Source organism: Arachis ipaensis, chromosome B04, assembly GCF_000816755.2.
Source record: "Arachis ipaensis cultivar K30076 chromosome B04, Araip1.1, whole genome shotgun sequence".
Lineage (NCBI taxonomy): Eukaryota > Viridiplantae > Streptophyta > Magnoliopsida > Fabales > Fabaceae > Arachis > Arachis ipaensis.
Window position 1 is genome coordinate 108936149 of NC_029788.2, and position 57645 is coordinate 108993793.

Genomic DNA, 57645 nt, shown 5'->3' on the forward strand with positions numbered 1-57645 from the left:
AACCTAAGTTTAGGCTGTTTTTGACTTTTTTTTTTAACCAAACATTTTAGTGAATAAAAATTGGATTTATACTTATTTCGTCCCTATTAATATATGTATGTCATTTTAGTTTGTCTTAAGTTAAACGAGTACAGTGAAGACACGCCTAATACACCAGAATCAAATTAATTTTTTTATTTGACAATTTTTATTTAGGGATAACACTACAAAAAATTCACTTATTATTGTCGGATATAGGATAAAAAAATATTATTGGATTTTGTCGATTTGATATAATTCTTTGTCACCCTAAAAATATATTATCAGATTTCTTAATCCATTAGTAATTTTAACAATAAATTTGAACACGAATCTGATTAAGTTTAGCGCTAATATTACCGTAAGATTTATCACGAATAAATATGACATTAACACACAAAATAAAATGCATCATTTTGGTAACTGTATAATTTTTACCGTTTAAATTTGGAATAAAATTCAAATACTAAATTTTTCTCACTTCTACAGATGCTCTTTCTCTTCTCTTCTTCTCTCTCATCTCTCTCCCTCTTCTTCGTAAAAAAAGGTTGCTATATATTATTACCCAAAGTTGCTTTCACTGTCGCTTAGCCACGTCGTCGTCATAGATCAGCACATCGTCATTATTATTGTTGGAGCCTCCGCAAAAAATCTCTGCTATTATTGTTGGTGTCCAATCCCTTGCCATTGGAGGGCGTCACTGCGTCGTTGTCACTGTCACTGAGGTCCACTACGCCAAAGATAAGGTTGTTGTCTATTTTTTTTGTTGTTATTAGTTATATTACATCTAGGATTTATTAAATTCTAACTCTACCACCGTAAATTTTAATAATGTCTCCTGTCCCCACTATGCTTTTACCATCCTGCAGTCCTAACCAAAGATTATTTTTCTATAATTTTTTTTTTAGAATTTTTTATTTGTTTAGGATTTTATTAAGTATTTTATCAAATTCTTAATTAAATTTTGTTAATGAAATGTGTAATTAGGATTTGTTACATTAATATAATTAGTGTAATTAGAAATTAAATTAGGTTAGGTTAAGTAGAGTGTAATTTATGGTAATTAGTTTAAGATTTATTCTAGAGTTGAAGTTAGAGTACTTTAGAGTTGATTTTTTTTATTTGTTTAGAATTAAATTCTTGATTATATTTTTTAATGAAATGTGTGATTACGGTTTGTTACAATAATTTAATGTAGTTAGAAATTAAATAATGTTAGGTTAGGTAGGATATAATTTAGGATAATTAGTTAGATAAATTAATTTAGGATTTAGTTTAGAGTTGAAGTTAGAGTAATCTAGAGTTGAATTTAGGTAAATTAAGTAAAATTTAGAATTAATTAGGGTTAGACTAATTAGTTAATTTTTATAAGATTTTAGAAATACGTGGGTTGTTCGTGCTGAGATATATACGTGGGTTGTTCGTGTAGTACACGTTGGTTTCTAATTTCTAACTTTAAATTTTATGTTGGACTTACTTTTTTTAAGATAGAGTTTTAGGATGGAAGTAGGAGAAGGTTACATAGTGGCTCCTTCTCGAAATTCTTATTTGCTAAAAGATTGATAATTTTTTTTGTGAAGGTCCCTGAATTAAGAGAAAATTCTGCCAAATTTTTGTTAAAATTTTTTAAAGACATGTTTGGTTTGTGAAAAAAAAAATCAAAATTACATTTGGTAGAGGTTTCTAATTAGATAAAACTCTACTAAAATTTCTAAAAAATTTAATAAGTTATATTGTTGGTTGAATTCTAGGTATTTACACTAATAAAATACTCTAACGGCTAAAACACTTCTTCTTTTTCAATTAAGTGATGGTGCAACACCCTAAAAATCAAATATATCCTTGAAAAGCCTTTGAATAGGATGTCACTCATTGGAAAGAAATCTGCTTCAAACGTTAAGCAAAAGAAAGAGGTGGGTATGTATGATAACTAATAACAATAATTCAAATTAAAAAACTAAATCTTATATTATTTGTAAGGAGAATAAGATAACTAATAACAATAATTCAAATTTTCATAAAAACTAAAACCAAATCAGAATCAAATCAAATCTTATCTTAACAGAATTATTCTTAATCTTGACCAAAATTGCATCTTTCAGGGATAGGCCTTGCTAAGTAAACTTGTTGGCGTTTAACTTGGGATTGAGTTTGGCCATGGGGTTTAACTTGGATTCTAGGCATTGAACGCCATCTTCATTCTTTCAAGGGTGCTAAACGCTTTTTACTGGCGTTACACACCACCTTCATTGAGTCTTCGAAGGCATTATATGTTCTTTACTGGTGTTGCATGCCAGCTTTTGCTTGGCCTTTTTATTGGGCGTTGAACGTCAATGGCTAGGCGTTAAACGCCAACTTGCTTGGCTTCTTGGGAGGCGTTGCATGCCAGCTTGGTTGGCTATTAATCTAAGTGTTTTATTTTATTTTAAAGTTATGCATTGATCTATTTTCAAATTTGAGTTTTCGTTATTCATTCTTCAAAGGTTAGAAGTATTGGAAAATATTCTAATTTTGTTTTGAATTCTGTTATTACTTTAAAAAATTTAATATCGGAATTAGTTTGAAAACTCTTTCTCATGACTTTTTAAATTGATCAGGAATAGTATTTTAAAGAGTGTGCGACTTTTTCATTTTTATAATTCTCAAATGTTTAGGACTACTAGTTTTAAATAAGTGACATATAATTTGAACTAGAACTACTTTTGAATATTATTTATAATGAAATCAGAATTGTGCTAAACTTCTTTTCTTAATTGGTTGACCAAGAAATTGATGATTAGTTAATTAAAGAGAAATTAAATTGTCAAGGAATTGGAATTTAATTATATATGATTTTTCATGAAAAGATTTATACATGCATTAAAATAGATACTCATACAGATTAATCTTTCTGAAAAAGTAAATATCTCCGAAAGATTAATCTTTCTGGAAAAGTAAATATCTCTGAAACCTTTAACATTCTTCATCACTATCTCCACAACCATTCAAGCATTCAAGATTCAAAGTCCAGAACCATTCAAAGTTCCAAGCAAGACATGGTTCTAACCCTCAATAATCCAAGTTCAATTGATTTAATTAGCAATTCAAACCGATTTTTTCTTGATCAACTCTATAATCCTCGTGGGAACAATATCCACTCTTCATAGTATTACTTCATGTGATTTGATACATTTGCCAATATTCAAGCACATTGATTTTTCCCTCATCAGGGCTCTCCTTCATTGGGTTCTTCTCTCGATTTGCCATGGTTCTCTGGAGATAATATAAAAAAAAAAAAGAAGGGGATGAAAACTCAAAAGTCTCAATAGAAGTGCTATATAATACCTCCATATCTATCTCCAACCCATTTATGAGATTTTAAAAAGAAAAGCATGCCATGTACTATAATTTTTCTTGAGCAACAAAGAAAAGATAAATTTAAAGAAAATAACTATAACTTACCACATTCAATCATGTAAAAAGAAAGAATAAAACATAATCACATTTTCTTTTATACTTTTCATTACTTTTCACGTAGTTTTTTATGGAAGGTGTTGAACTTAAATCGGTATAAAAAGGTGAGAGTTCTCTTTTCTTACAGAAGGTTCTTATCCCAAAAGTTTCGCGATTACCTTTTATCAAAGGATCATTTCGATCAATCATCTTCCCTTATCATCTCGATATTTTGTCTTTGGAGATCACCTTCCGTTAGTAATAATAATATATACAAATTGCATAAAATATGTATGTACTCCCTAATTTAAAGATTTGTAATATAATAACGATAATGATATTAATGAAACAAACAAAAAATCATGGAAGATTATACTTTTAGAAAATACAATAGTGATGATGCAAATTAAATAATTTATATAAGTTGCATTTGGTTCTAAGAACAAGACAAGACAAGACATTTAGTGTTTTTATATTTTGTGTGGTGATAAACTAAAACAAACTATGAAAGTTCAATTTATTCTTATTTTTTCATTCAAAAAATTGAGGAAAAAAATATAATAATAAAAAGTATAATTATGAAAAATTAATAAAAATGATGAAAGAAAAAATAAAAAATAAATTGTGTCCCTCGTTAGTGTCTCAGTGTCCTTCCTGTCAGGATGGACACAAAATTCACTAATTCAATATCTCTGGATATAATATCTCTATCCATGTCTTATCTGCTAAACATGATTTTGTGTCTTTATGTCCCTGTCTTAATGTCCTGTCCTTCTAAACAAACACAGCATAAAGTTCACAAAATATACGTACTCTTAGCTTAAATGGCTTGTAATATATGCGTGTAAAAAAAAGAAGAATTATTGCCATAAAACAAATATCAAAGATGAAAAGATAAAGCATTGGATATATAGTAGAAACATAGATGATAAGAATTTGGCATAACAATGACAATATAAAGAAATCATAAAATTCCTACTCTTTGTAACATTTTTTGATCAACTTATAGGATTGACTCATTTGTTTGCATACAAAATATTTGTGTAGAAGAAGGAGGAAGAAGATTAGTGTTGAGAGAGATAGCCTTCACCTGTTGGTCTATTTCTATTTATATACTTTTAGTAGTAGGTGTGACTAGGGTATTTAAATTTAAAAGAAAGGATTTGGGGTGGTAGTTAGCCATTTACCTGAATTTTGAAATTTTAAGTCTATATTCTAACTAACTTTTAAAATTTCAAATTGTAATTTTGAAGAGTGTGAAGAGGAAGGGACAGTTGTTACAGATGGTTTTATAGGTGGGTAATAAAATATCGATTTATTCAAAATTTAGTTAGTTTTTATCTTTTATTTTGTTTATGTATTTAATTTCGATTAACTAATGCTAATTGTTTTCTTGTGCAGGAGAACTTTATATGGGAGAAGACTCATGATGCCATAATCAAAAAGATTTTTTTATCGCTGCATGGTTAGGCTGCTTCAGCAGATGCTTGAAGACGTACTTGAGAGGGGGACAACCTTATTCAGTGGCTCTGGCCAGACGTTAAGAAGGCCATCTACGCCAATTGGGAGAATGATAAAGGGTTTAAGTGTCACCGAGCCACAAACAATGCCGACAGGACATTGGCCAGCTTGTCCAAGCATACTGGTTTTGACCAAACATTAAGAAGACCCTCTACGTCTATTGGGAGAATGATAAGGGGTTCAAGTATCGCCGAGGCACAAACAGGGCCAATAGGGCATCGTCCAGGTCATCCAAGCATACTGGTAGGTCAGTGACTTTTATGAAGACAAGGTCCAAACTGGTATATAGCTTGTATTAATATATTAAGTTCATTTTATCTTTAATTTTTAAATTAATTTTCACTTAATTTAATCTTTTCTTTTAATATGTGTAGTCTAAATCATTGGATCGTGAGGCGATAATGGCAAAGGTCTTCAAGTATACTCACATGCTGAAGGAGAACAAGGAGAGATTTGCCGATTAGTGATTTGTGGATTATTATGTGAGTCAACGTCATATTATTTTATAACTTACAATCGTTTTCAATTAATTGTCATCCTAATAACATTTGCTTTTCATGTGGTAGGAATCATACACATAAAACTTGGAGGCTATGACCCAATAATCTCAGCAGAGTGGGAATGATGGCAACAACTTCTTTGCTTCCGGCGTCATTCCTGAAGCTTTGTGGCACCAGACTACATCCGAGACATACAAAAATTGTGTCTACGGGTTGTGATCATTCATCGCTGGCAACCTCCACACCTCCACCTTGAGAGCTTCGTCCACTTCTGTCACCAGCCTTACAGATTCTAAGGATGTTGATTTGTATAAACAGGTTCACAACCTGACCTATAGTCTTCAGGATCAGGGTCACCAGCTAGATCTGGCTGAGGAGGGGTATAACAAGATCCTCGCATGCATGATAGAGTGGGATGCTCGTGATGCAGAGATAGAGTCCCTAAGGCAGGAGCTAAAGTAGATCTAGCAGATGCGACCTCAAATGGCGGTCTACTATGACTAGATGTGCGCTGGTGGCAGCGCCGCAATTGGAGGGTGCTCCTCATCCTTTGCACAGGCATCAGCGCAGACACTGACACCACCACTTAGACCGCCGACTCAGTATGATTGGTGGACGATGGCTACGACGATTATCTAGACCCGTAGTGATTAGGGTATAGTTTTTCTTTGTTTGATAATATTAGTAGTTTATCTGTTTGACTTTTTCTTCTGTACATTTATTATTTCTGATTATAGTTATATATTTGATTAAAAATACTATTAGATTTTCATTATTTGGGATTTGACTATTAATTCTTGACATATTGATAAACAGGTATTCACAAGCCATTCAAAAAAAAAATAAGTTTACCGTCAGTTAAATCTGGCGGTAGTTATTAATTTAATTATAACACAAAAATCTAATTTATAATGCCAAAGTTACCATCCAAAATTTTTCGACGGTAACAATTTCCAGAGTTTCACAAAATAGCAGCGAAAAAAATTCGCTGGTAAATAATTACCGACAAAATTTTTATCGCCTAATTTAGTCTGCCACTAAATCCGACAGTAAATAACTTATCGATAGATTGTTTTAGTAATTTTGTTGGTAAATCCGACATTATTCGACAATTTTCTTGGAGTGAAAATTATGTTTTTGTTTTTAGTATTTATAATTTTCTTCAAAAATACTTCTAACATTAATTTTATTGAGTTTTATTCTTAGTGTTTTTTACTTTTGTCAAAATTACTCTCGTTAACTCCATCTAAAATTTTAAAGGCAAAATTAAAAATATTTAAAGATAATTTTAGTACAAATAAAAAATATTAAAAATAAAATTAAATAAAAATTTGTTAAAAAATAATTTGTATTTGATCTTATTTTCTAAGTGTAGAAATTTATTCAAAAGTTATATAAAAGTAAAACATCACAAAACTACTTAATTGTTAAATTATGTTTTTTTCACGCATTTTCATATTTTTATTAGGGCAAATCACATAACTAAGCCAATGGGAGTAGAATATTACACAAATCAGCCAAACCGAAAACTGGTTCATGAATCAACCAAACCACGTTTCTATGTAGTTCGAACTAGGTCAATTCGAACTTGAAATACATGTAATTCGAATCACCTTGATTCGAATTACACACACACGCATACTCACTAATTCGAATCTACCTGATTCGAATTACACTTTTGCACGAAACCCCAAGTAGTTTGAATCTGGTTGATTCGAATTACTCACTTTTTGCCTCTAGTAGTAATTCGAATTGGGTTGATTCGAATTACACTGAATTCGGCTATAAAAGGAGTTCGAACCCACCTCATTCGAATCACTTTTGCACTCTCAAACCCCACCAAATCCTAGAGAAAACGACCCAGATTCGCTCCGACAAAGATTTGAGCAGGATACTAATCCGATGGGGGACGATCCGGAAAGACTATATCGTTTGGATGGAGTTGCTCATATAGCCGAAGTCATCAACGACGAGGTTAGTATTTGGAAAAATATTTTTTTTTTGTGGTATATTTTAGTGGTTTTGCATGTGGTTTATGTGAGTGTTTTTGCATGTAGTTTATTTTAGTGATTTTGCTTGTGGTTTTATTGGTGGTTTATGTTAGTGGTTTATGTTAGCGGTATTGTTAGCAGTTTATTTCAGCGGTTTTATTTGCGGTTTTGTTGGTGGTTTATGTTAGTGGTATTCGATGTGGTTTTGTTAGTGGTTTTGCATGTGGTTTATGTTAGTGGTTTAGGCCAGTAGTTTCGCTAGTGGTTTATGTTAGTGGTTTATGCTAGTGGTTTATGCTAGTGGTTTATCCTAGTGGTTTATGTTAGCGGTTTATCCATGCGATTTTGCTAGTGGTTTATGCAAGTAGTTTTGCATGTGGTTTTTGTTAGTGGTTTATGTTAGTTTTTTCTGTTAGTGGTTTCTGTTCGTGGTTTATCTTGTTAGTGGTTTTGTAAGCGGTTGTAATTATGCGGTTCATCTTATGCGCAGCCCTAGCGATGCATCTCGAGTATGCGGCGGCAGCAGGGCATACGACTCGACGATTCATTGTATGACTTTTGTCACATTCAGTGTTGTATTTTAGCTTCCTTCGTGTATATTAGCTTTGTATGCTTAGCATCCGAGATGTATTTTGTTATTTCTGTTATGTACCTTACTGCTTTCTCGTCTAGTCGTTATTTTGGAAATTGGTGTACATTGTGTATTTAAGTTAGTTAGACATGTTGGTTATCATGTATCACCTAATTTGAAGATTGCATTATTGCCTTATGTTTTTGTCGGAGATGTGACATTTCATTTCAGAAAAGAAACACATAGATTAATTATTAACCAACGCAAAGTACATCACATTAAGCTAAACAAATTTTTCCACTTAACAACTTCAAGTAGCAAACCCTAAAACAGTTGACACTAAAGACAAATGTGAAATCACCGTTATAATAAAGCTAACAATACACCTACTCATGTTGCCCCCATGTGACTTAGTCCTCCGACCTGTGGGCAACTCCGACGTGTGTGTCCTGGTTGCTGACAGAGCCCACATCTCTTTGGCCTGTTCGGATCCGCCTCGTCCATAGTGGTCCGTATCCTCGTGAACCTGGGACGTCCCTCGCTCGCACGCCTCTTGTTGAGGTCTGGTATCACTGTCGGCCCATCATTTGGTGGCTAGAAACCCTCGGGAATGGGTGGTGTGAACCCCATCCGGTACTCACTGAACACAGAACTAAGACGATACACCTGGTGGACATACGGATGCCAAGTCAGCCGTGAATAGGCACAGCATGCCAGGGCATGAGGACACGGGAAATGTAGTGCCTGAAAGTATCCGCAGTCATATGTCTGAGAACCGAGTGACACCCTGTAGCTACCGAGGGAGAACGAACCAGTAGGAGTCATCTCCGAGACGGTGAAATTCGAGTTATCTCGGTCATACAAAGTCACCGTGAAGCACCTTGCCGTCTTCAGATTGGCCTCAATACACTTCACCAGGTGTTGACTGAATTGTTGTCTGGTACCCAACTGAGCCTCAGCCTCTCTCCCCTTGCGGACGAATAGTTCGGCCAACCTCCCGTAAGTTGCCTTCACCAGCGAGCAGACAGGGAGATTCCTGAACCCCTTCAGGATTGAATTAATACACTCGGAGATATTTGTCGTCATGTGCCCAAATCTCTGACCCTCATCCCGATGCTGTGTCCATAATGAATACTCAATCCGGTTCGTCCAGTCACACATGGCAGGGTCTTCAGACAGCAGAATATCAAACCAGTAATCGAATTCCACCTCCGTCTTTGCATATGCTGCATTCACAAGAAGCCTCCTTGCATCCTTCTCCTTGAAGGTTAGGGCGAAATTTGCTGTCACATGTCGAATGCAGAATGCACGGTAGGCAGCTGGAGGTAGTCATCCTCCGTCCGAAGCCTCAAGCGCGGCCTTGATGCCGTTATGTCTGTCTGATATAACCAGCAGACCTGGCTGAGGGGTCACGTACTGATGCAGGTGGGAGAGAAAGAAGGACCAGGACTCGGCATTCTCACCCTCAACCAGTGCAAATGCAACAGGCAGAATGTTGGAGTTCCCATTCTGTGCAATCGCGACGAGCAACGTTTCCCCATACTTGCCATACAGATGGGTGCCGTCAATACTGACCAAGGGCTTGTAATGACGAAATGCCTCGATACATGGTGGAAACGTCCAGAACAGTCGGTGAAAATAAGCATGCAACTCGTCCACATGTCCCCCAACTCGAACAGGGCTGGTCCTAAGGACTGCCACAGTACCAGGCATTGTCAGCTGAACTCCTAACACCCACCTAGGGAGCTCGTTGTACGACTCATTCCAATCGCCATAGATGTGGGCAACGGCCTTTTGCTTCGCCAACCACACCCTCCTGTACGTTGGCCTAAACCCAAAGTGTGCGGCCGTCGCATTAAGGAGCACCTTGATGCTGACGGATGCATCAGTCCTAATCATTGGCATGATGAATGCTGAAATCGCATGATAATCCAAACTCCTGTGGTCGCTGAAGATGGAGGTCGCCAGACACGTATGTGGTCTGTTGTACCGTTTGACCTCCCAAATACCCTTGCGCTGCCGGAGACTAAGACGAATCAGCCATGTGCACCCATTCACAAACTCAGAACACTTCCCAACATACCGGCGATAGTCAGACTCTACCACCTTGTACTATACCCCGCGTCGGATGCTGTAGGTCTTCACACTTAACACGACCTCATCTTTATCCTGAAATTGCTGACCAACCTGAAACTCTGTAAGACCTGCAGACCCTTCGGCATCTCTAGCACCAAATCCAGCAGGCTCCCCAGGAACCCCCTCTTGCCTCATGGCATCAAGTCCAAAGATGAAAAGTGCGGAGGGTACTGCTGTGTGCCAGAGCTAGAACTACCTCCTGCCCCAGCAGGCTCACTCGCTCCAATATTATCGCCGCTGTCATCAGCAATGATATCCGGCTCCACATCATCATCGTCTGGATCATCCAACAATGCATCTCCAAGACCAACCGGTGCAGCACACTGTAAAGAGGTCGGCACAAAATCCCCTACTCCAACCTCCCCACCTCCACTATAGTTGAGATCAACACGAACGAAGGGGACGCGACAGGCTAGACCAGAGTTTCATACACAGGAACAGAGGAAGATGCACCAGCAGGTCTGGAGCTAGAACCGGCTACTGTGCCTACAGTTGGGGTATTCTGGTTCGAACCCCAGAGCTGGATACCACATCAACCAACTTCGCCAACAGTTCAGGTGTCCTAACTTTGGGAAACTGCCGGCGACAATAAAACATGACCTGCAAGTCCTCATCACTCCCAATCGTGAAACAATCGTACTTCACGATTTCCTTCAGCACCGAGATCAGAATGCGATAGAAAAACTTCTTAACCCGTTTCACCCCCTGCAGACCAAGTTTCTGTAGCACAGCATTACCAAGGTCATCGTAGCTTGTCGTAGGCCTCACGAAAATACTGAGAGGATCCTTATCAGGGAACTTCACACCAGATCGTGTTTTTCTCTTAATCGTTCCTCTATGGTGAACCAATACTACAAAACTCTCCTCACTAGCCATTTTCACACTCTAATGAGATCAATTCACGTTCACACCATATATATACACTTTTGGTCCTTTATAATTCGAACCAGCCTAATTCGAACTACACATCGTGTAATTCGAATCAGCCTGTTTCAAACTACTTGGGTTTGCGTGTTTGGGTGTAATTCGAATCACCCTGATTCGAATTACTGTGTGTGTGTAATTCGAATCAGGTAGATTCGAATTAGTGTGTGTGTGATTTTTGTGTATAATTCGAATCATCTTGATTCAAATTATGTGGAAATCTAGTTCGAATTTGGTTGGTTCGAACTACATATAAACATGCATTGGTTGATTCATGAACCAGATTGTGGTTTGGCAGATTTGTGTAAAAATTTTCTCACCTTAGCTTATTTGAGTGTTTTACCCTTTTTATTAGATAGTGTCAATTATGTAAATTAAAAGATATTATTGTGTCTTATAATGTATAATGTATTTTATAAGATTGTTCACACAGAGATCATACTTAGCCTTTTTTATTTAGAATTTTAATGAATACTATTCCAACTTTCTCTAATCACCTTTTTTATTCTGTCCTAGTGTGTATGACTGCTCGTTAATCGAAGCATCTTTGTTTCAGTCACGCTAAACATGGAATTGTTTATGGTGGGGAAAGTATTTTGAAGAGCTTAAAAGACCAACATAAAATAATCCATTTATGTGGTTGTTATTCATTCCTTATCCAACTATTATAATTTGCTTTAATGATTTGTGAAAATGTCAAATTAAAATTATACCCCAATTCAAAATAATGCTTCACTAGTGATCTTTCCTCGTGTTTTGAACTTACTTTTTTCCTTCTCCATGGCCATCTCTCTCATGTGCTCACCGACAATGGTAGACACCAATCAAACCTTATGCTATGAAAAATAAATAAATTCAAATATGCAGATATGTGTATGTTGTATTAGGAGTTATACGTTACAGCACATTCGTGCTCTCCCCACTCCCCCCTCTCCCTCCCTCTCCCCTTCCCCCTCCCTTTCTTTTTAATAATTTTCAAAAATTGCTTAATGAAATTGGATTATTATTATTGAAGAGTTTTAAATAAAGAATCCATGAGATTTGAGGAGAAAATTTTAAATTTTAAATTAAAGATTAGAGATCCATTCAATTTAAAACCTGTTAATTCAGAACCACAATTATATATTGATATTTTAATTTGTTCGCTCTCCACCTAAGGAAGAAGAAGGAGAAAGAGAGGGTGGCTTTGAGCAAAGAGTAACTAAAAAAAGAGAAGAAAAAATTGCAACAGCAGTAGAGAAATTGAAGGTGTCGTTTTCTCAAGGTGTTGTTTTTCTCACTGTAAATTGGAGAAGTCAAAGAAGTTGTGATGAAGAAATCTTTGCCAACAGTCGAAGCACAGTCATGAAGTGCAATGGTGGCTGGATGGGTTCTTTTGATAAAAATTCATATTTATGAGAGTGCTCAATAATAATTATCTATTTCATTATACATCCTGGTCCTTTAAGGACCAAAATATTCTTTCACCATCATAAAAAAGCTCCGCTAAACATAGATTCATGTATGTTTATTCTTTGTCATTCAATATTCTGGTCCTTTAAGGACCAAAATATTCTTTCACCATCATAGAAAGCTCCGCTAAACATAGATTCATGTATGTTTATTCTTTGTCATTCAATATTCTGTATCATAGAATATATATAATAGGTTTAATGTTAGTGCAATAAAATTTATACTTAAAATTTAAAGAGATTTTTTTTGTCGCATATAAATCTAAGATACTTTTTTATTATTTAAATTTTTAACTTGTGTATAACAACTCCACTAATTTTCATTTTTTGGTTAATCTTTTCTCTTCTGCTATTAAACTTGAATTCCACATATATACACTTCATCTTCATATGATTTATGCACAAATCATGTACCTCCAAAATTTGTCTCTACAAATACAAAATTTTATTTAAATCTTCTAATAATTCTCCCATAAAAATGATGTCGTCAATAAAAAATATGTACAATGACACAAGGTTCTTATATATGCTCAGTAAGTATCACTCCAGTATTAGCGTGAAAATATATGGATCCAGAAATGATTCTTGGTATAATATTACATTAGTAAAAAAATTCATTTGTTACACCATATTGAGTTCTCACACTAATCGTAATTCTATCGTATATTTACTTAATTGCAAAACGTAAACAATTCATGCTCCCTTCTTCTCCAAAATCTTTCACAAACGCTCTTTTCATACCATATTGAATATATTTTTCAAGTAAGTAAATATTATATGTAAATCTTTTTTATTATTCTGATATCTTTCTATTATTTTTCTTACAGGCCTATTACACATACAAGCTTTTTTGGCTTACAAGTTCTACAAGTTGGTCCAAACCCAACAAAAATGACGCGCACCATACTCCCCACATTCGAGCGTAAAAACCACGCGCCTTACTCAACCGTTTCGTTTTTCCAAAGCGCGCTCATTATGAAAGACTCTTCCTCTTCTTCCTCAATCAATACCTAAACCCTCGAGATTCAAGCCACGTTCAAAACCAAGAAAAAGTTCTGAAGAAACCGTCCAACTCCTCGCAAAAAGTAGAAGAAATCAAGAAGAAAACATACAAATCTCCATCAAAAAACACCAAAAATAAGGAACAAACATTATTCAAGGTACTGTTTCATTTTTCTTCTAGGTTTTTCATATTTCTGTTTCTGATTTTGAAATTTAAGCACTATATTGTCGTATTTCTCTCTCTGTTTCATTGTTCTTGGTTTAGATCTTATATTACTATTCTGATGAAACTCTTCAAGTCGTTTACGCTGTTTTACGTACTTCTAGTGAAATAATTTTTGGGTGTATACATATAAATTCTGTTTTGTGCATGTTTGGATATTTTTTAAGTAGGTTTGTATACATATAAACTCTGTATGGCACATTTCTGGGTGTATTATGTTGGACTTTAAATGTGACTGGTGCTTCTAGTGGCATTTTGAACTTAAATATCATTTTGAACTCGTATAATGTCATGTAATCCAAAAAAAATTAGAGGTGTATGGGACTGATATATATATTAAGAGTATTGAAGTGTAACTGGTGCTATTCTAATTGTGCTTGACCTTGTAGTGTCATTTTATGCATGTTTGGTTGAGTTGAATATGATTTTGAACTCATTTAATTTCGTTTAATTAAGAAAACAAAATGTGTATAGGACTGGATTTGGGTGTATGTGGCTGGTATTTGTGTGTACGTGACTGGTTTTTGGGTGTATGTCTCTGATATTTAGGTGTATTTTTTATCTATTGATAGTATTTCTTTTTCCTTGCAGTAAAAATGACAACCAAAAATCAAGGTGGAAAAAATACAATGTAAGTGCATATATATATTTTAGAACAAGTCAATTTTTCCTAATACAAATATAGGTTATTTAAATGACTATAATTTTGCTTTGTTTACAGCAAACCAAAGACTTGAAGTGTGCCACCAGACTATTGAGTGAAAAATTTGAAAAGATGAGCGAGCCAAAGAAAGCGATCGTTCGTGAATTAGGTTTTAGTGGACTCATGTACATCCCACCAATGAATGTGCCTCACAAACTATTAAAGGAGTTGGCTAACTCCTTTAAATTGGGCAAAACCACACTGGAAACAAGCTATGGTTCCTTTAAAGTTAAACCCAAAACAATAGAGGTTGCCCTTCGCCTCAATGCATCAGGTAACTGATTACAGAAAACTTCTATACTTCCATTCTTTGTAATATATTCTTCGTAATATCTTATTCTGATCTCATGTAATCAAGTAATAAATTTAGGTATATATGAGTGATATTTGGGTGAATATGAGTGATATTTGGGTGTATTTCAAGTAATAAATTATTTTCTTTTTTGTAGGAGATCTATTTCCTGATAAAGTGAGTTATAAGAATCTTTCTGAAGAGAACAAACTGATTTTTAGAAGGTTTCAGGGCAACACTCTAAAGAAGCTGACAGATGACATGATGAGTATCGGTGATGAAAACGAATAAGATCGCCTGATGTTTAAGAGGATTTTCATTCTTTATATTCAGATGGCGTTCTTGTTACAAATTACGATAAGCAAAGTATCTCCCGTGCACATAGCTCCAATTTTTTAGATGAAGAAAATAACGGAGGGCAACTGGGGAGCTCATGTGCTGAATTTCATCATCAAAGGCATAATAAATTACCGTCTGAAAAAAAAATCAATCGACGGATGCCTCTATGTCTTGATGATAATCTATTTGCATCTAGCAAAAAACAAGGACAAGAAAGGAGAAGAAAATCCTAAACTACCCTGGGTAAGCAACTGGAATAGAGAGCAGCTGGTTACAAGGATGAGAGCAGAGATAAATGGTCATATGGTAAGCGAACAGAATAGCTTCACTAATTTGGGTGCATTTTATTTACGTAGATGCTGTAAACTAACATTTCTACTATTTCAGGGCATTGTCAAGATGGCAGAAACAAAAAAGAAATGGAAAGAAATGAAAAAAAAAAGAAAAGAAAAAAACAAAAAAAAAAGCCAAGTTCATCGCCTGAGAGTGATCCATCAGAGACTGAAGTTGATTTTTCCTCTGAGTCTGAGTCGGAAGAAGACTCTGAGGAACCTAGAAGGAAACAACCTAAAAGGACGGTCAAAAAGTAAGTAATATTTTTGGGTCTATTTTGTCAGTTTTAAGGTATTTTTTCCTAATGATTGTTTGCTTTCCAGAATAGAATCCAGAAAGAGGAAGCAGATTTTACAGGATTCTAGTTCAGAAAGCCAAAGTAAATCCAATGATGCGTAATGTTATGAAATTATTTTCACTTTCTTTCCTGTTTCTATCAAAATTTAATGTATTAACAGAGGGTTTCTCATTTAATTTCAGGAGTGAAGAATCGTTGCCAATTAAAAAACAAAAATCAAAGAAAAAATTCACACTTCTGCCAAAAAGTATGCACTGCTTTCGAGAGTATCTCATCATCAATATTGTTGTATTTGTCTGATTTATAATTTTTTTATTTTCAAGACGCAATCCAAAAAAAGAAAGCACATAATTGAGGATTCATCTTCAGAAGAAGAAATTCATTCCTATGATGGGTAAGATACTTTCTAAACCTATCTTACACTCTATAATCAAAACTATATTTTGTTAACATGTACTTTTGAATGTACTGTCAGAACTAAAATTAGAACTGAAACAATAGAAGAATTTTTAAGACAATCAAAAAAGAAGAAAACAAATGAAGAGGCTGCTGTACAGGGATATGTTGAATTTGGGTGTATATTACCTTTTTTATGGTGTTTTGGTTGATGATTATTATTCTTGCTTTAATTGATAGAATTTTGATATCCTGATTTAACTAAATAATATTTTTACTAAATGATATTTATTCTATACTTAGAATGCCGGAGGTGAACTTAGAAACTGAGACAGGTCCTTTATTTCAAGGACAGATGGATCAAAGCAGTGTAAACAAACTTTCGGATTGCATGTAATTTCTTTTTCTTATACCATTTTCCAAATTCTTTTTTTACTATAATCTTCCAATTCTGTATATATTTTTTTTAGAACAAAGAGCCCTTTAATGTTTTATTTAAGAAAAAAAAAGGCAGGAAAAAAACAAAAATCTGCAACGACGTAAGTTCTAAAAAAAAAAGAGCATTTCCGGGTGTATTTGGTTATTATTTGGGTGCATTATTTTCTTATTTAGGTGCATTTCAGGTTAAGTCGGGAGGAAGAATTGGTGAGTGACCCAGCTCAACAACAGATGGTCATTTTTCAATCGCCCTTAGAACCGCTTAATATGTAAGTTTTACAACTAAATTTCAATCTTCTAATCATCTATTTTAAAGGGCTTTCTTAACGTATTATTTTTTTCTTGTTTAGAGTTCTAATTCAACTATGACTGCCTTCATCCCAGACAACATCAGCAAGCCCTGTGCCACCATTTGAACCATCCCCCGAACAGAAAGGTGAGGAAAATTATTCGGGTCTATTTAGTTATTATTTGGGTTTATTATTTTTTTGTTTGGGTGTATATCATGAAAACTGAGCTGTAGTTGACTTTTTTTATAATTTGATTCATTTTCTCTAACCCTGCAGCATTCCACAACCCCAGAAAGTTGATGAAACCACACCGACGGTGCCACCAGCTCCATCTAAAACGTAAGTTCAGCACAATAGAACTTGGTTTTCGATATCATTCGTCTATTCTTATTCTTATAGTACGATATATGTCAACACGCAGTGATCCAGCCCCTGAAGCCATTGCTGTTGCATTATTGATGATGGCCCGGACAACATCCTATATACCTAGAGAATTTCCGTTGCCATCATTCATCCTTGGCTTGACTGATTCAAGCCAAGAAGAAATACAGACCCAAGAGGGGGAGGAAAAACCAGAACCTCAGGTGGAAAAAAGTCCGAAAACTAGAGTACTAATAGAAGAATTAGATGAGCCGGTGAAAAAAATTGCAAATAGTGGAGTAAAGACAGCACTGGATTTTGCATAGGGTAAAAGTCCCCTAATTAAAAAGCAGACTGCGGACCAGATTATTGACAAGTTTGAAACTCCTGCAAGGAGAAATTTAATGTCGGCCGAAATGAAAGAAAAATGCTACCTCTAGGCCACACGTATAAGGACATACGGGGACGGAAGTACTGATGAGTATGATCCACTTTACACACTCAATGCCCAACAACCATTAGTGTTGTCAAGAGTCCACTTTGCATCTCTAAAAGCTACTTCATATATCAAAGTTGACATAAGATTAGAATAAGATTAATGATTGTGTTATGACATATGACTACAATATTGATTGATGTAATTAATTTGGCTATTTTATTTTTCTAGATTGTCACTGCTATGTGCCTGATCCTGATCCAAAAAAATATTAAAAGATTCCAGGAAGAAATTTACTGTCTCCCGCCTAATATTGTGGTAAGGTGTAATGTATTAAAATTTGGGTGCATTTTGTTATATTTTGGGTGTATTAAAAGATTTCTTTTGGTGTTTTACAAATGTTGCAGAACATGACCATTGAGAATAATCCAGGTGTGGAGCTCTTACAGCAGAAATCTAAAAAGCCATTTAAGGTCGAAAATTACCCAATGTTTATACCGTTTTTGAACTTGACAAAATTAGCATCACATCCATATGTAAGTTTTCATTTCAAAAACTTCTTATCATTTGTTATGTGCGAATTAAACTAAAACACTATTCAATGTGGACATGCTTCAGATTTTTGCACTTGTTTGCTATTCAGAGCATTGGTGGATATGGATGGCTGATGTAAGAAAGAAAAAATTTTATATACTTGACCCCTATCATAAGGAGTGTCCCTCCAAACCCAGAGTGAAGCTAAATAAATTTATTGTAAGTTGATTATGTTTTTTCCATTTTAAAATTTGGGTGTATTTTAATTCAAAGTAAGGTGTATAGTGTGATCCTTTAGGTGTATTCATTTATTAGATTTATTCCTTCTTATATTTTGCTTTGTTTTTTGTTTTTAGGGGTATGTGATTTCGAGAATTAGGGTATATGCTGGGGGCACCTCTCAAGATAAAAGATCGTGAAATTGAACCTCCATACATTGATATTTCAAGCCAACAAATAGCGTACAAATCTTTTACTCTAAAAATTGTGTTTTCTCTTGCTGTCCTATTTTAATTTGCTAAATTATTTTTGGTTTTCAGCTATGATTGTGATATTTATGTAATGAAATGGCTTGAAATAATCCAACCTCAAAACGTTAAAAAGGGGAAGTATGAGTGGGACAATTGGACTCAGGTAATTATATTTAAAACTATATAACTGTCTATTACTTTTCTAAATTAACAGAGTTGATTAAAAGAATATTCTTTCAAACTGTAGGCGGAGGTGGACCATGAGATGAATCGTGACAGAGATACAGCAATTAGGGGAAGTGAAGCAATGAGATTGTCCAAGCCATCTACAGTTTTGTTGAGTCCATATAGTCAAGTAGATTCATATGATATTGACAGTGACAGTGATTAATTTCAGTTTTATCTAGTTTTGAAATAATTTGAACACTTGTAAATTTTGTGAATATTTAATGTAGTTGTATTATAAAATTTGTTTGCATAAATAAACTGTTTGTGGTGTATTCAAAAGCTGTAAATTACAGGTACAAAAAAATAAAGGAAAACAACACCAAACCAATTAATACGTCCAATTACTTTAATTATGCACCCAAATATAACCCGAATACACCCAAATTTATACTTTAAAACCTAAACCTTAAACCTTAAACCCTTAAACTCTAAACCCTTAAACCCTAAAACCATAAACCCTAAACCCCAAACCCCTAAACTCTAAACCCTAAAATCCTAAATCCTAAACCCTAAAACCCTAAAACCCTAAACCTTAAACCCTAAAATCCTAAACCCTTAAACCTTAAACCCTAAACCCTAAACCTTAATTATGCACCCAAATATATACCCTAAAACCCTAAACCCTAAAACTCTAAAACATAAACCCTTAAACCCTAAAACCATAAACTCCTAAACCCTAACCCCTAAATCCTAAATACCTAAACCCTAAACCCTAAATCATAAACCCTAAAACCCTAAAATCTAAACCCTAAACCCTAAATCCCTAAACCCCTAAAACCTATACCTTAAACCCTAAACACTAAACCCCTAAACCCTAACCCCAAACCTTAAAACCCTAAACCTTAAAACCCTAAACCCTAAACCCTAAACCCTAAAAACTAAACAAAACACTAATTTCTAACATAAACAGCAACATCTGAAAAATATAAAATTAAAATGTCAAACACAAGAATATTTAGAAATACACCCAAAAAGCTGAGCGTTACACCAATATCCTGTAACTATACACCCAAAAACCTATCCGCTACTGTTGGATCCCTGAACTAATAATTCATAACATGTCCATGATATTGGCTGGAATTTGCTTGGACCACTGATGCAGCATCAAAAAGGTTTAACTGGAAATAATAAACTCACATATTAGCAAAACTATTAACAAAATAATTAAACTTAATTACCACCTATTTAAAGAACATCACTTTTACCTCACTTAGAGCTTTCGTTTTCTTCTTCTTTGAGGCATTTATAATCTGTTTGTCCAACTTTGAACCTATCCTATTTTTTGGACGTCCTCTTGTTCGAACCCTTGGAGGGCTTTGAAGCTCGTTAACGGATTCTAGGTTGGCATCTTCGTGAGATAATAAACATGTCCTCTTCCTTTTGGCTTTCAATTCTTCCATATCAACCATGATGTTATCGTACGCACGGTGCAGCATGGCAGTCAGCTCCTCGGATTCTGATGCAAATTTGCATATATTTTGCGAATGAAATACCAATTCGTCAAACCTCTTGCTTCTTGGCTCCAACAGTGGCTCGTTGTGGCTGCTCTTGATGTGTGTGTGTCGCCTCTTTACCTTCTTGCTCCATCGTTCTAATATATATCTCGGTGACACTTGGATTACTCATTCAAAGCTTAACACACTTAGGTTGTAACGGCACAATATCCCTCTTGACTCGAATAATAAGCGCTGACATTTCACTTGAGCTGCTACTGAGTCATAAGTAACCACAAACTTGTTGAATATTGAGCTGGAAACTTGTTCTCCAACTTCATATACTGAATAGCCTAGAGCGGAGCTCGTTAATCTTATGATGCAATTCACCTTCCCTCTGAATTGTGCTTGGACTTCCCTAAACTTTTGGTGAGTGTACACATGTTGAAACTGAGCTTCTATGGAGGATTTTGTTGCACATGGTATGACCGTGTGAAAATCTACAATATCCGATTCTCTCTTATTTGCTCCCTGCTTCCGAGGCAATTATCGTATTGTTTGACAAATTGGATAAGTGAGCTGTTCCGGGTAATGAACCTGTTAAAAAATGATTGCACGCTCTCGCTCCTTTGTGTGCTTCTCATCCTGGCCCATAAGTGGTGATCCAGATAAATTAAAACCCATATATGACGGTCTTCATAAAGATCTGCAAAATACACCCAAATCAGACTATAATATACCCAAAAACATGCAATTTACACCTCTGCTACAGATTTTAAACGTCATTACCTGAAAGTCACTTGTTGTCCACAAGACCATACTTCAGCAGAAAATCATCCCAATTCCTATCAAATGATTCTTTGGTATGAGAGTTCCAAACAACATGGCTCATTTCTTGTTCGATTTCTATGTGTTCCTTGTAGCCGTTTAATTTGCTTGGAATCTTCTTCATGATGTGCCAAATACATCAACGGTGAATTGTTGTGGGCATACAAGCCTCGATAGTCCTTTGCATCAATGCATATTGATCGGTGAGAATCCCTTTCGGAGCATTTCCTCCCATGCAACAAAGCCAACATTGAAATAACCATTTGAATGATTCAATATCTTCGTTTTTCATCAAAGCGCGTCCAAGAAGTGTTGACTGATCGTGGTGATTCACCCCGATAAAAGAACCATAAACCAGATTATACCTGAAACAGGTTACGACAAAACAGAATTTGATCATATAAAAATACACACAAATAATGATCGTATACACCCAAAAACCTCCAATATACATCTCTACAGCAGATTCATATAACAACATTAATTCAGCATCATAAACCAGAACAGTATGTTACCTGTTTGTATTGTAGGTGGTGTCAAATGAAATAACATCTCCGAAATACTCACAGGCAGCTCTGCTCCTTGCATCCGCCCAAAAAGCAAGCTTAATGGACTGATCGTCCTTGAGTTCGAGCTCGAAAAAGAAATTCTGATTCTTCTCTTTCATTCTTAATAAGTATTTCCCGAATTCTTTTGCATCCTCTTGTTCCAAAACATTCCGCACTTCTCTAGTGATGTAATTTCTCACGTCTTTTTCGATAAAATTTAACTCGCGGTGACCGCCGGCTGCTACAACAAATGATTGGAAAGTTTTGCTAGGTCTGATATTGGCTTCCTCGTTATTTTCTATTGTATAACGCACGGACATGCTTAGTTCCCTGTGCTGTTTGAGCATCTGTGCTTGATCTGGACAACAAGGATGTGAATGATGCAACACAACCTTCAAAATGATCCAAACACTAACATCCTTCAATACGTATATATAAATTCTTGCAGGACAATTTAAACCAGCTGAGGGATCTGTCTTCTTGGTTAGAGATATTTTCGATTTCCATTTTCCCTCTCTGCTACATGTAATCAATTGATTCTTAATTTCGTTTCCTTCTTATTTGTGCACTGAACTCTTGTAGAAAAACCTGCAACCTTTGAATAATCCTTGTAGAATTTTGTAGCATCTTCAAGGGTGTTAAAAGTCATCCCAACCTTGGGGATAAACTGGTCATCAACACCACAGAAGGTCTGCAAAAATACACTCAAAATACACAATATTAAAATAAGCATAAACTATAGAATGCAAATACAACTATAAAACCATTATCAAAAATAAGAAAAACAAATTCATGAATCATAACTAAACAAAAACTAAAACAATTCAACTAAAATAATAAAACAATTCACCATCCGTTAGATGAAAAGTCATACACTGTAAATGCACCCAAACTTTCCTGAAATGCACCCAATTATTACTGATCTACACCCGAATGTTTGATATAAAATGGACAAAATTATTTTAATTCTAATGAGAACTAGTGCATTAGATTCAATTCAAACAAGGAAGAATAAACAGCAAATATCACAGGCAAGGTTCACGCATTATTCAGCTACACAATCAAAAACTACTAATTGGATTCAAATTCAGATTCAATTACTAACTAAAACTAAATCACACCTCAGGAACTTCATTGGATTCAGTTTCAAAATCCACTTCGCTCTGGTTTAGCTGACAATCTAAAGTTGAATCATCCATTATCTTCAAAAATGATTTCACAGCTTGATGTCAAAAAATAATGGATAAACGCACAATGAAAAATCTGAAGCACGTAAATGAAGAAGGAGGAAGCAGAGAGAAATGCACGTAAAAGACGAAGGAGAAGGCAGAGAGAAACGCACGAAAGAGATAGAAGAGAGAAGGTAAGAAATTCGAAAAAAGGAAACGAAATCCTTTCAAAAAAGGAAGTTATATATTCGCGCGTTGATTCTGTTAGAGGCGCGTGAAACATACGTGCATAATAGGCGCGTTTGAGCGTAACATCAATTAAAGGGCTTGTAAGACTTGTAGAGCAAAATCACTTGTATGTCAAGATTAATTGTTTTTCTTAATATGTATGTAGCCTCTATGATAGATCTACCTAATATATAATTAAACAGATCTTTCAAAACTTGAGTCTCTTATCTTAACTTTCATTTGATCATTCTTTTTCATGGCTTCATAGTAAAGTTTATGAACTTAATTTAAGTAATTTTTACAATTTTGTATATCTTTCTTATTTTCGTAGATAACAACCAAAATACTCTTTTTCTATTTGTTAAATATTTAGTTAGTTAATATACATCTTTTCTTCTTTAATATTCCCAAACTTTAAAGTTTAATCTTATGTGAACCTACTATTCTACCATTTTTCATATATTAAGGTCTCTTTAACTTTAAAATCTTAAATTCGTCAAAATCTCCCTTTGACTTCTCCCTGTCTCATGTATATCCAACACAAACATGAAAGATTCATATATTTATTATTAAATAATTCATGAAAGTACTTTTTTTCATCTTTTATTAGGGGTGGCAATATGTATCCTATCCGCAAGTATCTAACTCAATCTAATCCGGTTAGGTAGAGTTGCCAACACAATCTGCTGCGTGTCGGGTAGGGGTTAGGGTTGCCAACCCACACCCTATATATGTATATGTTATATATTTATATAAAAATATGTTTAAAGTAGATGTTGAATCAAAGACTTCTCACTAAATACAAAAAAAATCCTTAGTAATTAAGAGAAGATCATTAATTAATAATTTAATATATATTTTTATATATAAAGATTATTTCTATTTTAAATTATCATCAAATTATATAATAATGTTGCATCTTTTTGGTAACCAGCGAATAAGGTCAGATACCTGTAGATTAAGAATGAGTAAGATTATGATTGAAATATTCTCAACCCACAGATGAAATTAAGGTTGGATCCAAATCCTATCCTATTCTACCCATTGCCACTCCTATCTTTTGTTGATACGCTCCATTTGTAATTAAAATTTTATCATTTTTATTTTTAATATACTTAAATTGATCTAAATCTCTCATGTTTCCTTTTTGATCTTTTGTTATCTTGTAAATGCTTGCATTTTTTCTTTTTTTAGGGCATTTTACTTGATTAAAATGATTGAAAGAATTCTTTACTCAAATGCAACATTTGCCATTTGTTTACATGAATGTCCTGATTCATTATTATGTAAACCGTGGTAGGTAACCACGTTTTCCAATTTATACATAAATCGTGGGAGGTTGGCACGGTTTACAGGTAGGAATCAATGAGCATAAATCGTGGTAGGTTACCACGAATTATGCATGAAAATGGTGGGTTGAAACCGTGCTTGGTCACCACGGTTTATGAAAAAACTTTATGACCATAAAACCCTTTTAGCTACCACGGTTTATGCTTGGAGTAATATAAATACATAATCTGCGTTAAGTCATCACGGATCTCATATGTTGTAAACCAAAATTTTTGAATATGGGAGGTTGAGAGAGAATCTGGGGAAGACTGTGAGGTTTTGAACCATTTGGGTGGTGGAGCCATGGAAGACGAAGCTCGCATGTACCGATTAATGGCATTGCACACATGGCTGGAAACATCGACCAAGAGGTTAGTTATACTACCTTCTCCTTCTCCTTCTCCTTCTCCTTCTCCTTATTATTATTATTATTATTATTATTATTATTATTATTATTATTATTATTATTATTATTATTATTATTATTAATGTTATTATTATTATTATTGGGAGTTGTTAGTATTATTATTATTATTGTTATTGTTAGTGTTATTATTATTATTGGTATTGTTATTGTTGTTATTATTAGTATTATTCTTATTATTTTTATTCATATTAATGTTATTATTATTGTTATTATTACTATTGTTATTGTCGTTATTATTATTGTTATTGTTTCATTATTGTTATTACTATTATTAGAGAAAATAGAAAACCAATGTGGGTGTATACTAATGTTTTTAAATTATATTTACTGTTATTAATATTGCTCGTATGCTGAGGATTTTCTTATCCTGATGTTGCAGCCTGCTAGGGTTATTAGCGGTGTCAGGAGACAACAAAATATGCCTTTATCCGACCAGATTATACCGTATCTGGAGACCGCGGGGTTGTATCACTTGGCTAGGCTGAACAATCAATGGTTCTGGGTTGATGAGCCTCTACTTAGCGCATTCGTTGAGAGGTGACATCCTGAGACCCACACCTTTCACATGCCGTTGGGGGAGTGCACTATCACTTTGCAAGATGTGGCATATCAGCTGGGTTTGCCCATCGATGGGGAGGCCGTTAGTGGGTGCCTGACTGACTTTGAGAATTTCATGGAGAACGGAAGACCCGCATGGGCGTGGTTTCGGGAGTTGTTTGGCGAGTTACCGCCATAGAATAAAGTCAAGTAGATGACGGTGTGCTACACATGGTTCCATGAGAGGTTTCGGGTTCTCCCAGCAGATGCGAGTGAAGAGACTGTGCGTATATACGTGCGTGCTTATATTCTGATGTTGTTGTCCTCTCAACTATTTGCGGACAAGAACGCAAACCGGGTTCACCTTCGCTGGTTGCCTTATTTGGCATCGATGGACGACTTGGGGAGATATAGCTGGGGCACGGCTGCACTGGCCTGGTTGTATAGATGTCTTTGCCGTGGGACAAACAGAAACGTTGTTAACTTGGCTGGGCCACTACAACTTCTTCAGTCTTGGATTTTCTGGAGGTTTCCCAGTCTCAGACCCAGTGGTTTTGATGTGTTCGGATTTCCGCTGGCATCCAGGTATAGTTTATTGTTTTCGGTCGATAACCTGTTCAATTTCATGTGTTGTCGTTCTTAATGAAATGCTCAGAATGAAACTTGTAGGTGGGCAACATATCTGCCGACAAACGATGCAGGGGATCAAAGAGTGGTGTCTTCACGCCTTTGTTTGGATAGATTGCGTGTTCGCGATGTGAGTCGTTTAGTTATTGCTCTTACAAGTAGTTGTTCATGTTTACTCTGATGGTCTTACCTAAGATTACCTTCTCCGATACAGTTTCCGTGGGAGCCTTATTCTGCTCCCGATGTTGCTGCTGTTGTTCATCCGGAGATACTTGTTGACGAGCACCGTAGGCTATGGACGGCGGTCACTAGCCTGATATATTTTGCTGCGATAGAGTGGCATCAGGTGGATAGAGTGGTACCGCAGGATTCTCGAACGGTACAGAAGCAACTGCCTCTGTTCGATCTAAATCAACCGCAAAGGAAGGGGATGCGATCTGAGGAACAGTTGGTCCGGCCACAGGCATCGAACTAGACGCACCGCCCACGGCAGTCGAGCTATGAACTGGAGCTGATGCCCCAGAACTATCGACACCAACCTCCAACTTCGCATACAGCTCGTGTATTCTAACCTCTGGAAAACTCCTAACACAATGAAACAGAACCCACATATCTTCATCGGCCGCTATCACAAACGTATCATACTTAACACCGGTCGACACCACTGCGATGGGAATCTTGTAGAATAGCTTCTTCATCCACTTGCTCCCAAATACCCCAAGCTTCTGCAAGATGCTATTCTTTACATCTGACAAAGTGTTTGATGAACTGATAAATACACTCAACGGTTCTCTGTTAGTGAACTTCACACCATATTTTTTGTTTCTTTGAATTTTTCCAGAGTAATACACTAAGACAAAAAAAACTCTCTTCCTCACTTGCCATTGTGATAATACTCCTCTTCAACAACTTGAATCTCACTCATATATATAGAATTCTTCTCTTCATAAACCGTGGCAGCTAACAGGAGTTTCTGCATTTAAATATCCCTTCATAAACCGTGGCAGGTTAGAGGGTTTTATGGTCAATTTTCTGCCTTCGTAAACTGTTGTTACCTACCGCGGTTTATGGTCATTGTTACTCAGTCAGAAACTGTGCTAGCCTACAACGGTTTATATGTAAATTGTAAACCGTGGTGACCTACGATGATTTACATAATAATAAATCAGGACATGGAGGTAAGGAAATTGCAATTGTTGCATTTCAGTAAACGTTTCTCTCTTTTATTTTATTCAAATAAATTACCTTTTTTTTATGTCAAAAAATTGATAATTCTCATTCTTGCTTTACTTATCTAAAAAATAATTTGTCAAAAGTATTTACTTGATATACAATTACCAAATAAAAAATATATATATTCTAAAATATATTTACAAAAAAAACTTTATATATTAGATTTTGTCTGATAATTTTTCTTTAGATGATAATGTTATTTTCCTTGGAAATCCTTTTATCGGAAACAAAATTTTTTAATACCAAAAATCGTGGTTTATTCAATTTTATCATTAAAAATGTGAGAATCTTTATATGGGCGATAGCATCGTCATCAGCGTGCTAAGATACGAGTTGAGTTGTTGAGTGATGATGAAGGAGAAAAAGGGCAATGCGCAAATTCCATTTCTCACTTTTCATAATTATCTGCCACGTTGGCGCGCGTGTCTTAACACAACATAGAACCACGCGTGGGTTTACTTTCAAAGTTGAACACCACCGCTCAAAAATTCGCACACCCTTCGATTAGTGAAAAGAAACAGAGAGAGAGAACGAAAAGAAGAAAATTACGAATTTTCCGGGAAAATATTTCTACAGAGAAGGAAAATTAATATTAATTAATTAATGAAAAAAAAAAGCATGGAAATGAGAAAATTCGCGAATTTGCTTCCTTTTTAGCCGAGAGAAAAAACCTGCGTTATTTGAGAAAACAAGCGACGACTTTTCCAGATTATTATTTTCTGCTTTTTCCGATTGGTTTCATTCATGAATTGCGCTAGGGTTTCGTGAACTTTTCCCTCTCTTCTAAACAATTTCGGTGAGGTGTGGTTTCTCTGAACGATTTTACCGTAGACTTTTGTTTTTTTACGTTTTATGATATTTGGCTGTTGACGAAGAATCATTTGCTGCTCTCTGAAGGTTTTTTCATAGAGAGAGTGAATCAAAGGAAAGGTGAAGAGAAGAAAAACACCATGGCTTCTTCTTCTTCTTCAGCTACTGTCGCAGTTGAGAAGGCGACCAGCGATCTTCTTATGGGCCCTGATTGGACCATGAACATCGAAATTTGTGACTCCATAAATTCTAATCATTGGTAATCTTCAAGGATAACAAAGAGGGGAAAAGGGGAGAAAGATAGCATGTCAATTTTGAGCCTTATATATATATATAATTTATCATTTTGTTTCTTGTTTCTTGTTTCTATATTTTTTTTTATTATCTTTAGGTGTTGACCTTGATCATCTGCCACATGCTAATGATTTATATCCTTTTTTGTGTTTCATGCTTGTGTTTGTGTTTTATGTTGAGATGAAATATTGAGTGTAAAAATTGCATATTTTTTTCATCCCCAAAAAGATAAATAAATTTGGTGTTTTGGGTGATTTTGTTCATGTTGATGTGAAAATTTGGTTAGTTGAATTATCTGGGACATGAAGCATATTGTTCTTTGATTTCTTCTTTCTTTTTCTCTTCCTTTTTATCCTTTTTTTTTCCAAAAACAAAAATATTATGATTACTTTTATTTTGTTTCCTTTTAGTTCTCAAAATGCAACAATAATTTGTAACCTTAGTTTCCTTTCTGGTTTGTGGATGAATTTCCAAGCTAATTTGTCAAATTGCTTCTTTCTCCCTAACCCGCCTTCCTGTATTTATCTCCTTCCACCATATTAGTCTTTGTGAAGAAAAAACATTTGTATTGTTTGCTGAATCATTGATGAGTAGCACATGCTTAATTTCTCAGGCAGCCTAAAGATGTGGTTAAAGCTGTGAAAAAGAGAATACAACATAAGAGCACTAAAGTTCAATTACTAGCTCTCACGGTACCAAAAGTTCAACTTGATTGTTTCTGTATTCTGTTGTACCTGATGTCAAATTTATTTGTTTTGGAGCTTGATTTATGGTTTCTGATTTTCTTTCTTCTGGCTTTTGGAGACAATGGTGAAGAATTGTGGTGATCAGGTCCACTTTCAAATTGCTGAGAGGAACATATTGGATGAGATTATCAAAATTGTAAGGAAGAAGGTAAGGTGGTGTCAGATAGAAACTTGAGAATCATTCTTATTTAAGTTGCATATGTGATTTCACTTGTGCATTATTGACCCTTGGTGAGTGTGTATTTATTGCTATGAACTAGTGGTCTATTAGTAAAATTGATCCATCAATATGATGTAGTTTGATTCAGTTGCCAAATAATTTGACATCAACTTAATTCACTTCTCTTTCTTGTCTTATTGGCTCAAATATTAATATTTCTGGTCGTATTTCATAGCAAAGTAAAAAGCTCCTATTGTTCAGGTTTTGCTCTTTGGATTAATTGATCGACCAAAACATAGATGATGTACACCTATCGAAACAATCTTAGTATTGATGCTATTTGGATGTAGGATGATATATCCAATCATTCAACATCTTGGAGGCAACTTGAATTAATGCTGTTTAACTGTGGTTAATCTTGTCTAATTTGAAATTCATTTGATGATAATTTAGGCACATATGCAAGTGAGGGATAAAATTTTAATATTGCTGGACTCATGGCAAGAGGCATTTGGCGGGCCTGGTGGAAAATATCCTCAGTACTATTGGGCATATGAGGAATTGAAGGTAAGTATATCAACAGAGTTTCTTGAAAAGTCTTATCATGCCTCGTTATAGTTGTACATGCAGAGCTGAATGCTAGACTGAAAATTGATATTAACTTGACATTTTGGGGTATTTCCTCTCTTCTATTTCATGGTTGGGTTATATAACTTTTACAAAGCTTAGCATGAATTGTTCCCTTGCTAAACCTATTATTATTCCCTTTGATGCAATCAATTTACATTTCAAATGTAGATGGCATTGATATATGTAAGGCCAACTGCCAAAGGTACATTTAATTAATAATTGAATGACCTTTATATCATATCCATCACACTCTGTTGGACTTTATAAATGGCAGCGAACGGGAGTAGTGTTTCCAAAGCGTTCTTTAGATGCGTCTCCAATATTTACTCCACCTCCTACCCATCAAGCTTCAGGAAGTATGCATGCTGGATATGGGATGCCAAGCGGTTCTTCAAAAACACTTGATGAAACAATGGCAACAGAGATAGAAAGTTTGAGGTGAAATTTCAATTTTTTCATTATGTTGCCAACCGCTGGTGCTGACCTCTGTCACCAGACCTGTGTAAAACTAAAATATCTCTCCTTTTTTCTTGTCTTCTTTTATTTTTTTATAATTCATAGTTTGTCAAGCTTGGAATCCATGCGCCATGTTATGGACCTGTTGAGTGACATGCTTCAAGCTGTGAATCCTAGTGACCGTACGGTACGTTAGATGATATCTTGGTCTTGCTGAATTATCTCAGGCCACAGTAAGCTAAATTTATTTTGTTTTATGCTTAGCAGGCTGTAAAAGACGAAGTAATTGTTGATCTTGTTGATCGCTGTCGCACCAACCAGAAAAAATTGATGCAGATGCTAACAACAACGGGGTTAGTTCCTATAGACTGGTTATAACATGTCACACAGACCCCAACACCTGTGGACTGCTTTATGAACTCTGCGTGTCCACAAGATGCGTGGAATAATCCTAGTTTTCTTTCAGGGATGAGGAGCTTCTTGGACGAGGCCTTGAACTAAATGATAGTATTCAGAGTTTGCTTGCAAAACATGATGCAATTGCTACAGGGAATCCCCTTCCAATTCAACGTGCAGGTTCCAGCACTCCACCAGGTGAAGTTCTGCCAGATGAAGCTAACTCAAATTTCAATCAAACTGATGTGCGGAGCCCCAGCCATGAGACTGACATGAAGAGCCCCAGCCGCAGCCCCGTAGAGTCTATTTCAACGCCTAAAGCTAGCCCACCAGCCCCTCTCTATTCTCAAACTTCGGGATTGAGTGATGAAGAGGAAGAAGACGAATTTGCACAGCTAGCTCGAAGGTCAGCTAGGACTAATAATTTGGATTTATATTTTAATTGGCATGGGTTTTGGAAAGTCAATTTTCTTCCCTGTTGCGATTGTGATGTGAAAATAGGAAGCATGAGTGTTATATAATCTTGGACATGCATTTTGGTCTGTGGTGCCCTGGAACAATTCAGGATCAATGAATTGGTTCCATTTTTTAAACCAATTATTGATTCAGCATGAAATTTTTACCACTTATGCAGACATTCTAAGACACAGTCGGCGGCGTCAATGAGCGTGACGTCACATGTGGCAGATTCCTCAACTACTGTCCCATCCAATGCATTAGCTCTTCCCGATCCACCTGCACCAGTTAGTACTGGAAAGGATCAGGACATTATTGACTTGCTGAGCCTCACTTTGTCCCTCACACCATCAACTCCACAGGAAAATTATACGTCATCAGCGACCTCTGTCGAAGGAATGCATCAAGCAGCTAATCCATCCACAACAGAGGGGTATTCTAATGCTCCCCAAACATATCCTGGGAATAAGCAATACAACAGTTATGTCGCTCCATGGGCTAGGCCTCAATCGCCGTCGGAACCTCAAGTCCAGTCACAGCAACAGATGTATCAACCCCAGTCTCAGTCCCGCTCCCAGCCTGCCACCCCACCCTCGTATGAATCCGAACAATCACTGCATAATCAACCACCTCAGTTTCAGCAATCACAACCATTCCAACAACAAAATCAGCCACCTTTGCAGACACCACCCTCGTATGAATCCGAACAATCACTTAATAATCGACAAACTGAGTTCCAGCAATCACAACCATTCCAACAACAAACTCAGCCACCGTTGCAGTCCCAGCATCCTCAATATAGCGCTTCACCACAGTATCAACCCTCACACGCACATTTGCAACCCCAACCCCAACATTTCCAGGCCCAACCCCAACCCCAACATTTCCAGGGTCAGCTCCGATCCCCACCCCAACCACAGTTACAATCTCCACCACAGCACTTTCAAGCTACACCACAGCAGCAACGATTTCAAAATCAGCACATTCAGTACCCGGGAAGTTACCCTCCACCACCATGGGCCTCAACACCGGGTTATCCCAACTATCAAAACCATTTATCTCCTACCAATTCGTTCTCCAATCCTCAAGCCAACACAACAGGGCCTTTTACATTTCCTTCCAATGGTGCTGGATCTGCTGTGGGGGCAAATTTTGGCCAAAGGAGCCCAGGCAGTACAGGCAGCGGACAACGGCCCTTTATTCCATCTTACAGATTATTTGAAGATTTGAATGTTTTTGGAAACACAGATGGAAGGGTGAAGATGACTGGTAGTGGAACGTCATCCGGCATGTCAGGTACAATGGGACCTGGCATGGTTGGAGGGCGCAAGTGAAGTTCTATTATTGTAAAAAGCATGCAATGTTGATATGGTTTATACCTTTTTTTTCTATTTATTTTAAGGTTATGTAAGTTATTTAGATCGATTCAGCTGCAGTTTCCTACTTATGAGTAGATCATAAAGTCATTAGTTTTGAGTGTTCCCTCAGACGATAGACTCCGGAGCATTCTTTGATAAAAGATTTCTTTCTGGTAGTGGTTTCATTTTTAAGATTTATTGATCTTTGACCACTATAATTGGCACGGAAATTTTTAACATTTGTGCATATTGAGAGTATTCACCTTAATTTCAATCTCAAGAGTGTTGAATTCTTTTTGGGTGTTTTGAACAGATACTAATTACGTGCGTATAACATTCTTTCTATACACAGCTAACTGTTGTACGTGTTTATTTTTCTAACTTCCGTTAGAATTGCTACGCAACATTTTGAATAAGCAACAAATCATTCAACGGTGCCGTTCTGATACACTGCGCGAGTGCATGAAGCTCACCACTTCAGCTAAGGTTACTTCTTTAGAGGCAGAGGCAGAGGCTTCCCCTGACAAGTTGCGACTTGCCATTGTGCAATTCCATGTCACGTATCGTCTGTCGGCTGACACGGACCCAGGTAGCTCCAATAACTGGCCGATGTACACAACTAAAGCCACCACAACGGTCAATGGTAGGTCACCATGAACCAATTAACAACAGCAACCAAGCGAAGGCTAACTCTACTATTGTATCAATTCAAACTCGATCATTAACACCTCAGTAAGTTGATCTTTAAAAGCTTAAACTGAATTGAAATTTGACACATTTGACTCGTTGGTTGGTAAGCTGATTTGGTTACAAAACAATAAACAAAAATCTATTATCTATTGTGTAATGACACGCTATTAGATTACTTATAGTCATACCGTAATGTTACTAGATGAAAATTAGATTAGACTGTCGATTCTCTACGCAGTGTAAACAGTGAGATTTTGGGTACTAGAGGATGCCAACATGGAAGCTAAAAATTCTGAAATTTTAGTCTCGTACTAAAACAGCACACTGGCTCAAACTTGAATGAAATTATACCATGGCAAGGTTTCCCCCAATTCAAAGATTATATTTGAGTGAATATGCCTCAGTTCTCAGCAGTCAAACCACCCACATCTGTCAGCAAACTAAATTACATATTCTGCCAACAAATTTACAAATTAAAGGCGGATTGGGATATAACACAACATTGGAATGGAAAATAATAATAAACAAAATTATTTACACACATTTACGAAGATCATATTATTTGACAAAGCCTCCAATAAATACGCATGATTACTCCCAGTCAGGTGCAGCCCTTCTAACATGGAGGCTAATGAATGAGTTGCATACACTACCAGCAATTCAGCAGAAATTCACCTTACCAGTATGTTTCAGATTTATTCACAGCGGCAATGAAGCGTAGTAACAGGATTTAATTACCCAACCACCAAACTGTCTCATTGGCCGACGTATTGCATGATCATCCAACAGCAAGAAATAAGCATGGCTTTCCTTAGACATGTATCATGCATTCTTCTGAGCTGGAGACAACCAATGAAATCAAGAGAAAGGGGGTGAGGGACAACAACTGTAGATTCATCTTGCTTGAGTGTTTTCATCAGCATAGATACAGACACATGCATCTGCAGTACCAGCAGCAAGCAAGACTTGGTATGGGTGAAAATTAAGGCAGCTGACAGACCCAATTTTCTGAGCCATAAGGGTAGGATAGTATCGAATAGTGCCTAGTTGATCTCCTTCAAGGCTGAAAACTTTAATAAGTTGCTTGGCTGAGCTACTGGCAATGATTGGAGCATGTCTATGTACAGCTAAAGCTGTGAGTGACCCCCGGTGAGCTTCAATGGTAAGATAGGCGCTATTATGATTTCTTATATCAAGGAATTGAATATCTCCTGCCTGAGAAGCACTAACAATCTAAAGAGGAACACAAATACAATATAATTTCATCATCCTTTTCATATCAAATCCATAGATTGTTATTGAATTCCTACCAAGACGGACATTATATGAAAAAGAAAGCAAAAATTAGTAAAGATCATCTTACCTTTCCTGGGTCTAGTCCAGGTTGAAAGCCAATCCCCACCACCTTTTCTACTCTCTGTGTATGTGGCCGTAATCCACAGATAAGCCTAAGAAGCAACATTGTCAGTAGCCATAGTTAGAAAAACAGTAACCATAGTCAGATTTATGCAAGATTGCAGTGATTATATAGCTGATAAATGACAATGTTGCTCAATTCAATTTCATCAACTAAGCAGATCAAAACTTGGAAGAAATTCATCGGAGATGCATACATTTCAGGTGTCCTGATGTCATAAAGTCTAACAGAACCATCTACAAAACCAGCCGCCAACTGTCCCCCATGAACTTGAGATGCAGCCTGAAATATAAGTAATAATACATATATCAGGGGAGAAAATCATTTTTAAGGAGCTCATATCTACATCATCTCTATCAATAGAATTGGATAAAACAAACACAATCGGGAAGGAAAACCCCATCAAAAAGTCCAAAGAACCAGACGCAGAGCCAACTGAGCAATTCATATATAAGCATTCAACTCGGATCTTTCTAAGCCACCTCTAAAACCATAAACAGCTAGAGAATGAAAAATATATAATAATTAATAAACTATGTGAGAGCATACAACAAAAATTCCAAGGTTATTAGTTTTTCATAGACCAACATCATTAAACATACCATCAAATCCACTCCCAAAAGTCAGAAATGTTTAATGAAAAAATGATCACCCTGAGACAATCAGTTCGTAACTGTCATCCATAATAGCCAGTTCGCCATGCATGCAAAAGCAAAAGTATGACATCAGAGATTGGGAGAATTCAACTATAGAGACAGTAAAGATGAGGTCAACTGCATAAAGGTAATTTGAATAAGGATCGTTGTTACCAGGAAAAAAATAAAAAATAATGAGCAGAGTTAAAAACATATGATTACCATTCCCAACATAATAGGAAGTTTTACCCCAGAATAACACTTGGTAATTCTTTAATAGGACAATCCATGGGCTTAGTTGGCATGCCAAAACTAACTTGACAACTAAATAGTTACCAAGGCAAACTAAACTATGCACTGAATGAGGCTTACCAATGCTGAGATACTGCGATCCGATGATGAAGGTATAGGATTAACAAGCTGTTCTTTATCAAGATCCCAGGCCATAATTGATGATATCTCACCCGATGCATACTGGTAAAAATGTACATCAATGGATAGAACTGACATCACAAGATAAAAGAACTTGGAAGTATTATTTCAGGACAGTGATGATCAAAGAATATACCAGATAACCACTCTGTTGTTGCCAATCAACAACTGCATTGACACTCCTGACACCAGGTTTATGACCATGAATTGAAGAGAATGCAGTTACAAGTTTCTGTTTGCCTTTCAGAGTATAATCCTTCCAGATCCGAATGTTTCCATCAGCTGTCATGAGATTTACCTAAAATTTAATATTCTGCCAATAATTTGAGAAAGAAGGTATCATGGCAAACTGTAGAGAAAATTACATGAAGCAGCAAGAAGTAAGCTATCATCCAGCTCATTCATTAGGCAGAGCTTAGAGATTCCCTTGTCTGGAAAGTCATGGTTGTCAAAACTGTTTAGTAGTGTTGCCTCTTCATGGTTCCATATTCTGTGAAATAAACCAAAAACAAAAAAAGAAAGTCAAAAATAAAATTCAAATTTTCATAATATGATGACTAACAATAAAATCATGAAAACCACATAAATATTCTGTCCTGAGTGCTGACAAACAAACTAAAACACTCTTAATGCCTGTAAAATAATGTTAACACTTTTTGTTGTTTAGTTGCCCAAGTCTCTATTTATAAACGTCAGTTGGTCTTTATGAGGTCCACCCGCCATATAGCTAAACAGATATCGGGAAATATTTACTCTTACCAACATCCTACTGCTACAATCCTTAGTCCTGTAAATCAATCAACGTAACTCCCAACATTTCCTATGCAGAAACATCCATCTTGCTCATCTAAAGTCATCCCCAGCTTCTAAATACCCTTATTACTCTCCACTTAACTAATAACGGTACTAATACACTCCACATACCTAATTCGTTCATTCCCATCAGCAGCTATCACAACAGGAGAAAAAGGTTGCATCAACACCATTTGTGTGCCTCTTGTGTCCCATTTAGCTATTGGATTTGTTAGCCTGCTAACAGCTGAAAACATAAAATGTCACAAAGTTCTTAACCAGAATATATGAAGAACCTGTACCAAAAGAAAATCATAATAACATAAATAAATAATCGGAAGAAAGAGAACAAACCAGAGTGCTGGCATTTTGTGATGTGCACCAATGCAAATTTTTCTTTCTTTTCTCTCCCAGCTATTATGGCTTCACTGTCATCCCCAGCCATTAACAGCGGTTTGGAGAAGTGCCCACAACTCCAATTATATATAATTGACTGTGGCAGAAGGCTGTGATCCGATGTACCAGTAGCCCCACCAGAACCTAAAAGAGGATCAGCTAAACCTGAGTCTGGAGAATTCATCAGATGGGGCCTAAATTCCAATGAAAATACTCTACGGATTCCTGATAAGTAATTTAGACGAGGTGGGCTAACTGGAGGAGTTCTGGAGGTTAGAGGTGAGCGACCTGCCAAAGATGCATTCAATAATAAACAAACAAGTCGAAACATACTTTAGTGGGAATTATCACAAAATTCAAATTGGTGAACATTACTGAAATGCTTTTACAATTAACCTACATGATTAACATTAATAATCAAATTAAACAGAAAGGAAGATTACCTCCATTCATATCAAACCAAGAAGAGGAACGAGCCAATCCTGTAGCTTCACCAGTAGACTTAAATGGCTTTGCTACCACTTGTTCAATACCTATTATGGAAAGTACCCGTCGACCAAGGTTTGCAATCCGCGGAGATGGATCTTTTGCTAAGGTACACATAGCATGAACACATTGTGAATACAATGCATTGTCCAAGGGTTTTTGGCCACCATGGTTAACAACTCCATTGCTAAAACCATCATTCAGTATTCCTGAATCGGAATGATGAGATGAATCATCAGACAATGGGGACCCATGCATTATTCCAGAACCAGCGAGAGGACGGCTAGAAGAGCCACACCGATCTCGAACCACTGAAGAATTATCATTTCCAACCCTCAAAGGACCAATTTGAGATGAAACAATACTTCCACGAGGCATATGTTGGTTCTGGGTAGGATATCCACCAATTGAATCTTTTATGTTGGCCAATGAAGGTATCGAATTCAGGAAAGAATTAGTCTGTGGTTTCCAGTATGCAGCAGCAATAGATTTCAGGTGCTTGTTATGGCCAAATGCGAAGCGAGCTAATGCTGACAGTTGAGAGAGAAAAAAAAAGTTAGATATCTTGACTGACCCAACTATATATATTGATTTCTTTTTTTTTTTCCCCTTTTTGTGTGTGTGTTTGGGGTGGGGGGAGATGAAATTCCAGGATTTTGTTTGAAATATCAACGTGAATTCAGATGTTTATTCACCTACCCGCAGCTACCTCTGCCCTCACCAATGGACTCCCATCTGATGCAACACTCAACATACTCTTCACTATACTAACTTCAGCCCTAAATTTGTCATCATCATCACATTCTCCATCTCCTACACCCGCACATGAATCAAATCCGACATTGAGAAGGGTGCCAAGCGCAAAAACAGCAGATGCCCTAACCTGAGGAACAAGAGAAAACCATGACTTGGTTATTTAATTAAAATATACAAAGATATAGTCATCCCATAAATAGAAACAGAGCTAACAGACGGTAGTAGACCTCTGGCTGGGGTTCAGACAGTAGAGGAGCAAATACAATAGTAGCACCATGCAGCAAACCCATCGCCTGTGCCTCCGTAAAGTCTTCCCACAGTTTCCCCAAACACAGGCAAAGCCACTGAAGGAGAAGGGGTTCAGTTTGTGAATCATTAGGAGATGAAGAACTCTGAAGATGCTCTAAGCAGACATGGATCAAGCCAGCTTCAATACAAGCTTCTTGACCTCGTCGATGACCATCCACAATAACAGCCAAAATAAAAGCAGCCATCGCACGTTGCTCTGGATATGCTTCAATGCTATCAAGAAACTTAATAAAATAGTTATGACCTCCATCCTTTACTAAATCAACCTGGCATGACTGCAACCCCACAATAGATCATTACCCAAAGAGAATTATAGGAATAATAGGTTTCTCCTACATAGGGATCTTTCGATAGGGTATTGAATAATAATACAACTAAATAATATAGGCTATATAGTTCCCATATCTCTGTTTGCTCTTTTCATTATCTTCTACTTTTGTCTAGAGCCATATCTAAGGCAATAAGTACATAAAAATAACATTGTTTATATACCACAATAACTACAGTACAAGTGGTCAAACATCAACATCCCCAAATTTCAACAGAAGTGATGTAATAAGCGAAACTCGTCTACCAACTCATGCATAACAGAGGAAGTGCATATTTTTGTGATAAAAATAATTTTAAAAAAATGGCATTCACTTGAAGATGACAACCCATCTCCTCCAAAAGTACCTTGTCAAGTGCCAGAATCTTTGTCCATATGAATACGAGAATCTGGCGTAGTTCTGGTCTTGTTGTTTGTAACAGCTTTAAAACATAAGGAAATATTCCAACAGACAATGCCTTCATATAACAAAATTGATATCATGTCAGAATATGATTTTTGTTTTAGAAATAGGAACAACTAAGAGCTGATGAATTGAGAAAAACATTACCAGATCTACAGCCCATGGCCCCATATCAAGGAACCTTCCAAGGAGTACTAAAGCACGAAATCGATGGCTTTGACTAAGTAAAACCTGAAATCAGAACATAGCTACTTAAAGAAAAAGAATGACCACTGAACACTATCAACAAAGAGCACTTAAGTTCTATCCACATATATTTGATAATTGACATCGAATTTCCAATGGCGGAATCAAAGCCTAGAATTATCATATGTTGTTTGCATTGGAATTACCAGTAAGTAGCTTAATGTTTAACCCCACCACAACCACTTAAGGAACAGGGCCTGACAGCTGATTTGCAAAAAGCATGCAACCTATATAACAAAAGTATCAGGAACCAATCTGATGGTTCCAATTGTAACAAAAATCAAGACATGTGACACACCTGAACAACTATAGGCAACTGCTCTGGTGGTTTCTTATGTTCAGAACCATGGTCAAGCCATACCTCAAATGCTGTCAACTGATCACCAAAAAATGTGCTGGGCTGAAAAAGTACAACAACATGCTTCACAGGTAAGCTCCTCTTATACATAATCTTTAGTATCAGTGTATTATTAACAATGATTTTCAAACCACAATACCAGAACCAATTTCTTTATTATAAACAATTTCTTAAAGAAACTTCGTATTAGCCATATAAGAAAAGACCTGCATACCTGGAATTCAGCATTAGGATTGCCAACTAACGAGGGAAGTTGTGAAAGGCAGAGCTCAGCGGCCATGTCCCATGCATCCCTGCAGTGTAGGAAAACAACACCAATTGAAAATAGATGTAGTTATCACCTATTTTAAAATCATAATAATAATCACCAACAATACCACATATGATGTTGATGGGTTGGGGGCAAATTTGGGTGAGACACAGGAGAACAATTTGCAGATCGCATAATTCTCTCAGCAAGTAGAAAATTTCGAAAGAGACTTGCAACAAGCAAATCCTGTCTGAACAGTCTTTGAAAAAGATCTGTAGCATAAAATCAAATATCATTTAATTGATACCAAATAAAATTGCTTGCTAAACGAATCAAAAAGATACAGCTCAGCAATTTTAAGTCCAGTAACCTACCATGAGAAAGAACATTCCAGGCAATTGTGCCAGTTACTGCCGTAAAGATCCAATTCAATTCACCTAAAAGTGTCTTTCGGTCATTGGGACGGCCAGGGATCTGATCTATAAGTGAATAATCAAGTGATCCACGAAATAATGAACGTGTGCAAAACCTGGAAACAAGGTACATCACAGAAATTACTAATGGCCAGTTTACTAAGAAACATACACTTATCACTGCTCAGAAATAATACGAAATAAAGACTTTTACTATAAGGAAGCAGAATTAAACATAAAATCAACAGGGAAAAAGGAAACCATATTTATCACAATGGTCACTTTCTAACACCATGGCTGCAGTAAACATGTAGTCCGGCATCAGGTAATCAGTTCACCGGCAAAAATACCATAGAGTAATCAATCATGTTTTTTAAAAAGTTAATAATAACAATGTATTCTTTTTCAATTAAAGAAAATGACAATAATGACTGTGCAACCATGAAACATCCATAAAGCAACTATAAAAATGTACACAGTAGGTTAGTAAGGGAATGAAGGAGGGATCAATATGGGAGGTGTACTAACTAGAAAGATTAGGCAAATCAATGTATTATTTAAAAGTCCATGCATAATGTGTTTACGTATATACTATAAACTATACACTATATCTTAAATATCAAACAATTTAAAGATGAAAAACTAAGCGGGAATTGAGAGAAGCTTCACCATCGTAATGCCATCTTTATAGGTGTTGTAAGGCAAGATGTAAACACATCAGCTGGGAACTCTGCACTTTGAGGCAAAGTCTCATGCGATTCACATGCTGCAAGCAGAATGCAATCCCATGTGGACCCAGAGGAATTAGAAGCATTCCATTCATGTAGCTTACAAACAAGAAGTTCAGCATCCACAATTTGGCAGTCCAGATTACAAAATGTCAAATAATTTTCCTTATATTGGCACCTTACTTTATACGGTAACTAATAAACATCATTTTAAGTGCAATGTAAATACCTCAATGAAGGAATTAACTATCATCCCAGCAGCAGAGCAATCAAAAACATAAATTGATGGGGTCTTCAGCCAGGAATTGAGGTCACTGATGGGTAAAGGGATATACTGTGTATAACTCTGCAATATTTTGATTAACAATGAGAATAAGAATGTCATGAAGTTCTTTCATTACTATGATTCAATAGTATTTTAAAGGCTTTTTAACTATTTTGAACCTACATATAGCAGTCAGGGAATTAAGCTAATCAATACTCTCTGACAAATAATAATTTAGATCCCGTTAGGACCAATTTAACTATTTTAAACTATAGTATAGCAGTCAGGGAGTTAAGCTAATCAACATTCTCTGATAGATAAAAATTTGGGTCCTGTTTGGCAAATTATTAGAGTAAAATTGATCTCGCTGATAATTATTGCCACCTATATTACTCACATCTCTTCCTAGCCCTCACAGTTATGTTCTTTTTGTCAAATTATCTGAGAAAACTATGATGCATTAGTACAAAGATTGAAATTTGTTAGAAACAAACAAAATATAATCTGTAGATATCAACAGTATCAGTTATGATTTGATATTCATATTTACCTTTATTTCATGATTATTTCCTTATTTGATTAGGATTAGGATTCCCCTATTACTATAGTTAGGAACAGTGTCTTACCTCTTGTAGGATATAACACACCCAAAAAATAAAACATATCTTCACTCTTCTATCTCCTATCTAATACCCACACTGTAAATATAGTATAAAAGCCTATCCTATGGTTGTTAATGAATAATGAGTCACCAACAGATATCTAGTCCTATAAAATTTATGCTCCAAATGTCTAGTGATGGGCTTGAATACATCCTGCCGAGAGCTATGGCTATCATAGGCTTTCTAAAACATAGCCTGATCAAATATGGCATCAAGGCAGTATACCAATACCATCCTGTAGGACATGTGACATTACTTTTCTTTACCAAGTTCATATACAACAACAACAACAACAACAAAGCCGTCCCACTAAGTGGGGTCGACTAAACTAGGGCTGGCAATGGGTAGGGTAGAGTAGGGTAGGGTTTAGACTCTCTACCCTAACCCTACCCGCGGGTTGAAAATTTTCTTAAAATTCTACCCTACCCTACCCACGTGTTGAAAATCTCTCAATCCTAACCCTACCGCACCCTAAAGTTCTAAACCCTATCCTACTCGACCCTACCCGCAGAAAAAAAAAAAATTCAAATAAATATAAAATTCAACCATTCCAAATTTCATACATATTAATAAAATAGAAAATAAAAAACTAAGTTCAAATTAAAATTAAAAACAATAAAATCTTAAGAAATCCAACATAAAATTACAAATAATATGATCATCAACTAGCTTAGTAATTATTTCAAGTTTTTATAAGAAGATTGTGAGTACAAGACTCACTTTCTTCACTACATACACAACTTTTACATATATATTATATAATATATTAAGGATGCGAGGGACAGAAGACTCTTCCGAGTCTTGGTCGGTTATGCACAAGAGAAGAAGATCAAAACTTTGACTACTATCGGAGGATCCGAGACTTCGAGGTAAAAGAAGCTCTAAAGCAGATGAAAAATGGCAGGGCAGTGGACCTGATAATATCCCGATTCAGGTTTGGAAGGGTCTTGGAGAAAAAGGCATCAACTGGTTAACCAAGTTTTTTAATGAGATTTTAAGGTCAAAGAAGATGCCTGATGAGTGGAGAAAGAACACCTTGGTACCTATCTACAAGAATAAGGGGGATATACAAAATTGCGGAAACTATAGAGGGATCAAGCTTATGAGTCATACCATGAAGTTATGGGAAAGGGTGATAGAACGGAGGTTGAGAAAAGAGACCCAAGTAACAGAAAACCAATTTGGATTTATGCCAGGCAGATCTACCACCAAAGCGATATACCTTTTAAGAAGGATGATTGAGAAGTATCGTAGTAATAAAAGGATCTACATATGGTGTTTATTGATTTGGAAAAAGCGTATGATAGAGTACCAAAGGAGGTCTTATGGAAGGTTTTAGAAAAGAGGAGAGTAAGAATTGCATATATTCGTGCAATTAAAGACATGTATGATGAGACCACAACTAGTATGAAAACTCAAGGTAGTGTGACAGAAGAATTTCCTATTGGTATAGGATTACATCAGAGATCATCCTTAAGTCCATACCTTTTTACATTAGTCTTGAAAGTACTCACAGAGCACATCTAAGAGCCTGTACCATGGTGCATGCTTTTTGCCGATGATATCGTCCTTATGGAAGAGTCAAAGGAAAACCTAAATAAGAAGTTGAAATTATGGAGAGAAACTCTAGAAGTGTATGATCTACGCATAAGCCGTAGCAAGACGGAATATATGGAATGTAAGTTCAGTCTGAGAAGGGAAAACCCTAATATAGAGGTGAAGATTGGAGAAAGACTACAAAAAGTTAAAAGTTTTAAGTATCTTGGGTGCATCATATAGGATAATGGAGAGATTCAACATGATGTAAATCATAGGATCCAAGCAGGTTGGTTAAAATGGCGGAGTGCATCTAGTTTTATATGCGACAAAAAAGTACCTTTAAAACTTAAAGGTAAATTCTATCGCACCGCTATAAGACCGGCTATGTTTTATGGTACGGAGTGTTGGGCGGCTAAAGGAGAGTACGAACATAAGCTGAGTGTGGCAGAGATGAAGATGTTGAGATGGATGAGTGGTCATATGCGATTGGATAAAATAAAGAACGAAGATATAAGGGAGAGAGTTGGAGTAGCACCCATTGTGGAAAAGATGGTTGAATCGCATCTCAGGTGATTTGGACATGTGAAAAGAAGACCGATAAAACATCCAGTCAGGAGGGTGGATGAGATGGAAGATGGACAAGAGGCGAAAGGCAGAAGAAGACCTAAGAATACCATCCATGAGGTGGTCAAACGAGATCTACATGTAAACGGTCTCTCTGTAGACATGATACATGACAGAGCACAATGGTGTCATTTGATTCATGTAGCCGACCCCACTTAGTGGGACAAGGCTTTGCTGTTGTTGTTTGTTTGTATTAAGGATGCGAATAGGGTAGGGTAGGATATACCTTAAACCCGTACCCTACCCTACCCGAACGGGTTGGTCCAGGTTAGGTATCCGCGGGTAGGGTATATATTGTCAGCCCTAGACTAAACGCATCAAACGACGTTATTTAGCTTTATCATATATCATGTTGTTTACATGTAGATCTCATTTGACTACCTCATGGATAGTCTTCCTAGATCTTCCTTTGCCTTCCACCCTTGTCCATCTTCCATCTCATCCACTCTCCTGACTAGGTGCTCTATAACCTCTTGATTGTTTTCGGCTAACTATATTGTCAGTCCTATTGGTCCTTAAAGTTTTCATGTCATCATACCAGCAATCTCTCGTCAACATATTGTCTTTTGGCAGTCCCAACTAGCCTCATTTCATCTTCAACAACTCGGCCTATTCTCCATCGTATTTTATATCATTAAGGGTCAAATTGTAACAATCTTAAAGCTTAATGAACTTTAGTTTGAGGAGTGCTAGAAATTATCAAAGAATATTAGCAATGACCTCATACAATCTCATATTTACCTTTATTTCATGATTAATTCCTTATTTGATTAGGATTAGCATCTTGCCTATTTTAATACCATATCAATACATTTCATATTCACATCCTTTCTATTCTTTCTTCTTTCTCTTCTACTTAAAACCCACAATAATAATACCAACAACTAAGCCTTGTCCTACCGTGTGGTGTTGGGTACATAGATCAAATGAAACCTAATACCTTATCGTATATTATTTCTATATATAAACCAATTATATTTGATTTATCACATGAATAGCTGACTTTAAGAACTAAATGGAAGATCACCTTATTGAAGACCCAAATTTCACCGTTAGCAGTTGGCTTTGGCACACCATGCCCATTGTAATGAAATAAAACTCTTTCTGACTTTGCATATCTACGACATGAAGTGCAAAGCTTCTTCACCTCATCCACTGTAGGATCAAGTTGATACTTGTAGCGGGCCTGTTAGCATGCCCACAAGGTTAACTAAAAATCAATTCCAAAAAGATAGTGTGAGGATGACAAGATTAAGATATTCAACCTTTGGTTGCCATCTTTCATATTGGCTGCTCAAATTTTTTCCAATTGACTCCAATGCCTTTTGCGGTGCCATAGAAAAGGGATCTGTTGAAATCAGAAAGGTAAACATTCAGAAAATGTCCAGCTTAAGAAATTTATCTGTCTCGTTAAGAGAGCTGCAACTAACTTAATTTTTATGCTGGGCATCAGAAAGTGTGATACCAGAAGTTGAATAAAATAGTTACAAGTATGAATTATAGAGTCAATCCATAGGAAATAAGTGCAGAGTACATAAGAATCTGCTTTATCACCCAAACTGCATTTACATTGGTTTGCAGTTTGGACGTATCAGCAATTAGAAATTTCAAACTTCAAGAAACAAGTAACATTTAAGGACATAATATAAGTGTATAACATTACTTTGAAGGAACTAACAGCTACTTCCCAACGTCAACTGAAAATAAAATTACAAAAAAAAAAAAAAGGCCAAAAAAATGGGCATCAGAAAGTGTGATACCAGAAGTTGAATAAAATAGTTACAAGTATGAATTATAGAGTCAATCCATAGGAAATAAGTGCAGAGTACATAAGAATCTGCTTTATCACCCAAACTGCATTTACATTGGTTTGCAGTTTGGACGTATCAGCAATTAGAAATTTCAAACTTCAAGAAACAAGTAACATTTAAGGACATAATATAAGTGTATAACATTACTTTGAAGGAACTAACAGCTACTTCCCAACGTCAACTGAAAATAAAATTACAAAAATAAAAATAAAAAAAAGTCAAAAATATCAAATCAGGAAGTTATTTAGAGCACAAAAGTTTGCAAACCCTGGAAGACAATTTTTTGTAGCAAATGAGATCAAAGAGGAGGTAACAAGACAGAGACCTATCCAGCACTCCATTCTGGCACACGGAGATATCTTTATTACATCTGGTGGATCAACACTAATGTTTAAACATAATACTAGAGCTACACATCCAGTCTTCATCTGCACCACAAAATTAGGACTTAAATCAAAAGCATGCCTCACATTGAAACATAAAATATGACATGTCAACATCATTCAGAAGCAGGGAGACACTCTAGAAGAAACTTTATTCTAATTACAAGGAGAGACAAGTTAAATATCAGTGCAGAAACCAAGGATAAAACAAGACCAAGAAAAAGAAACTTCTGTTGAAAAGTTGACTACTACTTTCTTTTTTATGTTCTTTTTTTATTTAAAAAATAAAAGAATTTCATTAAGATAAGAAAGAGAAGATACGAAGAATTGGAGGCAAACACATCCTCCAAACCAAAAGGAAACAAAGAAAGCCAAATTAGTGAACTGTGCCTTTCCAATCTCTCAACATGTCTGAGAGGGCAAGTCCTCTGAAGAGACAATATGCTTTACACCATATAGATGCATGATGACAAATTCTATCCAATACAACAAATCCCCCTGAAATTCTATCATTAAAAGTGTGTGAATTGTGCTCCAGAGAAATAATCCAGATACTGGCATTCAGTCATTTTCTCATTTTCTCATTGCCAGAGAAAGAATTGATCCTAAAGAAATAAAAGGAAATCATTTTCTCATTGCCTCGGCTGAGAAAAATTGCTTCAATCATGCAATTCCAGACAGATTTACCAAATCTAGGTTCGGTAAAATAGGAACACCAGAAGTGCCACTACGATGTTCATTCAGAGTTAGTTAGTGAAGCTTCGTCAATACACATATTGCGTTCTTAGTATTATCACCATTTCCCAGATCATTTTAATTTGAAATCCACCAAACTATCACACACACTAGAGAATAAAACAAGAAGTTGATAACCATTCATATATTTAAATTTTAAAAACAAAAAGGTACAAAGCTCTAGAGCTCTATTTATATATGCCACTTTGAACTTCACTTTTTGCACCTTAGATGATCCAAACACTTCTTTGACAAAAATCGCATACATTCACAAGTCTATTACATCCACACAAATACCATCCGCCTAAGAAAGGAAAAAACTTCGAACTTTCTAATACATATTGCACGTGACCCTAAATTAACACTACTTTCATTCATATCCAAATTATCATTGTCAAATTGTTAAATCGCCAATCCACCACAGCATAACGCAGAAAACAATGGAAAAAGAACACAAATCAAAGGAACAACAACAAATTGCAATTTGCAACCACTGCATACTGAACTCCAAATTTAAAATTAAAGAAAATGCAAGCTTACTCTGTCTTTGGGCCGCCATTTCGACACAAGGCCACTCTCCGACGGTCCAACGGGGACGGCAGCCTCAAAGGCCTCATGCCGGAGCTCGCAGAGGACGACAGTCTGCGGCAAGTACGCCAAGCTAGTGGCAGCGGCGTTACCGCCGTAGCTGGCACTGGTGCTGGTGGTGGCAGTAGCAGTTCCCGACTCGGAATCCCTACGCTGAGAAGCGAAATCGGTGTCTTCATATGCGGCAGCGGCGGCGACGGATGAAGAGGAGGCGGCGCAATCGTCGGCGAGGTGGTTGGGGAGGAGTAGGACGGGGGATTGGGAAAAGCGAGAGGCCATTGAATCTCCCAATGCCATCCAAATCTCGAGAGAGCTCAGAAGCGATCATTCATTTCGTTTCAGTGTGAAAATGAAGGGATCCAAAGAGGGGAATAAAGAAACAAACAAACCCTAGGGTTTTTGAGCTGAATAGAAATAATAAGAAGAATATGAAAAAGAAAAAGAAGAAGAAGATGACTAAGATGACGATGATGATGGTTGGGATGGTGATGATGAAGGTGGTGCTGTGGGGTTGTGTTAGGGGAGGGAAGCAATAACATAAAACAGTGGCGGCACTCTTTTCTTTGTTTCTGTGTCTCACGAACCGGGGAACGGTAATTGTCAATTGGTGATTGTCAATGGAAAACCAACGCAAATGGATGCCTACTGTGAAGTATGAACTATCTTAAGACTACAATGGTATAAATAAATGGAAAATGGTTAGGGGAAAAAAAAACTTTGGAATTTGGATCATTATTAAAACTTTTAAAATTCTATCGGACAAAAATAAAAAGAAAATTTTTATAAGAATCACAACCGAAAATAGATATTTTATAAGAATTTTAAACTTATGTCAATCTGGAACAAAAGAGTAATCAATTTTTAAATTGACAACTTTTTTATTTTAGGTGAATCATGTCAAATTGATTCTAAAATAATGAATACTTTTATATTAACAACTTTTTGTTTTAGGTGAATCATGTCAAATTGATTCCAAAATAATAAATATTTTTATATTAGCAACTTTCAGTTTTAGGTGAGTCATGTCAAATTAATTGTTAATCATAAATAATGCACGTTTTTCATATGTTATTTGACAAAATTTTTAATTTATTCGTTTAAATTTTCTTGATTTTTAGTGAATCTGCAATTTTGTAACTAACAAAATGTTATGAAATATACTCTTATAGATAATTTTAAAATATTACAAGTGTAAATTGAGATAATTTAATGATATTAAAAAATTTTAAAATATTAGAGTAAAATGTATATTATCCCAAAACAATTATTCACTTAATTTTTCAATTATACATTTTCTCAGGTTAAATACTTGGGGAAAAAATAACAACATTACTGCCACATAAGAACACATAATTAATGAGGACAATTAGAAAACTAACTATTTATTAGCTGATCAATCAATTTTTTAAAATTTTATTTTTAATTCATATCAGCATCCAAATAAATATATGAAACCACATACTATAATAATATCAAAAATTCTACTTAAAAAAACATGAGAGTGGAACAGAATATCCAAAACAAAAAACATGTTACAATCATTTATTTTAGATAAAACTTTTAAAATTAAAAAATCTTAAACTTAAAATACATACAAAAAAAATCCAAAATCTAAAATAAAAAATATTCAAAACATATTTAAAAAAACATAAAAAAATATTTACCGTTAAACATCTAAAATACAAATTTAGACAACATACATATAAAAAAAAAGCATGTCAAAAGTGATGAAGTAGAGTCGGAGAGCGAAGGGAGAGCTCATGTTATCGGCTTCAGCTTATTCGACTTTGTTATTTTTTATTTTTTTCGATGTATTTTTTAATTTTGATCTTTTTATTGTCTTTGTATTCTTCGTTTTCTTTTATCGTTTTATTTTTCATTTTTTATCTTTTCTGTATTATTCGTTTTCTTTTATCTTCTTTGCCATATTCATTGTCTTTGTCTTCTTCATTTCTTTTTTTTTTTTCAATATAAAAACACGTTCTTCATGCTCACTAGATTTTGGAATAGAGGATTGATGGTGGTACAAGTTGGAACGGTTAGTTTTGACAAATATGGTGTTTGGTGGTGTTGTTGTTGAAGCCAATAGTTTTGTTGGAAGTGTCCCAACTCCCCACTACCTGTTTTGGTTTCTCTCTTTTCATGTTCAGCATTCCTACATTTAACTGCTACCTCTCCTGTGTTTTATTGTCTGTATAAGAATAATTGAAAGATCGACTTCTTCATCTTGCTTCCTAGACTTTCATTTGTGAATGTTTTTGCAGCATCTAATATATTATTATTTTGGCCCCACTCCTTTTTTTCACTTTTAAAGTAGAAAATTCTTTAATGAGCTAGGTTGATAGGAATTTTTTCTTTGTGTAGGTTAGTGAATTGTTTGTCTTTTATGAAGAGGTAAATTTCTTTTCATCTTTATTGATAACTCTCATACCTACCTAATCTATTTTCACATCTTATCCTCGTTAATATTTTTATTAATAGAATCTCCCACAAGAGAGAATGACAGTTATTTGCACCATGACCTAATTTAGTACAGTAAGTGCAAAAAGTTCCAATTTTTTCATAATGAATGCCAATCTCTATGGTTTCTTAGTCGGGTATATTCATTCTGAGGCTGTCTTTAATTCATTTATTAGCTGACCATCTTCACACATGAAAAACATAATTATTGGAAAGTCATAGGGATCCCCTCTCAATTTTTAACACATCAAATTTGATATCAAAGAATAATTAAAACTAATTCCCTCCTTTTCTATCGTTCTGAATCCCTCAAGATGTCTCTAAATTATCTAAACTACATTATCAATGGTTCTTAGAGAGAAAGATTTACTTTCAGCAATCCCAAAGTTAAATATGCAATAAACTTAACTTTCTCTTTTCTCATTAGTTGATAAGTAGTTTGCAGGATCGCCAACTTGGATTAAGCATGCATAAAATATCTTAAATTTTTCCGTGCTGTTAATACATTTCCATGGCAACTTTTTTGTCTGCCTTATGTAAAGCTGGTGCTATATATATATATATACATGTTTGTGTGACAAGGTCGTGTAGAACGTATATACACTACAGAGGCCATTTCAGATGGCAATGGTTAATGTTTCAAATAATGCAACCCATATATTTGATCGTGTGGTAGACATCAACCCGTCTAAACTAGAATGGTCCGTGGTGGTTGGCGTTGTCCGAATGTACGAGGTTCCGAGCCAGTAGAATCCAAATGAAGTTTTTAGCATCGAGATGATCCTTCAGAATAAACGGGTAAGTGTATCGTGTATTGATATCATTATTCTTTTAGTGTGATGAAGCCTATGGGTTTATTAATGTTTTTATTATATTTTTCTTACTTTGTTTTTGTGCCATTGGCTTTTGTTCATAGGGTGATCGGATCCATTGTATGTACCGAGGAACAGCATTGTGATATTTAGGAGTGTTATCTACGAGCATGAAATATATTCCATGAAGAACTTTATTATGCAAGGCTATGGAAAGTCAGGGAGGACTACACCTCACAAATATAAACCAAATTTTTATATGAAAACATCTGTGTCTAGACTCACCCCTGACACATTTCTTTTCAATCTGTTTCGATTCACAAAGTATGAAGAAATTGAGTCAATGGCTTCGGTAGTCGCTCAAAACCACCTGATCGGTTGGTATTGGGGCTTTCATTCTAAGTTGTTATGGTTGCTTTAATTCTTGGTCACCTTGATTTTGAGTGAAGAGTTAGTGATTATTAGACTATCTTTTCAATGTCTTATGTAGATTGCATTGGTCATGTGGTAGCTAAAGAAGATGCAAGAGATTTGATAACCAAAATTCGGCAACACACTAAACGCATGGTGGTTTATTTGAAGGATTTAGAGTTTGTTTTCTAGAGACTCCGTTTGTTGTTGAATCAATTTTGAATAAATTATTCTTATGGGATTATAATTTATTCTATATCAGATGTTTGTGTGTGACTTTAGTGGTGTGCTTATTCATGCATTCTGTCTATGTTTTTAGAAGAAATAAGATGAAGTATACTCTATTTGGCAACTTTGTTAATGAAGTGGTTACATTTCTACATAGGCCAGATTGTGAGCCAATAGTTATGATCGCTCAGCTTTTTAAACCATATGTGTATTTGAATGATGTTAACATCCAAAATAGTTTTGATCCTTCTCGAGTATATTGTAATGCTGACTTTCCTGCTATTATTAGTTTTAAAAAGAGGTATGCAAACATGATACATAGTGAAGGACCCATTTCTTTAGTTTTCTGTCTTTAAATATGCATAATTTTTTTTACCAAAAATTGTGCTATGTGATGTTCAATATTTGTGTTATGTAGTTTACTTGAGCAAGGTGATCTAGCTTCTCAAAGAATCAATCTAATTGAGTTAGGGCCAACCTTCTATGTCTGATGAAATATCCCGGGGAACAATTCCAATCAAGTCAATGAAAGAAATTCTCAACTTGGATCACGTGAGCTTTTTCGTTCAGTTTTTGAGTTTAAACATTCCTTTATTTTATGTAATCTGTTGATGGAAAGACGTTATGTTGTTTTTAATGATTAGGAAACATCCTGTTGGGTTGTTGGTACCATAATTTCTGTCGATGTGTGTTTGAAGTATTGGTTCTATGTATCGTGCAACACATGTCCCAGAAAAGTGCAGCCAAATAATGATCGCTATTGGTGTGACCATTGTAGAAAGGTGGGGTTTATTAATGGCATTTTCAGGTAATTAGATGACAATGGGGATGTATTAATGTGTATTTATTTAGCATCTGTCACAATACAGCTTGGTGTTCCTAATTTCCATTAAAATTGTGTTATGTGCTTATAGATATCGCCTTGCTGTCATCCTTATTGATGGTACTGGTTTTATTAAGGTGACCTTATAGAATTCAGAAGCCAAAGCTATTGTTGGAAAATAAGCCAATGAAATACATGATCCGAGTGTAAGTTTTTGTGATTAATAATATTTTCAATTATCGGCAGGAGCTGTCTCTAAGTTGTTAATTGCCAAAACACAGGACACATACCTAGGGAGTTCGTATCCGAAAGCTTTTGATGTCATTATTGAGAGGAAGTATTTGTTTAAATTGTCTGTGACGTCTTAGAATATCAGGTCGGTTGACCAGGCTTACAATGTAGTTAAGATAAGTGATGATGAGTTGCTGATAGGTCTTTATTGGACGGAATCTTCGACATTCGTTAATATTGGGGTATCCTCACATTTCGTTTAACATGCTTTGTTTGTTAACATATTACCTACTTTTGTTGCTTACAAGTAGTATGTTTTGGTGGTTTAGGGAGGGGTTCAGAGTTTTTCTACCACTTTGGGTGGTGGTTCTCATGACGGGGATCATAGTTTTTGCACTACTTTAGGTGGTACCTGCCAATTGGAAACTGAATCAGAAGCAAATAGGTTGGGTTTATATGTCTGTCGAAGGATAGAAAGCAATTAAACATTGCCCAAAAGTTAATTTATAAGATGTTATGTTTTGGAATGCCTTACTTTTTTGGTGCACGCAGGACTCCCCAACTAAAAGCAAATGTGAAAGTGTCCACGCCACTCCCGCTAAATCGGTGGTCGGTGAGGTCGTTGAGAATGCTGACATGGTAGGGATATGTACTCTAGATGGTCAATGTTTCAGCAACAAGACATTCAGGAGAAATGTTGGAAAGTGGAAGCTAGAGTATTCTTGGTTTTAGTTATTTGCATAAGGGTGAAATGATGAATTAATGTCTTAAAACTAATGTTAAATATATTATATTACGTGTTGTTGCTTTAGTAGTGTAATGTCAAGTGTCGTGAGTTCTAATTAGATAGGGGTTGACTCATGAAGGTAGGTATATATATATATATATATATATATGAGTAAAGTATCGTTTTTGTCCCCAACGTTTGGGATAAGCCTCAAAGTTGTCCCTAACGTTTCAATCGTCCTATTTAAGTCCCTAACGTTTTAAAATTGACTCAATGTTGTCCTGCCGTTAGGGATCCGTTAACAGAATTGACGGTGGGACAAAATTGAGACGATTTTAAAATGTTAGGGACTTAAATAGGACGAAAACATTAGGGACAAAAAAGATACATAAAAATAAATTTTAATTTAATTTTATCTTTCAATAATATTAATTTTTTACCGTACATAGTATTCAATTATTTTCTAATTACATCTAAATAAATTACGCTTAATCACATTACTTTCATTTTAAATAAATTTATTTTTTTATAATTTTATAGAATTTTGATATATTAGAGACAAAAGGTATAATTTATATTTTATTGTATATATATATTTTATTTCTATGTATCATTTTTGTCCCCAACGTTTTCGTCCTATTTAAGTCCATAACGTTTCAAAATCGTCTCAATTTTGTCCCGCCGTCAATTCTGTTAACGGATCCCTAACGACAGGACAACATTGAGTCAATTTTGAAACGTTAGGAACTTTAATAGGATGATTGAAACGTTAGGGACAACTTTAGAATTTACCCAAAACGTTGGGGACAAAAACAATACTTTACTCTCTATATATATAAGATTAATATGAAATTTGTTTGCTTATTTTAGTTGTTGCTTTGTTTGAAAATTGTTTTCTCAACGAATGCATAACCATGGTGTGATTTAGAATATTGATGACTATTTGTAACTATACTTTGGTTAGTTTTTAAATAAATATATGGTTATACGAGAAAATAAAGGATTGCAATTAAAGTAGAACTAAGAGTCAATTATAATACAACGTGGTTGTATTAAAAATTATTTGAACAAGCTTTTTTTTATATACATAGTTCACTAAGGTTGAAATACTTTTAAAGAGGAATCTACCAAGTATATATTACGTGAAGTATTATCATAAGGGTTGTTTTCCTTGCTAATATTTCATGGAAGATCCATCCTGTGGGTTTCATCACAACTTGACAATATTTTTGAACAAAATATGAAATGCTACACAGCCAAAACCCTAGTTATCATTCATAATAGTAGACAATATTTTATATCAGTTGATGACTCTAGCTCAAAAGATACATCATTATATCAGGGGTTAGTTCATAGAAAACAATCTTTTGGCAAGACTTGCAAAAGTTCTACACCTTCGAATACCTTTAAATGTTTATTTCAATTCGCAAATTACGTTCGCAGACTATCCTAAAGGCTAGAAGATCTTTTGGTTTCAGCACATGAGCCTTGCGAAAATTATGCCATCCCAATCCAAACCTGATATCAAAAGGATTAGTAGGGCTTTGATGGGCTTAGAACAGGAAAGTGTTCCCCCGTGGCGAAGGGGGACCTATCATAGTCCAAATGGTGCCATCTCCTAAAAGGTCTTCAGTATTTATGTGAAGTCCAGTGGCATATACTACGGGCTTCATTCCAAAATAAAATTATAAGTCTAATTGCTAACAAGTTAAATTAAGTGAACCATACAAGATAGACTGATATTAGTGTTGTGTAATTTTACCAATCTTCTGGCTTTCATGTCATTAGGCTGAAATTCTTTGGAGTATGGAAAAATCATGTCTCTAAAATAGAACACCAAATTTGAACACAATGTAATTGTCAGATAATTGATTTTTAGGATTGTATTTGTTGAAAGGAATAACATGTGCCAACTTGTGCAAGTAAAAGGTATCAAATACGGATTAAGAATCATGTTACCTCATGTGATTATTCATTTACAAAAGATCAGTTGTGTTAGGGCTTGCTACTTCTTCAACATCTGTTGACTGATTAGAATCATCGCTAATTGTGGTCATTTTAGATTGTTCATCCTCTTATGAGTACTTTAGATTGAAATTCACTTCAATTTGATCAAGTGTGTGAGAGGTCAGTTAGTCTCTCACATAGAAATTTGGGTTTGGTGTCAAGGCTAACTCAAAATTCATCATATCCCAAGGAAAAGATAAAAGAGACCAAATCCTACATACCAAGACTTAATTGTTATATCTCTTTTTGAATGATAAAAGGCTATAAATGTGTCTTCTTCTATAACTCTATTCATATGATTACTGGCTAACTGTACCTTCTGACAGTTGTCACAATGATCAATTGCAAAACATATATTAATAAATTCGTTGTCATATGTTGTTAAGAAGTGTTTGAGAAAATGCCTCTCACCCTAACATTATATGAACATATTTTAGTTGCGGTGGAAACTCAAATTTAAGTCTATTTAACATAAAATTACAAAAAAATGTACTTACCTTTCCTTTTACGAGACAAAACTTGATCATTCTGTCGTTATCTAAAGGCTAGCTATTCATTGTTGCTATAAATCTTCTGTGTTATAAAAAAGGTAAACAATATTAGATTGTATTATTTGATTTAGTAAGTACCTTTTTTTACAAAAGGTAATCCGATTGCCAGGAAGATGCACGAATTGAGTTTTGAAACAAATTCTCTTTGTGGTAAGGTAACATGCTTTTCGATTTATACCCATAGAACAAATATTCAAACATAATAAAAATATTCAAATACTAGTAACCCACTTTGTAGTATAAACCTCTGAAAAAACACAAAACCCCAGGCCGTGAAAATACTCTTGAAATCTTAGTTCAACTCTGATTGACGGATTTATAATTGAATCTAGACGAATAATTTTCACCTAGGAGATTCAACAACAAAACTATTGTTGGGTAGAATATGCGATTTCTGTCAAGTTGAATATATCACACATCGATTTTTAAGGAACACACATGCATGTGTGGAATAGCATACAATGAAGAATATAGAATGATGAGAGTAATTTGATTGAAGTTTTTGTACCTGTTAATGTCATCCCTAAAGGTAGAAATAGCCATGTCTTTGCTTCGGCTCCTCTTTTGAAATTGGTATTTGGAGGGTTGACAAGTAGAGAGCTGGTAGGGGTTTTTATTTCCGAAATCAAGAAAAGAACAAAGTAACGCTTTTAGGACAAGGAGTAGAGCACGAGGCTCACATTGTATAAAATAATCTGTAAAGGCCCAGGACATCACAATAAGAAAAAAAAAGATTTAAAAATTAAAAAAGCAAAGGATATGTACGGATAAGGGAATAAATATGTGTAACTTATGGAAAAAACTGTATAGTGATGTTTTCAAAATTTCATAGTAGGGATGAAAATTAAAAGTGGTTGAGTCGCAGCGAAGAACACAAGCATAGCGAAGAGCAATCAGCGAGCAGCGACGACGGTCCTTAGAAACAGAGGAGCAATGCAGCGGGCTTGAAGGCGTGGTATTAATGCAACCTTCGGTGGAGTCCGGCGGTGGCAACTGATACTAGGCCGATCGGCGAGACGACGTGGCTGATGAGAAAGACGGCGCAGCTCGAAGGACATCTAGGAAATAGAGTTGCTCAAGACCACTGAAGAAGAAGAATACGTTGGAAGGGGATCCATTTTCTTTTTGGATGTAGTTTGGGGGGGCTGGGCCTATTTGGTCATGAGAATAAGGTTAAAGTCTTTGGACTTGGTAGGTTTATATGTTTGGCATATATCTATTTTTTATTTTATTTTTTTATCTATCCATCAATCTATATATAATTTTGATGTGTTTATTTTTATCAATTTATAATTAATATCTTATTCTATTTTTGTTTTCATTTAAATTTATTATAATTTTCTTCCTAATAACAACTTACTGGTTATGTAGTATATTTTGATGGCTTTAATTTTAAACTCAATAGAATAAATAAATTTTATAGTATTATTAATTTAAAGTTTTTTTGTTAAAAAATAATAATTAGATAGACTAAAATAATTATAAAATATTTATATCTTTTTATTTGATGAGAATATAGTGTCATTATTTATATTTGTATAACGTAATATTTGATAAGAATATTTATTTATATTTTTAATTTGGATGATACTCTAAAA

At 35.4% G+C, this 57645-nt stretch overlaps 3 protein-coding genes across 15 annotated transcripts; 1 reads left to right on the plus strand and 2 right to left on the minus strand.

Moving 5' to 3' along the window:
• LOC110270747 (protein FAR-RED IMPAIRED RESPONSE 1-like) lies at positions 21272-22030 on the minus strand. Its single transcript, XM_021120209.1, has 2 exons — positions 21663-22030; positions 21272-21512 (listed from the first exon to the last, which is right to left on the minus strand). Exons 1-2 carry the CDS (start codon positions 22013-22015, stop codon positions 21287-21289), a joined length of 579 nt encoding a protein of 192 aa, XP_020975868.1. The 5' UTR covers positions 22016-22030; the 3' UTR covers positions 21272-21286.
• LOC107639628 (class E vacuolar protein-sorting machinery protein hse1) lies at positions 27754-32819 on the plus strand. Of its 5 annotated transcripts, none has more exons than XM_021121533.1 (11): positions 27754-28046; positions 28143-28314; positions 28963-29041; positions 29154-29243; positions 29709-29822; positions 30054-30068; positions 30160-30323; positions 30447-30528; positions 30609-30694; positions 30808-31143; positions 31372-32819. In XM_021121533.1, the coding sequence occupies exons 2-11, from the start codon at positions 28196-28198 to the stop codon at positions 32525-32527; spliced, it is 2241 nt and encodes a 746-aa protein (XP_020977192.1). In that variant the 5' UTR covers positions 27754-28046; positions 28143-28195; the 3' UTR covers positions 32528-32819. The 5 variants fall into 5 exon arrangements, with proteins under 5 accessions (XP_020977192.1, XP_020977193.1, XP_020977191.1 ...); XM_021121534.1 differs by having other exon boundaries at positions 29166-29243; XM_021121532.1 differs by having other exon boundaries at positions 27755-28047; positions 28146-28314; positions 29145-29243.
• On the minus strand, positions 33567-48455 carry LOC107639627 (regulatory-associated protein of TOR 1). Of its 9 annotated transcripts, none has more exons than XM_016343179.2 (24): positions 47750-48454; positions 46417-46519; positions 45546-45628; positions 45308-45466; positions 41420-41536; positions 41132-41289; positions 40424-40578; positions 40177-40321; positions 40014-40092; positions 39740-39841; positions 39343-39426; positions 39140-39250; positions 38383-38739; positions 38099-38282; positions 37357-37929; positions 36872-37201; positions 36650-36764; positions 36091-36215; positions 35862-36007; positions 35666-35767; positions 35311-35331; positions 34855-34940; positions 34605-34689; positions 33567-34474 (listed from the first exon to the last, which is right to left on the minus strand). In XM_016343179.2, the coding sequence occupies exons 1-24, from the start codon at positions 48092-48094 to the stop codon at positions 34136-34138; spliced, it is 4104 nt and encodes a 1367-aa protein (XP_016198665.1). In that variant the 5' UTR covers positions 48095-48454; the 3' UTR covers positions 33567-34135. The 9 variants fall into 9 exon arrangements, 7 of the variants coding, with proteins under 7 accessions (XP_016198665.1, XP_016198669.1, XP_016198666.1 ...); XM_016343183.2 differs by having other exon boundaries at positions 46359-46519; positions 47750-47780; XM_016343181.2 differs by having other exon boundaries at positions 34149-34474; positions 34842-34940; positions 47750-48455.

Excerpts from the sequence above, each read along its gene's own strand:
- LOC110270747 (XM_021120209.1), bottom strand. The coding sequence starts at position 22,015 with ATGTCCGTGCGTTATACAATAGAAAATAACGAGGAAGCCAATATCAGA. Across the intron at positions 21,513-21,662 it reads ACCACCTACAATACAAACAG|GTATAATCTGGTTTATGGTT; the intron begins GTAACATACTGT and ends AACCTGTTTCAG.
- LOC107639628 (XM_021121532.1), top strand. The coding sequence starts at position 28,196 with ATGGCTTCTTCTTCTTCTTCAGCTACTGTCGCAGTTGAGAAGGCGACC. Across the intron at positions 28,315-28,962 it reads TCCATAAATTCTAATCATTG|GCAGCCTAAAGATGTGGTTA; the intron begins GTAATCTTCAAG and ends TTAATTTCTCAG. Across the intron at positions 29,042-29,144 it reads TTCAATTACTAGCTCTCACG|CTTTTGGAGACAATGGTGAA; the intron begins GTACCAAAAGTT and ends TCTTTCTTCTGG.
- LOC107639627 (XM_016343179.2), bottom strand. The coding sequence starts at position 48,094 with ATGGCATTGGGAGATTCAATGGCCTCTCGCTTTTCCCAATCCCCCGTC. Across the intron at positions 40,322-40,423 it reads CTGGAATGTTCTTTCTCATG|ATCTTTTTCAAAGACTGTTC; the intron begins GTAGGTTACTGG and ends TTTATGCTACAG. Across the intron at positions 40,093-40,176 it reads ACCCATCAACATCATATGTG|GGATGCATGGGACATGGCCG; the intron begins GTATTGTTGGTG and ends CCTACACTGCAG.